The following is a 69,890-nucleotide window of genomic DNA, read 5'->3' on the forward strand; positions in this document are numbered from 1 at the left end:
GTTTTGTTCCCTACTTTCTGGTAGTTGCTGTCTTTAACCAGACAAGTTTTTAATAGCGTTTACTCTGAGACTCAAGATTGCTTCTTGTATTCAGAAATTTATATGCTATACTTTGCTAAAGGAGATTCAACAGTTACTCTTCTGTCAAATATTGTTGTCTTAAAAGTGCCTTATGAGCACTGACAGTTTCAAGACCGAGGAACTCCTACCTCTGTATTGACTCTTGTCATATCCGTATTCGCCATGCTGATATTCCGCTGGAGGACAAAAATGCCTTTATACTCTCTAAATGCCCTGTGAATAGAGAGTACTGTAGTGTTCATATTGTTCTTGCTGCCCTGCAACTCCCATAGGGTGATCCTGTTGTTTTCCTGAAGCTAAGCTCTAATGAAAACTCAATTGGGACAGTTCTGTAGGCATGTTGTGTGATGAAGAATAGCAACTTAATCTGTTTTTACCTGAAACACATCTGTGTTCAAATAAAATTTCTACAGATCCGAGCCCCTTCCAAAAAGGAAGTCTTTGACATGGAGTTAACAATGGGCATTAGATTTGTCTCCTTAGAAGGAACTTCATGTTTTCTGCCGTAAGAAAAGTTAATTCTCCCTCAATACTTCTAAAGCCATTTATAGTTGCGGAAGTAGAAATAAGTTTGGTTATAGGTTTATTTGTTTGGAAGGACTGTTCTGGATCAGAGTAGTATTCTTCATTCTTTCTGGGCTTAGCTCTTCCTGAGGTTGAAACCTACTATAGTATCTAATCTAATGGTTATTAAAGAGGAAATTTTTAGATAGGCATGGCTGTATTTTCTTAACTGATTAGGAAAACTGAGGCACATAGATCATACTGATTCTCTTTTGACTCTAGGGGCTTGGAAAGTTTAGATATTTTTCAGAAATATACTCTCTGACATTTTGATCATGGTCCTGCATGTGTAGCTTAAAAGCTAGTGAAGTTTTGTGGGTGGCTGCTTGTCCAAAATATGCAGCAGGAATCTCAATTTTTATTAGGAGACAAGATAAAAAAATAACAACTTCCTAAACTGATCACATTTCTTCTGTGCCAGGAGTGATGCTGGAGCTTCCCTTGTTGCATCTGTTAGTCTTTTCTACCCCACAATGTGTGTGGTATCTTGAATTGTTTGCCTTTCCAGGGATACCACATCCCGTTCCAATCTCCTCCATTCTGCTCATGGACAATACTGGAGCTATACTGCTACTTTTGCAGCCTTGTGCCAAGAGCCAGGGGAAATCATGCCTTATAATGTTCTAAGTTGATGCACTACATAGAAATTATTATTGCAGTGATTACTATTTTAACTGCATAGTGTGCTCTCCTGGAACTATGTGGGCTGCACTTGAACTCTCTTCAGGTAAGATGCAACAAAAAACTTTCCTTTGGATGAAATGAAATGAGAGAGAAATAGTGAGTGAATTTTTACTGTAGTATAATATTAACTGTTTCTCGTTTGTATCTGGTACTATTAGTAGAAACAATCTGAGATTAAAGGACTCCTCAAAATGGCTTGCATGGCTGTTCTGATGGCTGCAAAGGACAATGAAACTTGAGACTTGTTGCTTTGTTTAGTCCAAAAGGTCTCTTGAAACTTAACAAGGGAAGGAAAAAAAGCCTCTGTCTTACTTCAGAAAGATTTTTAAACAAGTCCAACTGCTATTCTAAGACATTTCAGAAAGGAGAGGTTTTAAAGTCATTTAACAAAATTAAGTTTATTCCTTTGAGTTGAGATTACACGTTACATTTCTTAAGTAAAAAAAGTAACTCTGACCAGTTCTTACTTTAAGGTTTTACTTTACACATGCACAAGGTATGTTGCTTGCAAGAAACCATAGTTAAAGGCATTTTTGATTCACTGTAGTTCTTGCGTAGGACAATACAACAGTCTTCATACATGGTCTTGTCCTGGAATTGTATAGCTGGTTCTGTAGTCTCCTTTGGGCCCAGTGTGCAACCACACAGCAATTATCTGTGTAAATGTAGTTGCTTTGCCCATTGTAGTGCTTTGTGGCATGTTTGACTTGAAGTTCAGAGCTTTCCAGGACCCAGTGGATTTCCAGCTCCTTGGCAGAAGAATAACTTCTGGCTCTGTTTTAGTGGCAGAAAACTAACCAAAAATGTGTAGTTGATTCTGTAAAAAAGTATCTCTAGCAAATATTGCAGACATGACAAAATGTTTGTTTCCACTGCATCTTTTTGACTAAGTACAGAGCTGCAGATTCCTATAATACAGGAAAAGACAGCAAAATACAGGCCTGTTTGAAACCAGATTTCTAGGTCTTGTTTTTGTATTTACAAAGTAAAAAAGTTGGAAGGAGGTCTAAAGTATTCTCTTCCATCGAATTGCTTTCAGGGTTGTTTCTTACACAAAAAACTGAAATACCTGAAGGTAAACTTCTGGCCAATCGTAAAAAAAAAGAAAAAAGATAATTTTTGTAAGCTCAGAGACAACATTTGGGGAGAAGAAAAGGGGAAAGGCAGTGTAAGTGGATCTGTAGCTCCGCTTCCAGGGCATGATTGCATGCAAGCATTAGTATTCTTGCACTCTTAATTATTCTACTGAAGATTTAAGCATTGAAGTGCAAGTGTGATTTATCAATCATACTTTCCATGTGTCTTATGGTCTGAATTCAGTCAATAAGCAAAAAGAAGGAGGGGAGGGACACCCCTCAAACCTTGCTGCTGCCTTAAATGTACAATCCTGTCTCCCTTTAGTAGTTCTCTCTCCTTTCACAGGAGTAGAAATGCATGTCCTCACTTCTACTCATTTCCTGCCTTGTGTCCTGTTGTGTCATACTGATGCCTTTATTTCCTCTTACTATTGTTGTGACCAAGCCACTTTTCCTACTTTCTCAAGAATTTTTTTCTCTCTGCAGTGCCAAAGTGTCTACAGGTCTTTTAGATCTCTCTTAGGTACTTAAGTTTTCCATAGTTAGTCTGTCTCAAAATGTAAGTATTGTTGGGTTCTAGCACTGTAATGATAAAAACTCAAAATGCTTCCCAAACTCTGCCTACTGGAATGTTGGCAGACGTTTAAAAAACTAATAATTTTTAACTGAAATTTTCTTTTGCATACCTTCCTGTAGAGCTTAAGCAGTACCTGAAATGCACATTTTATATCTATTTACAAAAAAAAAAAAAAAACCACACAACCTACAGATAAGGATACAAGGATTGAATCTTTTACAGTTTTTTTTGTTGTTCCTTTTTTTAACATTTATATGTCTTCCTAGAATAAGAGGTAGAAACCTGTATGCTTCTGCTTTAAAAGCAATTGCCCTGGGATTCATGCATCAATGCTTCTTCCTCATATCAATTATTAATTGTAAAATGTCTTGCAAAGAGGGATAAACATGTGATGATTACTCCTTGTCTATGATTTGCCAAAATTAATTATTCTAGGGAGCCTGCATTAAGGCTTGTTGTTATCATTCTACAACTACAGATGCTTTAATAGGTTATCATGCATTCATAGCTCCAAATTCATGATTTGGTCTTTTGGCAATTTGTTCATCTGCTTATTTGCTTCGTGTCTTGTGTCTTTCATACAGTGTCTTCTCAGCCACGCATTTGCTGTCTTTTTTTGTCAGTTTTACTGTGTTGTGGTTTCTTGGGTTTGTTTTTTTTTTTTTTTGGTGGGGTGGTGTTGTGTTGTATTTTTTGGGTTTTTTTTAAATTCATTACTACTACCAAGAAATAGCAGATAATGCTGACTTTTGTCTCCCTCTCCATTCCCTTAGTCTGAAAGAAATTAGGAAATATGCAACATAAACAAAATTTAGCTGGGAAAGACAGAAATTTAATATACATTTCAGATCACTATTCTGAAGATCATAATTGGGAATTTTAATTACAAAATTGAAGTCTAAAACTAGCAAAAGAAAATGTCTTATACTATAAGGGAAAGACAACAATCCAGGTACCTCTCTTGTTATATTTCTGTGAAGATTAATGGAAGTGTTTAATGTATCATTGGGGAACAGGTGTAAGAAGGAGATAATTAAACACCAAAGAGAAGATGGAGTTTCTAAGAAAATATTTTAATTTGAGGATTTTACTTACATGGCCATCTTTTTTATTTATTTCACTGTGCTGATGTAGTACACTGTTATCCTAATGCTGCACAGGTACTGTCCTTGAAAACAGGGCGGGCAGGTACTGACTGCCTTTGGAAGAATCCAGGTAAATACTAACCAAAGTTGTCTGTCACTCTGTAAATGGCACTATTGCAAAGTGTGATATTTGAAGTTCTTTGGAGTTTCTGCCTTTGTGTAAAAAATAATTAAATAGATACAGATTCTGGAAATAATAGTTGTGATGTACCTCAAAATAATGCAAAAATATTTGAGTAATCTCAAACCCAGAGGATAATGAGAAATTTTATGGTCGGAGATGGATGTTTGAGGTCATCGTCAGGAGGCGGTTTCATGGCCAGTCTATTCCATTTTTTTCTCTTTTTGGTAATGCCTGTGCAAGCCTTTGTGGTATCATCACTGAAGGAGCAGGCACAGCTGCGGTGGGTCAAGCACTGGGTTAGCAGCCTCATGCTGCCTTGCTAGCTGACAGCCATGCACTAAGTAAAACTCAGGGTAGCGTCATGCAGCTGTTCTGCCCTAGAGAAGCAGATCGTTGTCTCCAGAGCTGTGGGTCGCTTGCATTGCAGAATTCCGATACCCACAGCCTCATCAGTATATTCACAGCACACTCATATGTCCCCTCTCAGGCAAGCAGATGAAGAGGCAATGTGTCAGAGGGAGATGAGAGGAAAACTGAAGAAGTTTGGAGGCCACTGTCTTAAAGTCTGTGAACTTAATGTATCTGCTGTAAGAGGGTCTTAAGATTGATGATTCATCTTCTGAGTTCTTGTTAGACGTCCTGTTACTAGCAGTTATTGGCAGAGCAGGACCTAGTTGCAGTTTTTTTGGCTTCTCAGATTTGAACAGATGTTGTAACCTGTTTCCTGGTAGATAAGCTCTCATATTGCAGAGCTACCATCTGCCATTTGGTGTAAGTTGTCCTCAGGAGTGAGCCAGATACTGAGTATACCACAGATTGAATTTGTTCATCAGTTCTATGATAGCATATTGAAAGCAATTGCAAGGCATTTTAAAAAGAGGGGGAGGTGTATATACTGTTACTATCTGTGCTGTAACATTTCCTGAAGTCCAGAGGTGTGTTTTGGGGGGTCTGGGGGTGTTTTGTTATGTAGTTTGGGGGCAGGAGTGGGGGAGTTGGTGTTACTTACTAAAGCAATTGAATATAGTGCTGATAATAGCTGAGCATTTTTAATTAGCATTTACCTAACCTAGTATGTGTATAGTTCAGTTCTTGAGTAGTTTTAACAGGATAACTCTTGGTTTTTTCCATACCGCTTTTTGTTTTGTCCCAACACAAATGCATAGGCATACTCCTGCTCTTTGGCATGTTCCAGTCCTATCTTTGCCACTCACAAAGGCTAATAATCTATAGTGTTTGTTTTCACCACAAAACTGTCTCAGTGGTCTCTCAGCCTCTCTGTTTTCAGCTCAGGAGAACCTAACCTGTTGTGGTTTGTCTGGTAGCCTCCAATGGGTCTGGTTTTGCACTTTAAGTTTATTGCATCTGCACTATCCTGCCAATGAGGAGTTCCCAAAATCTGCTACCCTTTGCATGAAATCCCATCTCCTTTCCTCTTCAGAGGAGGAATCCTGTTGTATCAGTCGCTAAGGTTTTGCTTTCTTAGCTGTCACTTGAAAAGTTAGTTTGGAGATACTAGCTGCTTAAGAAGATAATAGCCATTACAGTTGATACATGCATTCACTTCATTGCTTGTTTGAAATAAAAGCAAGAGGGACATCTAGACTGGTCAGAAAAATAAATGTATGGCAGTCAAAGCAGAACTATTTGACATCAGGTTGGTATGTGGATAATACTGCAAATACAAGTCCTCCTTACTTCTTTTTGCTGTTACATTAAGGTCAAAGATGTTTCTAACAGAGCATTAGTTGATTGACTGTACTGTTTGTACTTCCAGCAAAATGATGGCTTAAAGTCACTGGCCTGTCTAAAGACGTGTTGTTCTAGACTACTTTGCTGGTGCCCTTTGAAGTGCCTTTGCACTAATGCATGCAGCATGGGGAACAAACAGGAGGAACTGGATGTCTGTGTGCAGTCTGTGCTCTAATCTAGAAGTATTTTGATTAATAGGAATAATTGATACGTACTACAGAGAGGTCAGTTGGATTTTTATTGGTCTGTTTTTAAAGGAAACAACGTGCAAGCCTTATACTGTCATTCATTCCTGAAAACTTTTGAATCCACTCTTCATGTTCAGCTAAATTTGTCAGAGCAGTAAATGTCTCAAGGCATTATGTTCCTAATCATTTAGCATTGAGGGGGAGGTCAAAACAGAACATTCAGCTCTTGCCCTTTGCCCGTTGGTGTGCAAGTAGCTCTGAACTAGTCTGGCAGGTAGCAGTCACTGAAGGATCCCGAGACTCATTGGATTTATTGTAAGGAGGTAAGATGCATCTGTAGGAACAGATTTTTTTTAGTTCTGCTTTTGGTATGTATTGGCATAATTGTGTTCAGGGTTAGTGTGTAGCAAACAGTATTCTCAGTTATGTCCCAGGAAAGCATCACTGCAGCCTGGTTTGCCTGTGTGATATCTGGAAATTGAGGAGCTGAGGGAAGTTGCTTGGATTTTTGCATCAGGTTAGTACAGAGCTGGGAACAGAGCCTTCTTTTCTGCCACAGTTTGCAATCCCTCTCTGAAACAGCATGTTCAAGCAATAGGTCTTTTCTGACCAGCTTAGTTCAGAACTGCTTCATACAACAAACTTACACAGGTATAGGACTTTATATATCATTTTGCCACCTCATAATTGTGATCTCAGTTGCCACAGAGAAGCAGTAACTTTTATGGGTTTAATCCAAACAATGTCTTCCACATCTATTTTCACATGAAGATTTTGCACTGGATATATTGATTTAGAAAGGTAAAAAGTTGTGACTAAGGAACTTCAGAACTACCACATTGGACACAGTCTAGTTTGTGGTTTCCTTCTGGTAATGCCTAGTACTATGTGCATTAGATAAATGAGTCTAAAATCTTAATAATTATTGATTAGTCTGTTTTTAAAGATGAGGTTAAGTAGTTGTTCCTTCCTAATGTTAGCTAGAAGATGGCAGTTCTCACGTGCAGTATTTTGATGCATATAGCCCATGGGTTATCTGTATAAAAAAAAAAAAAATAACAAACAGTTGGGATTTATATATATGTGCAGTAAATGGAGGAAGTGGAAAAATATGTCGCCGCAAGCATCCAGTTGTGCTCAAACGCTGTCAAGCTTTGACAGGATTACAAAAGTCACTGCCACTAAACATTTATTTTATCTGTGAATTTAGTAAGAAGTGTTCCCTCTTACCAGTTTCAAATTTGCCTTTGCCAGTCTCCTGCTTTACTCACATGAACACAGGAAACTACCACCGCTTTGTGAATTGTCTGGCAATAGATTCTGTTTCAAGTGAATGTTGCATAGCAGTAAGAAGGGGGGAAGAACAGAAGCAGAGTTTTCAAAAGAAGCATATATACTTGAGGAAGCCCATAGACAATTTAAAAGAAAATATACTTGTATGTGTTTCTTGTCTATCAGTTTATAAATTCCACTGTTTAGAATTCATTGGAATACCAAATTTGTTCACTTCTGTGCAAAGTTTTATCTGCTTTTCCAGAAAATTAACCCAATTGCCTCATTTTGGAAAATACATTTTGTGTAATTTATTTTGAATCATTTGTCTTTACTATCAAGTGAAAGGGTAAGTTTAGCTGCTGTTCTGTTTTTGCCTTTCTAAGAGTGCGTAGGCAGAGAAAACATCACCCTGTAAGCCAGAGGGTTAGGTGACTTGTTGCTTCATCTGCTGGCAGAGAGCTGGGAGTCCTGGGGATTCTTCAGTCAGACAAAAGTTCAGAATTCATTCCTTCTGAGCTTTCACAGAATTAATTGGAGTAGAAGCTACAGGTAAACAGGACTTCATTCACAAGCCAGAGAAGTAGGTCAAGAATATTTACTTCAAATATCTTTTTTCCCCCAGGAATATTTTGAGGAAGGGGAGGGGGAAAAAAAGCTTATTATAAGCTATTTTTAGAATAAAATTTACTTACCCAATTTGTGAAAATCCTTCTAGGTCTGGAGAGTGTGGAGGAATTAAATGCTCTCGGATAAATGCATGAGAGAGAGTACCATGAAACTTCCTGTTACTGAGATAAAAGCAGTTGTCATCCCCTCCTATCCTTTTTCTCCACCTGGGAACTTCTACAAAGATTTCATCTAAATAAAAATGTTTTTCAGTTAATTTAATCTGAATTGTAGGCAGCCCAAAACTTCATGTATTTTGATGGTAAATTCAATATTCTGAATGTGTCAGATTTGTGTACTCATGCTGCATAACTGTCACAGAGATTGGCAGAGGAAGAAACTGCAGTTTTGGCAACTAGGTTAAGGGGCTTTTCCTACCCAGCGAGGCATGGGGAGACAGTTTGGATTTCAACATAGTTAGAAAACATTCTGACCATATGCTTACATGATTAACAATGAAACAACAAAATATTGACAAGTAGTTACTGTATTTTGATGGGTGTAACGTAGGGGTTATCTGTTTAAAAACGAAACTGCAATTCAGCAGCACCGTAGGGATCTGGATATGCACAGATAACAGAAGGGGAAGTTATTCTAGGACCTGTCTCCTTCAAAGCTTCATAGCATCTGATTTCCCCATAGCCTGCATCCTTTCCCATAGTTCACTGTCACCATCCCAGTAGTAAATCAGCTTCAGATTTGTATATGTTGTCTGAGGTTCAGACTGTATAAAATGAAAGCTGGTATTATCCTTAGCTTTGAGAGTTAATTGCTCATTGAAATGAACAAGGTTTTCTTAGGAAAAAAAATATGACACAGGTTTTTTGTTTTGTGGGTTGGTTTTTGGGGTGATGGTTTTGGTTTTTTTAGGTTTTGTGCCCCAGGATGTAGTGTAATTCTGTAAACTTAAAAATAAAAGCAAAACTTCAAGCATTTATACTTTGCAATCTCTGATGAGCTTATATAGCAATATACTCTGCAGCATAATCTAGGGCTTCAGAAGTGTAAAAAAGTGAGATTTAATCTGTATTATGTAGAAGTTTTTAATGTTCGTATTGTCAGATTAGCACCACATTTAAATGTGTAGCTACAGCCCATAGGGCTTTGAATTTCAGACATTGTTTCTATTATCCTTTGAATACAGACAGTCAAAGCATGGATCTGGAAGCCAGCAGGAATTTGACATCTGAGCAAAAAATAAGTGTGTTTAGCTCTCTTATTTTTCTTTCTTTCTTTGTGAGCAATGGCTAGGATGACTTCTGGGGTTTTTATAATTCCAGAGAAACACTGCTTCCTCATTTAATGCTTCTTATTTCTGTGCAGTAGTGAAATACCATCTTTTTCCACTCTTTCTGATATTTTCACAAGTGAAGTCTGTAAGTCTTTTAATTTCACTAGCTTGATGCCTTCAACTAAATAACGTTAAAACAAACCTGTTTACGGTAGTGTTTTGTCACTGAAATTGCCATCATTACTGCAGGAGTATGGTACCCTGAGGCACTGAGTCTTGGGTAACATACCTTCAGATATTTACTCACCAATCTAGTATTGATTCTTCCTTTCCCCCAAATTGTACTTAAGAGCATGTGAAATATTTTTGGCACTGTTCATTAAATGAAGTGAGCACATCACAGGAGAAATCAGAGTAACTATAACAAGAATTAAAAATTAAAGTGTAGCAGGATAATTGCACAAAACTAATGTTTTAGTTATCAAAGCTAGTAGAGTGAATTTGACATGGAGTGTAACAGTGTGACAATGCCTGTAACTTGTTGCAGTTTTGGCTTAATGGAACAAGCAGATATGACTTCCATTTTGAGGAGCAGAGAGATGAGGGAAAGAACGCGCGTACGATCAAATCATAATGACTTAGTGATTTTCTTCAGTAAACTAATCGATCTAATCTACTAATCAATGTAACCTTTTTAAAACCCATTTTCTAGAGTATCTGTTGCCAGCATCATCTTTCATCGAACCTACAGTGAGCATGGTTGCTGGGCTATTTTACTGGGTGCTTAAAAAACCTAAAGATGACTGAAAGACCAGAAGGAAGGAATTCTGGTCTTCATAGGTAAGACCAGAATTTACAGTGTTGGTCTATTAATTTATGTGAACAGTGGCAAGAACACCACTGTGTCTTCTGCTGTTCTAATCGTATAAATCTGAAGTGTTTGTTTCTGTGGGCTCATTTTAGAGAAATCCATCAAGTGGCTCCAGGCTCAATTTAACTTTTGAATATGATGTGTTTTACACAACATGGCATTTTTCAAGTGGGAGGCCTGTAAGATGTGTCTGAAGGTAGATATGAACAATTTACTGAAAGCTAGTGAATTGACCTGTGTTCCCTAGTGCCTATTTGCATGCTCTTAACAGTGGTGCTTAGCAGGTAGCTTACACCTTTTTTCATTAAAGAATAAGCTTTCTTGTGTTTACCACATAGTAAGAGCATGCATAAAGTAGTTACTGTTGAATATCTGATGTATGCTAAATTCATGTTCTCTCCTGTTTTGCAGTAATATGCATATCTCTTTGTATTACGAGGCCTAACTCCTTTTAATAACCTTTTAATTAACCTCACTGTAGGCAGAAGATTGGAAATGTTATTTTTTTCAGAGGTTGGAAATGGTTATTTATGGAAAAAAAAATGGCATGCTGTAACTGTGCAAGCATAAAGCAAGCTGTATATACTGGCCAGTCTAAGTAACTGCAAGTACATGTTGCAGTCATTGACAGACAAGAAAGAAGTGGTCACAGCTGCCCCAGCATGCATTCCTCGATGCTCTAAGAGTTTATTTTGTGGTTATATCGACCTTATATGTAAGGCTTATCTGGATTCAGATTGGACTTGAATTCATCATCCCTCCTGGAGTCCTTGGACACACCCAGCTGCCTCTGCAACACTCACTCTCTGCAATCAAGTATTTCTGCATCTCCCAATGCACCCAGTATTATCCAGGTCATCTCCCCATTAGTTTGGGTATTGGAGATTTAACAAGAGGTCTGTATTGTGTGTATAAATACACCTCACAGTTCCTTGATCAACATATTATTCCTGTTCTAATGATGAAGCAGCTGAGGTGTTCTGATCAGTGTTTTCAAAGATTGTAAAACAGTTTTCAACAAATCACTGTGTGTTTCCCTTTCTTTATCATCTATAGGCTCTGTATATGTCTGGATTTATAGATGCGTGATGGGCAAAGTAGTGTTTCCAGATCAATGTATGTTTTGCTCCTTTAAAAGGAGTAGATTTTGATGTTCTGTGGTAGTTAAGGAATTTTTGAGTAATAAATCTTCTTAGCTTTGATTTTTTTGGCAGGTTCAGAAAAACATTTTAGTTGGCATTTTTCTCCCTAGAAATTAGGAGAGTGTCAAAAATAGTGCACAAGGTGAAAAGAGTGAGATCAGCCATTGAAAATATTTATGGTAAAGGAACGTCTTGACTGCACACCTTAGTATTGGTGATTTGGGAAGTATCTGTCTGAACCTCAAGGCCTTGGACAACCATTTTGGGAGACAAGGAGTTAGCTGGGGATGGAAAGACTGGAGTTTGTATTCTTTCTGCTCTGTTACCCATTGCTATCTTCATGGATCTGACACTCTGTTTATCTGACAGTGCACTCGGTACTGCTTCGCCAGGGAAAATTGCACAAAACAAGCCCAGTGCATCAGCATTTTCATTGTGTATTAAGCTGAGCCTCCCTTCACATGGTCACATCCCCTTTTTAATCTGGGATTCCATGTCCCTTTCCCAGTCCAGCCTGTTTCTGTGGTGTCTATTGCTGGTCTCCCTGAGCTTCTGTTTCTGTGGTTTGAGTGTTTTTTTGTGTGGCTGAGTGTTAAGACCTGCAGGACTTTTGGAAGTGGCGTTGTTTGGGGGTTAGGCAATACACTGATTTGGTGTTAGTAGTTTGTCACAGACTGAGGTGATGGCTGCGTTCAAGTTGGATTTCCTCCCAGAGATGATGGTGGACCATTGCTCCTTGAATGCTAGCCCTGTGTAAGTATTTTGTCTTCATGTCGTAAGTTTATAACTAAAGTGATAGTTGGAATTGCTGTCTCTGAAGCCTCTGCTGTCTGACAAACTCCCCTTGAGAGGGGTGGGAAGAGAGATAGGAGAGCCTGCAGTTCCTTTGCTTGAAGAAATCCTAGTAGGCATTGACAATTGATGTTGGATTCTGGATAGGGGGGAAAATGATCTGATAATTTTGGGGATGAGGGCTAAGGAGGAATAAAGCTATTTGGCAGTACTGTATACAGTACTATAGTATGCTACAGATGCTGATATTATAAAATCAGTTATTTAAATCAATTGTTGGGAGAACAGTTTCTGTTCTTCCCTATTAATGACTCCAGGCTAAACCTTTTAATTAGGAATGAAAGATTCCTTGAATACCGTTGAGGTCATGTTAAGAGTTGCCCAGTTAACAGGAGCCATGCTATGCTCTTGAAGCTACCCATGGCATAGAAGGCAGGGCTGAAAATTATTATTGGAAGAGGGTTAATGATTTCCAGTTGTTCTCAATTGGAATGAAAAGACATTGAATGAAAAGAGGTGGTTTACCTCTTTGTAAAAGGTATTGTTTGCCTTGGATATTTGGAGAGGTGCTGACCCTTTCTGAGTGGAAAGGTAGAGAGAAGTGAAAGGATTTACAATGATTCCCTTCCCTTCTAGTAAGAAGCTTTGTTTCTGAGGTCTGTTCATACAGTTATAAAATTATGAGCTTTCCCAGCATCAATTTTCCCTTAGGCTCTGAACAGCAGCATATTGAGGAGAAAAATTAGCTAAACATTGCCTGGATTGGAATGGTTTGGTGGTTTGGTTTTTTAAATTCTATTCCGGGGGGAATGTGATTGCAGATGGACAGTTAGAGGAACACTGTTTACTGTAATGTGCGGTTAATAAGCCATTCAAAAACTATCTTTAAAGGAAAAAAGCAGAGATGAAGAGAACTGACTACTCTGGAAGAAGGCCACCTGTATTCTTCAACAAAAAGTTTGGGGGTGGGGGAATCGTTGTATAGTTACTATTCCGCTCCCCATGTCCTTTCTAGATTATGCAGGGGCTGGTCAGCAGTTTTAGCCTAGTAATCGCTATAGCTACAATAGGATGTCATTACAGTCAGTCTTCAACAGAGATGGACCCTGTGGTATACCGAGCTGTGACTACGGATAACAAGACCTCACATTGCACTTGGCAAACAATGAGGAGTCAATACAGAAAGTGGTGTATGACTGTCAGCTAGCTGGGTGGAGTATAACAGAGTTTTATTAATAGGCTGTAAACTGTTCATATGGCTAGGTGTGATGCCTTGAAGCCTATTGAAGGTTCCCATATTCAAAACTTCTGTGTTGTTGTAATCTAAGAAGTGACTTTTTTTCTATGTTAACACCATACCATTACTCAACTTGATTCAGTCTGTGACGAACTAGATTACCCAATCCCAACCTGTTCATGTACAACCTAAGCCTGCTTTTGCCAAATATTGTTGAAAGCTCCCTAGTTTCATAAAGAGCTATTGCCTTGCAAACCTTTAACGAAACTTCTCATCTGTTGAGTTGTACCTGTTTCTCTGTCCCAAGATGGATCTTCACCCTGGGAAACAGTTCCAGATAGTCACATTTAAAAACAATGAAAAAAAGCATTATCCTCTCATTTTCACTGGTTACTGATAACTTCAGCAGTCTGAGTTTAGGTTCCTTCCTGTTCTGGTTTCTGTTTCTGTAAAATTTTACATGGTTGAACTAGTGATATTTTTCAGTTATCTCAACAGATTCATGTCCTGAATCCCAGATGTTGACTACATTATAGGAACAAACCTTAAGAGAAGTTTTAAACAACTGTGTAGACCGCATTTGGTTTCAAAGTGCGCAGCTTACCAATGAATGTGAATGATGTTTCTGAATATTCTCTGGTATGCAGGACTGGGAATGTGCAATAGTCTCTCTTTATGTGTATATTTTAATCATATACATTTTTATATGTGTAGAAATATATATTTTTATCTCACTGTAAGCATACTGCTTCTAGCTGCAATAGCATTTAGAATCTATGGAAGATATAAACCAGAAGTTCCTTCTTGTTTTTCATAGTTCAAAGAAAATGAATGGCACACTGGATCACCCAGACCAACCTGATCTAGATGCTATCAAGATGTTTGTGGGTCAGGTCCCACGGACCTGGTGTGAGAAGGATCTAAGAGAACTTTTTGAACAGTATGGTGCTGTCTATGAAATCAATGTCTTGAGGGACAGGAGCCAAAACCCTCCTCAAAGCAAAGGTGAGAACTTTTATACTTCTCATGTGAGACTTGGGGTCTCAGCTGCTTTCACAGAGTTACAATCTTAGCTGTTTGCTTATTCAGATACCCCCGTGTGTTGGAGCTCTCTGTGACCAGGTGTGCATGCAAGCCCAGGCTTTATAGTCTCTAAGTGTATGTGTCTAATTATACTTGGACTGTGATCCAGTCATTAGCTGAGCTGAGGAAAATGGTAAATTTTTTTAGAGCTCAGAAGTAATGGGGATGCTTGAAGAGTATGGATTATAATTGCAAAGCAGAACATCAAATTAATATTGTGTTGCTCCAGAGCATCATTGTGATGCTATGGTATGACAAAAATATTGCTGGAAGTGTCACGGTTTCAGGTAAAATATAAACTTAAGGTCTTAGTTGTTTGTGTACATCAAATACTTATGTAGATCAAATCCTAACTAAATGCTGTACCTGGATTTGCAGTTCAGTTATATGTGATATCTTACCACCTGTGAAACTGGATAAGTTTTTGGTACTAGCAAATAATTGTTGAGTTTGATAATGGAAGTAGCTAACAATTATTTGGCAGATGTATCTAAATGTTTGTTTTGATTGTGTATTGGTGATGTTGGGTCAGTTCTGAAGAGATCCTATTTTATTACACTGAGAAATTTTTTTTTAAACAGTCACGATCATTACTTACCTATTTTAGTGTCTAACCTCTTCTACTTGTCATACGTTTTGCGTTGGAAGGATAGAAGTGGGACTTGCAATTTCTGTACAGCACGTCAAGATTCATAGTGTTTTTTCTTGGCTAGCATTTTGTTTCAATTGCAGGGTGCTGTTTTGTTACATTTTATACCCGTAAAGCTGCACTAGAAGCACAGAATGCTCTTCACAACATGAAGATCCTCCCAGGGGTAAGAGAAGAGCCATGCTTTCTTCACCACTCTGTTGTGTTTTTCTGAGCTCTGGCACCACTGATGTACAAACATATGTTGTCTTGCCCTCAAACCATGTTTTAAAGGAACTATTCCAAAGCACAATGTCATGAGATTTGTATGATAACAGATCTTAAGGGAATTTTGGAGCATTTGGGAGAATACTATGGTAGTGAGAATAATATGGTAGTGAAGTGGGTGGGCATGTCTCCTATAATACTCTCTGAGGAGAAATAATGGCATATCATTAAGAAAGCTTTTCTTTCTTCTCAAAATGTATGTATTGTTACATATGCACTTCTGTAGAGGCAATTTAGGCTACCATTTCTTCCTTCCACAATTCATGGGATGTATTTCATACAGTATGAAGTGAATGCATCTAGGTTTAAATAATCTTTTTACATTTCAGATGCACCATCCTATCCAGATGAAACCAGCTGACAGTGAAAAGAGTAATGGTAAGCTGTACTAAAGTCTGAGTTTGGTGGCATCATTTGTACTAATAGGGAAGCTTGAGGATTTTCCTGTTGTTGAACAGCTTCTGATGAAGTCATCTTGAATTGGAGACCTGAATTTTTTAAGCGGGGCGGGGGGAGCATGTTTTCAGTATAGTGGGTAGTGTAAGTGATATGTCTAAAATTCTATGACTCGGTATCTCCTGCTGCTGCTACTTGTGGTAGAACCATGTTGTCAGTTAGGGAACCATCCAGTGAGGGGTTCTTCATACTAAGGTGCTTTAAATCTTTGTTGGGGACATGGACAGTGGGATTGAGTGCACCCTCAGCAAGTTTGCAGATGACACCAAGCTGAGTGGTGTGTTTGATACTCTAGAGGGAAGGGATGCCATTCAGAAGCACGTGTACAGGCTAGACAGGTGGGCCTGTGTGAACCTCATGAGGTGCAACAAGGCCAAGTGCAAGGTTCTGCACCTGGGTCAGGGCAGCCCCCAGTATCAATACAGGCTGTGGGATGAAGGGATTGAGAGCAGCCCTGCGGAGAAGGGGGTAGTGGTGGGTGAAAAACTGAATATAACCCAGCAATGTTCACTTGCAGCCCAGAAAGACAGTCGTATCCTGGGCTGCACCAAAAGAAGCATGGTCAGCAGGTCGGGGGAGGTGATTCTGCCCCTCTGCTCTGGTGAGACCCTACCTGGAGTACAGTTCAGCTCTGTGGTCTGTAGTGTAAGACAGACATGGACCGGCTCAAGCGGGTCCAGAGGAGGGCCATGAAGATGATCAGGGGGCTGGAGCACCTCCCCAGCAGTCTTCCAGTACTTAAAGGGGGCCTACAGGAAAGATGGGGAGGGATTCTTTATCAAGGAGTAGTGTAGTCATAGGAAGAGGGGTAACAGTTTTAAACTGAAAGAGGGTAGATTTAGATTAGGTATTAGGAAGAAATTCTTTACTGTGAGGGTGGTGAGACACTGGTTGCCTAGAGAGGTTGTGGATGCCCCCTCCCTGGAAGTGTTCAAGGCCAGACTGGATGGGGCTTTGAGCAACATGATGTAGTGGAAGGTGCCCCTGTCCATGGCAGGGGCTTGGAACTAGATGATCTTGAAGGTCCTTTCCAATGCAAACCATTCTATGATTCTATGAAATCTAGAGATGCTGTTTCAAGTCTTGCCCAATTTTGAAGCAAGGCCTGTTGCACCTAGGGTGGGAGTCAAAATTTCTTGTAGTGTACAGGGAGATTGAAAATTCACAACAGTTCAGTAGAGAAAAAACGGTGAGTATTTCTGGACACTGGCCATTTCAGATGGATTAAGACATTTAGCATCTACCATTGGGTAAATGATCATTTATCCATGTATTTCCATGATGAGTTTATATACATAGATACATAATATGTGCTCAAATATATGTCTGTATATATTGCTGCAAGATAAGCAAACAAAGTGTTTAGCATCTTGTAGTTTCAGCCTTTCTAGGCTTGGCTGAATTTTATTTTCTTCATTTGCCATAGTTACTATAAGATAGCGTTGCATCATGGGGAAGATAATCCTGGTTCCAGAAAGTTTACCTCTTAAGATAACTGCAAACAGAAGGCGGGATATATGGGTAACATAGTAGGAGTAATTCCACCTGCAGATTCCTCCATGTATATGTAGAATATGTTTCTGTTTAAATATATCTAGAAAGGAGTAATTCTTCTGAAGTATTGTTGGGAGGAGAACAGAATAGGTTCTCTAAAACTAAAATTGATCTTGTGTTATACACACACACAAATATCCTGGGAAAATAATGGAAAGAGGAAAAAAGTATTTAATGGAATTTTAGGGTGACAGTTCTGAGGCTATTATGTAATTATGTGAGTTTTAGTAAAAGTTGTAGGTGAAAATAGAAATAAGAAAGCATCAGTTAAAAAGGTATTTTAACTTGCCATTAGTAAAAGGGATTCTGGATCTCTTGAACTAAAATGGACTGCAAAAAGGATTTGAAAGCAGCTTTCTGCTCTAAGAGCTTGAAAGTGAACTGGGTACAACATTAAGATTTAATAGTCAGTTAAAGTCATGTCAGCTGGAATTGTTTGGAATTTTCCTCTTCAACACCACAGAAGACTCAGCAAATAAGTTGATTTCCCCTCACCATGGCACTGAATAGGAGAAGACTTTCTCTCTTGAAGCTGCAAATTGTGCTACAGGCTTCATCATATTATATTTTATATTGTCCTAAATGTTGTGTTTGCAAGCTGTTTTGTATTTCCAAATGGTATTCTGCATAATTTGCTTCATCCTTTAAAAGCAAGTATTTCAGAGGTGATTAGCATCTTTAAATAAGTAAAACAAGAGGTATAAAGTTCTGCTCTAGATTCAGATTCAACCCACTCCCCTTAAGTGACCTTAAAGTGACATTAGTAACCACTAACTGAAAAGTTGAGAGATGTCTTTCTGGACCATTTATTTTAAAATAGTCTGCACAATGAAAGGTATTCTTCAACTGTAATGTGTCTAGTAGCATCAGCATTTAGAGGCAAGATACAGTAGCACACAGTCCATCGTTCTGATTTGAGCTGTTATTTTCATGCTTTTGGTACAGATCAGAATGGATGAATCTGAAACAGAACTAAAACTGTTCTGTTTTAGCAACTGCTGTTGTATCCACTGTTGAGACAGGAGCATGAGGAAATAAGCAGATCTAAATTTAAGTGAATGGCATGATAAAGAGGCTAGAAAGCAGCTTTCTGCAGCTCACTTGCTTGTTTAGATACAGTTAGGTATGTTGGTAGTCTAAATATAACAGAGAGGAGAGAAGGTGAAAATAGTCCAATAAAATACATACAAGTCTTCTCTCCCTCACCAGGAACTGAATGGAGAAGATACAGGGAAGTGCTGAATGTGATATATTTTTTCCTTTTCTTACATTCTTGCAGTTCACAGGCTTGCAAGGGAGAAAAATGTAAACATAAAACATCACAAAACAAGCATTCTTCAGGTTCATTGAGGTATCTCATATGCATCCTCTTAAATTGAAGAGATTCCATTATTGGGAATCTGGTTTTGGCAAGCCCCTACCCTAAGTACAAGGGAAATAACTGCAGCTGATGGAGAAGACTTGACAAAATAAGATCTAGTAAGCATGTATTTGCTGGTAATACTCTTATCCTTTGATTTCTTAGCAGTAGAAGATAGGAAGTTGTTTATTGGAATGATATCCAAGAAGTGCAATGAAAATGATATCCGAGTGATGTTCTCCCCCTTTGGGCAGATTGAAGAATGCAGGATATTACGGGGCCCAGATGGCCTGAGCCGAGGTAAGCAGAAAGTTTTTCCAACAGTTAAGGTTCTCCACTGGATACTGCCTTTTGCAACTCAAGGTGGCATTTCAGCTCTGTGATTCCCCCTGCCCCTCCCGTAGGCATTTTCATTTCTTTATTCATCCCAGTAATTGTGGTTGTAGTGAATGACTTGGTTCCTTTTTGTTCTTTCCCCAGGTTGCGCATTTGTGACTTTTACAACAAGAGCCATGGCACAAACAGCAATCAAAGCAATGCACCAAGCACAAACCATGGAGGTAAAACAAGTTAGTGTGTGTCAGGAGATGTAATTTGTCAGGCAGTCACTGTGGAGTTTAGAGGACTAGAGAGCAGAGAGAAGGATAAGTGCAGTGTGTGTTTCTTAGCAAATACTACTCTTGGACCTTTGTGTTTGTTCTGCTCCTATTTTTAGAGCTCGAGATAGAAACTTCATTTGCAGAGAAAATGCCAAAATACAAAATAGAATTAAAAGCAAATGAGATTTTGAACCTTTAATGAAATGTGCTGTTTTAATATATATATATGTATGTGTGTATGTATGCATGCACGTGCAGGGAGGGGAATGCTTCCAGTGATTGGGTCTTAATGCAGTATTTTTGTGACTGCTGGGGATAGGAAGTATGTAATTGTTTGAATTTCTGTTTGCAGGGTTGCTCTTCTCCCATTGTGGTAAAATTTGCAGACACGCAGAAGGACAAAGAGCAGAAACGAATTGCTCAGCAACTCCAGCAACAAATGCAACAGATCAGTGCTGCCTCAGTATGGGGAAACCTGGCTGGTCTTAACACACTTGGGCCCCAGTACTTAGCAGTGAGTTTCTGATTTGGGTTCTTTTCATCTCTTCAGGGATTACAGTGTCTGACTGTCTTGTAGTGTTTAGCATACTCATTTTCAGAAGGCTCCTGATAGATAGGAGCAGGGTTCTTATTCCTAATTTTGTGGATGAGGAGGCTGAAATCAAGTTATGTGCTAACAGCTAGTCAGGGTACATTTAAGTGAGGATTTCAACCCCAGTCAGTGTAGCCCTAACTACTGAAACTTCCCCCCACCCCGCCCCATCTTCCGTAGAATGACTTTGTGCTGGGAAGATTTTCTTCATACATTATGGCCTCAATGTTTACCCATATAAATGCCCTTTTCATGTCTATCTGATGACATAGTTCTTGTATTCCTCTTCCAGTTTTCCTTTGTCAGCCTTCATTTCTCTCATCCCCTTCCAGTGAAACCTAGAACAGTACTTGGTGCTGTCCAAATAGAAAAGGTGGTCAGGTTGGAAGCGCTAACAGCTGACAGTGCACAGTAAAAAAACCAACCAAACAAACAAAAAAAAACCCCAAGCCCCACACAGAAAAAAGAGAGAAACTACTCTCTTTAGCAAAAATGACACAACAGAAGGTAGTCTGCTGTTTGTCACTGATTTTAGTTGATTTTGCTGGGTCCCTAAAGGGTGAACTTTTCATAAACTGATGTGCTCTGGCTCATGTGGGTTGCCAGAGTAGCTATGAGAACTGTATTCATGCAGTATAAGGTCTGGTGAACAGAAAAGGAAAATTTCATCTCATTGTTGGTATTGTGTACTGTTGAAGTGGGGGAATTCTCTTTTTATTACTGCTTTAGGTTTGGTAGATCAGAATTTTTTATAACACCTAGTTAATGGAGAAAGGAATAGGAAATCCCTTTAAAGAGCTTCTGAACTGAGGCTTGCAATTTCTCTCATGGCTGCTGGGCTTAAGGAAAGTGGAGGGGGTTCCCTCTCAGTGGCTCTGGTTTTGGTGTGGCGTTTGCCATTTGTCCTATGCTGGCAGCGTCAGCTGTAAAGTCTGGCTTGAGGTAGTGTATCCTTAGGGGTGGCAGTCCTGCCTGAGGTGCTTTGAATGGGAGTTCTCTCTCACTACTGATTCTGCTGGTTTTGTCTTGGTGTATTAACTATAAACTTGCCTCAACTGATTGTGTTGAGTGGGGAAAACATTGTGCTGTTGCTTTGGCTGTAATGTGATGCATGGGCAACATGGATTTTCACTATGGTGGTGCTCTGGCTGTATTGTGTAAGGGGAATTCTCTTTATGCTTTGCTACAATGTGGTGCATGGGCAGTGGGAGTTCCCTTTGTGACGGCGCTCTGGCTGTGGTGTGATGCAGTTTCTCCCAGAAGCGGAGCCAGCCCTCACTCTCACTCTTGTTTTGTTTTTTGGTGTAATGTCTAGCTTTATTTGCAGCTCCTTCAGCAGACAGCAGCTGCGTCATCTGGAAACCTGAACACATTGAGCAGCCTCCACCCAATGGGAGGTGAGTTTTTTCCACCAGAAGACAAAAGCTCAGTGCCAAAGAAAAGAGGAGGAGGGTAGAGAAAGTAGCCAAAAGGCTTACAGACACATTAACCTCATTTGAAATAAGTAGTCCTGAGTTTACCCACTCCTTTGGAATGACAGAAATCCTCTGCTACAAGTGTGGATGTTCCTTCTTAATCTTAGTTAACCTTTGTCCCCAAGGTAAGTTGTGTTATGCTGGTAATCTCCCCTACTTCTGGCATTTAAAATTAGTTTCCCTTATAGGTACATAAAAGATGGCTCTGTATATTTATTTTCATCCAAACAGGTGCATATTTGAAGCATTGTGTTTTGAAGTAAGCAAATGTATGTGTTAATGGCTTCCGAGGTTTCCTGTTTTAAATTCTTCGTTCTTAAGTACACCAAAGTTGAAAATGCAGGGTTGGTAGGAATGTGAACTAGTCCTTCATTCAGGTTCTTTAATTCCTTCATTTGAGTTACGATTGATTATGCCATTGCTGTTAGGGAAATATTAGCTTAATAGGTATGAGCCAATTCCTTGCTGTGGACTGCTAGTCAGAATATTCACTAAGTATAGCAGTATATACAGGGTGGGGAATGGTCAAACACATGTTAGTAACTACATACACCACATTCTCTGAATTCTTCTGCTGGCAGAAGAACTATAGTTTTGGTTTTAATACTGACCATTTTAAGCTTTTTAAATTGCCTCCTGGAGTTGTATGGTAGTTCAAAATATTACATGCCCTGTCTGTGCAGAGGTTGATCTAAAAGTGTTGAAGTGTCTTTGTACCTCTGACTTGTGTTGGTACACCCATCAGTAACAATTACAGGTTTTTGCCAAGTGTTATGTTTTCAGTTGTAAGAACTTTGATTTATACTTTAGGTTGATTCTAACCTTAGTTTCTTACATTTACTTTTTTCACGTTGGACCTCTTCAGAGCTCTTAGATCTAAAGACTCTTGCCAAAAGCAGTTTTCTTTAAAATCAGTTTCACTAATATCGTGTGTGGTGTGGTGATCTATAATAGATATTGCTATGTGCATGATACTGGTTTTCCCCCTCTTGTGTCTGTTTAAAAGCAAGTAGTAATAAAGGAGAAAAACAGTACAGCTGTTCATGTTAATTGTTACTACAGTAAGGATTGGGGCAGGGGGAAGGGACTGACCAGCTGAGGTTGCCTATGAAGTTTCCAGGGTAACTCTGTCTTCACTATTTAAAAACACACCTTAAAAATAGAGAACTCAAACATATAAGTAGCATGTTGCGTGGTGTTTTGAAATAATTATTCCAAGTCTGTGATTTGTCACAGAAAGAGTTTTAGTCTCAAAGTCCTCAATATCTCAGTTGATCTCCTTTCTTGAAATTCATAGAAAGAAAAGTGAAGTAGGTAATTAGATCCCAAACTATATCAGACTTTGTAGACAAAATTTAATCTTGACCTTATTTGAAAGCAGATGGGAAAACAATGTGATGACAGGAGGACAGGTGCAGTGCGCATATGCCAAACTGCTTCAGAAAGGAGGCAAGCTGCTCTGTTCTTTGCTAGCTCTAACACTTGCACTTTTAATGCTCTGTAGCACAAAAAAACCAAAAATTAAAACTTTTTGGTTTTAACTTCATGCTTTTATGTTACAATGGTACCTTGAGAATCTAAATAAAGGCAGAATCCTCTTGTTTCAGGCACTAAATGTGGTTAGGGAAACGGTCCCTGTCACAAAGAGAAAGCAATTGAAAATTGAAATTGGAAAAAAAACCCCAGACTAACTATGATAAAGATAGTAGAAGTTTTTTAGCAAATAAACAGTTTATACTGCATTGTCACTTAGTCTATTTACATACTTAAATTACAAAGCTGAGATTTGAATTATTTGAGATGTGTGCTTTGTCACCAAGTACTTACTAAGCATCCAAAAGATGAGGTGCCACATCAGCCTAGGACATTTTGATGTTGTTATATGAATGGTGATTAATTTTGGTTTTGATTTTGTAGGGAAGAATTACTAGGGATCGTCTGAATTCAGATGAAAAGAGGAGGAATTGTTAGAATAAGAAAGAGGTAGACACAAAGAGGGGAAATAAGGGAAAAGGGAAGAGAGGCAGAATTGGAAGAATGGAGCTAGCCTACCAAAGGGTGGCAAAAATACAGAATTCAGAAGAAGATCGGTATCAGTGATAATCCTGTGGCAGGAAAAGAGGACAAACTACAGTGTCAGTACTGACTGCATGGTTTCATTCAAAAATTATGACTCAAAATTAAGGTGAGTCAGATGAGTAAATTGATCTATAAAAGTTCATCAACACAGGGGTACCTTCCTCCTCCTGCGGTATTCCTGGTTGCTTACCTACAACATGCCTGATGTTTCCCATTTTCCTTACCACTTTTGTTTGACCAGCTGACCAGCCTACGCATACATTGGCTGATCTTGTGGTCAGGAGTTGCCACTTAATGTTGTCTCACAATTGACCGTTGCTTCTTGGCTCCCAAGGGGACCAAAGTAAACGTGCTGATAGTCAGCTGATGGTGGGTTGAAGGTATGACTTGGTGGCCACTGTGGTGTGTAGGTCTTCTTGAAAATTATTGCTGTTCCGATACAAAGAGAGTGGAGGGACATGAGACAAGAGGAGGTTATTGGTTGGTGCCTGGACAAGTTCTCTGGCTTGCACATGAGCTGTCAGACCCTAGCTTAACTTTCAGTTAAAGCTGCTATGCTTTTGTGGCTGGAGAGAACACTGCTTTAAAATTTCTGTACTCTGGAGTCTACATCTGGGATCATGACTACTTGGTCTTTTATGGAAACTCATCTATCTGGGCAAAGAAAAACTTCCTTTTTAGTTATAACAAGGAATTGCAGTGTAGAAAAGATCAGTAACTACTTAGTTCCTTCCCATTACTCCCTTGTGATGTGCTGAGGTTGGCTGGCTCTGTTAAGCTTGGATGACAGTGGCTGTTATAGGAGAAACTCTGCATTCTTCAATGTGTTGCAGGACTGAATGCGATGCAATTACAGAACCTGGCTGCATTAGCAGCTGCGGCCAGTGCAGCTCAGAATACACCGAGTGGTACCGCTGCACTCACTTCCTCCAGCAGCCCCCTGAGTGTGCTCACCAGCTCAGGTAAGAGACTGCCTATGCTGTAATGTGTTATGACATGGGTTGCTGTCCTGGTTTCGGCTGGGATAATTTTCTTCCTAGTAGCAGGCATAGTGCTGTGTTTTGGATTTAGTAGAAGAATGTTGATAACACACTGATGTTTTAGTTGTTGCTAAGTACTGCTTATGCTAGTCAAGGGCTTTTCAGCTTCCCATGCTCTGCCAGGTACACAAGAAACTGGGAGGGGGCACAGCCAGAATAGTTGATCCAAACTGACCAAAGGGCTATTCCATACCACATGACATCATGCTCAGTATATAAACTGGGGGGGGGGGGTTGGCCGGGGAGCAGCGATCGCTGCTCGGGAACTGTCTGGGTATCGGTCGGCGGGTGGTGAGCAATTGCATTGTGCATCACTTGTTTTGTATATTATTATTGTTGTTATCATTATTATATTGTTGTTATTATTATCATTACTATTTTACTTTATTTCAATTATTAAACTGTTCTTATCTCAACCCAGGAGTGTTTCTCACTCTTACTCCTCCGATTCTCTCCCCCATCCCATCGGGGTAGGGGGAGTGAGCGAGCGGCTGCGTGGTGCTTAGTTGCTGGCTGGGGCTAATCCACGACAGTTGCCTTAGGAGTCATTCCAGGATAGATGTCACCTGTTTTATCTTAACTCTTTTTGTCACTTCCATGTTGATTCTTTAATAGATAAGCAGTTTTGCTAGTAGATTCATTGGCCTTTGTTTAGGGCAGATATCTTTGCCACCAGCAAAGGCTTTTTTACCTGCTGTGTTCCTTCCTCCAAATGGTCAGATTGATTTAGAGTAAAAAGAATTTTTGAGGTCGTCATGAAGGAGAAAGGTAGGTGACCTCTTTCCAGTCACATTATTACAATCTCATCACAGACTCGGTTTATCTGTGATTTTAGCCAGGTACTGTGGCAGATGTACCCTGTTCCTCTGGACATGGAGATAGAAGATGTCTTAACCATGAAGTAATGCATTCTGTGCACTAGAACAGTACAGTTCATGTTCCTCTGGCACTAATAATTGTTTAGTCTAGAGAAGAGGAGGCTGAGGGGAGACCTTATCGCTCTCTACAACTACCTGAAAGGAAGTTGTAGCGAGCTGGGTGTTGGTCTCTTCTCCCAAGTAGCTAGTGATAGGGCAAGAGGAAATGGCCTCAAGCTGTGTCAGGGCAGGTTTAGATTGGATATTAGGAAGAATTTCTTCACAGAAAGGATAGTCAAGCATTGGAACAGGCTGCCCAGAGAGATGGTGGAGTCCCCGTCCCTGGAAGTGTTCAAAAAATGGGTAGACGTGGCACTCTGGGACATGGTTTAGTGGGCATGGTGGTGTTGGGTTGATGATTGGAATGATGATCTTAGAGGTCCTTTCCAATCTTAATGATTCGTAGTTTTTACTTTTATTATAAATAATCCAACCACCAAGCCAGGAAACATGAAATTGCTACTCTACCCTTAATTGGTTTAGTGGTGGACTTGGTAATGTTAGGTTAATGGTTGGACTGGATGATCTTAAAGGTCTTTTCCAACCTAAACAATTCTATGATTCTGTGATTCTATAATGAAGACAAGTATTCTGTAACTACCTCATAGAAGTAGAATTAACAGACACCTAGCACATTTATTGGAAAGCATTGTCTAGAACTGAGTATATAAATTGCACATAAAAATCAGTATCTTGCTGTTCTGCGGGTTTTTTTTGTGGGTTTTTTTGTTTTCTTTTTTTTTTACTTTAGGTTATGTACAGTATCCAGAGAGGCTAGAACATCCAAGTAGTGTTCTTTTGCTGCCTTACTGTTAAATGTGATCATTTAATGCAACAAACAAGAAAACAAAAAAATAAATTGCTGTGCTTACATCACACATGCTCAGTTTTTACAACAAATGAGGATTAGTATCCTACTCAGTTATTTCTATCCTATTTTCAGTTATTTCTAAATCCTGACATGGGAAGGGGGACCCTGTATTTTCAGGGTGTCAGTTTCCGAGCATCTGCGGCATGGTACGTGCGTTTGGTTTTGGTTTTTTGGTTTTTCATAAAAAGCCAAATTGCTTATCCAGTTTTGAACTCCAGCCTACAGAGTTGGCATCCTCACCTGTGATTGTGAGAGACCAAAGGGGGTTGGTGGGTGTTTTAAATTTCCACAGGCAGCTTTCCACATAGGAGGACAAGGAGCTGGACTAAGTATAAAGAGATTACAAGGAAAAGCTGTTTAGAAAACCGTATGTCACATGATCAGGAGTTAAACCGTGGGTGCTTTGCACAGCTTTCTACTTAGAGAAATCCCCAAGAAACAATTCAGTTCAAAGAGTGTTCTGTTGCTGGACAGGGGTTTTTTTTACATAAAAGCTTCGTGGTCTGCAATCCTTAAACATTAAAATTTCAAAATTTATCTTGACTCCTAGCTATGGTATCCTATTCTATAATTAAAAAAAAAAAAAACCAAACAGCGAAGAGTTGAGGCTATAGAAGAGCTGCATTTATAACCCACTAATGCTTGCTTCTTCATCGTAGAGAAAGCGTGAAGGTGAATGTGTCTGAGAATTTCTCCCATATTTCCTTATGCAGTAGCAGAGCTGGAGTTGTCAGGTTACAATTTGCTGTGACTGGAGTTTAGAACTAAGATTTCCTTGTTGGATCTCCCATCTACTGACTGGAGCAAGTTTGTTCTCTGATTTGTTGAGGTGGGGAAAGGGACTGGCAGGCTGTGAAGTTCAAATGCCAGACATGCTAGAAACGGCAGAGATAGCCTCTTCTCAGAAGTGTACAGTGAAAGGACAAGGGCAATAGACACAAGTTGCAACAGAGAAAACTCTGACTGGATATAAAAGAAAAATAAAATTAATGGTGAGAATGATTAAGCTCAGGAACCAAGTGCCAGAAGGGCTGTGGAATCTCCCATTCAGAGATTCTGAATGCAATTGGAAAGGACCCTGAACAGGCTGACCTAACTCAGCAGCTCTGAGCAGGCCATTAGATGAGATGATCCACAAAGGTCCCTTTCAACTGAAGTTATGCTACTATTTTGTGATTCTTGGGGATTGGTTTCCCCTCTGTGAATTTTGGCTGTTCCACAGCACTCTGCAGGTTCCTTTTCCATTGATGAGAGACATATCTCAGGACTCTGTTCCACCTTTGATCATGCTGGTGGAGGGCCTAGGAGGTTGGGGAGCAGTCCATTTTTAAGTGCCTTCTGTGCTGAATCCAAAGAACTTTGTGATCGCCAGTCATATCAATAAATGATTGTGTGTCAACAATCGAGTAATCATGATGGGTCATTTGAATTGATATCCTATACAGATGTATCTGTCCACTCTTCACAGGCTTGTAACATGAAGCAGTTACTATTGTATTGCTCTTTAAACTTAATTTCAAGTATAATTTTAGAGATGAGCTTTGTTCAAAAGAAATAAAAGGTTCTGGAGGATATGTGGCCTGTATGGAGTCACTGACATCGAACTCTGAAATGGTTTCAGTGCTTTTCATTAGAGGTATGAATATGCTTCATGTTTTAAAACTGTACTTGAGGGGAGGGGAAGCTTCAATGCGTGCAGACAGCATTTGGTCTCATGATACTTCCTGTAATTATACAGCTTTTTAACTCTTTACTCTGAACTAGCTATTGTCTCTTATAAAAGCAAACTTGAAATTCTCTTTTGATTAATATTTGTATGTGCATTCACACTGTATGTATTCACATAGACAGCTGTTGTACTCCACACATTCAGACCATCCCTCCTGAACCATACCTAGACCTTGAAAAACCTCAGTTCAGTACTGTGTGTCAATAAATGCCTTACTTGTCTGTGGGACATACAGCAACATCTACTGTGATAACCTCTTAAACCTAACTGCAGATGAGATGACTACCAGCTTGACATCTATCCATCTGTCATCCAAATGTTCACCTGATGCTTATTTGGACATCTCTCCCAGATTGTCCTCAAATTGCATAATTGGTGGAAAAATCCAGACAATCATTATATGTAGTTACCTTTTTGATTTTCTTCCATCTGTACTGATTATCTTTTGGGTGGGGAACTTGGGAGTCCACACAGTGCAGGGTCTGTGGACTATGCATAGCTTACATGTCAGAATGGTTGAACTCGGAGATGTTAAGTATTGTTGTTGTGTTGGTTGTGCTGTCTTCCTACTCATTTCAGGTGATTTTGTTTAGATATTTCCAAGCACTATTATGTATTTTGATGTAGAATAGGATGGAGCAAAACCTTCAACCTTGCAATAAAGCAGCTACTCTTTGGAACTGAACAGACTGCTGCTGCATCCACCTATAGGTAATCCATGTTACAGAGACTTTGGCCTTAGATAAACTCATTTAAACTGCTAGCTTGTGAAAGGGACATTCAAGAAAATATTATAAAGTATTTCAGGATCAGGGAGTCTTGTCTGCCATCTTTTCAACTTGGACATCAATAACAATTGTCTGCTCCAGAGCAAAATAGAATGGTTGCAAAAGTTGACGTATGTTTCCATTTCTCCTCCTTTAAAAGGCAACCATCAGAGGTCCAGCAAAGACTAGATGACTTTGCTGACCTTAGTGTGTCTCCACCAAAATTGTTTTCAGAGACCTCATAGTCTTTCTGCTTTTACTGGAACTAATTCTGGTACAATTCAGTCAGATTCATTGCCTGAATTTTAGTGCTCTTTAGCTCATTGCGTGGATGCTAGATGACTGAATTAGAACAGACTTACTGTTCCCTCAGTTTCCCTACATCCACAAGTTGGTAGTTGATATCCTTGTCCAAGTTTTGTTACCTTTCCTAGCTATTCTTTGCTACATATTCAAATTTTCTGAAAACCTTTTCAAGTATTTTCAGCTAGTTTTGTTAGATTTAGCCTTTTTGACTAGATATAATTCAGTACATAGATCTAAGAAAACATAACCTCAGTAGCAAGCAAAAAAACCCAACAACCCACCAAAAACTGCACAGAAACAATGTTAAGAATTAAGGATGGAGTAAAGAACACATATAAAGCTATATTGGTTTTCCATGTCCATTACTGTGTGCTGTTTTCTAATCTAAAATAATACACAAAAACCAGAAGAACAGAAAGGATGACTAGAACTGTGGAACTCCTTCCCTATTAGGAGCAACGAGGGAGCCTGAAAAATAGAAGACTGTCATGAGAGGAGGATGTGATTGAAGCCTACAGATATATTAGTAGTGTGATGAAGACGAATAGGGAAAGACCTAGTCATTAGATATTTCAAGACAAGAATTACAGGATATCAGGTGAAGTTGCCAGCTGATAGTTCAAAAATAAAAAGAGCTATTTCTTTGCGTAGTGCATGATTAAATTGCAGAACTCGTGCCTTAGAACATAGTAGAGTCAGACAATGCGGTGTTCAAAATGCACTGACATTAATGAATGAAAATCCTAACTTTAATACGAAGACATTGCTCTTGGCTGAAACTAGATTCGCAAATTGCTGTGTTGGTATATAGATTATACCTAGGAAGTATTCCTTTGTAATTGCCCTGTATTTCTGCTCTACTGCTACTTATTTGCATCTGGTCATCATCAGAAATGGGGTGCTGACTCAGTACAGCAATTCCTATATACATATGATAAAGAAAATAAACCAGTGTTAAATTTTCTTGGTGTTTTCAGTGCTAAAGCATTTCTTGTTTTGCTTAAAGAGATTTCTGATAAAGTCAGCTAAACTAAAATAACTGTGTATTCAGCTTTTTAGAGTGGTTTAAATTAATTTATTTAAAATCACAACCTTTTTAGAGTAGGGAAGGTATCCATTCTCTCTTACTTTGCTCTCTAGCCTTGGCTTCGTTCTTTTTTTCCTATACCACTACTATTTTGTTGGGGGTGGGAGGGGTTAAATGGTTTTCTCATCTGTCAAATGTAGTGTTTTTTTGAATTATGCAGATTAGCAATGAAGTGTTGCAGAAACAAGTGATATTCTAAAATTGAGGCAGCTGTATTGTTTCTGAACACTGGCTTTTATTCAGCCAGCTCTGCTATTTTTTTTTTTTCTACCAAACCGAGGGTTGTACTGGAATTTGTTCTCTGTATTTTTCCAACATTTAATATGCTACTGATGGTAAGATGGGAGTTGTCTCCTTTTCTTCAGAGTAAGCATCTTAAAATACAGTTTGGTACATGGTCTTTCAATTTCTGACTTAAGAGAGTTAGTCTAGAACTAGTGGAGGTTTGTCATTTCCTCCATCAGTACAAAAACTAAACAGTGATATGAAGTGCAGCTCCCTGGGTTCTCATGCAGCTTTTGTTAGGTACAACTGCCTTTTATTAGGTACAGCTTTTGCTGGGGCTTGTTAGGCAAATTTGCTATATTCCATTTAAACAGTTACCATATTTCACTCCAGCAGAGACTTTGTGCCACATATATGAAGTGGTGAATATGTGGCGTGTGTGAATCTGCTTGAAAGATGCTAACAATTCTTTTCAAAGTTTTAATGGACATACACAGCATAACTGAGAATCACGAAAATACGAAGGAAACTGAAAATGCCTGAATTTCAGTTCTTCTGTTACCCACTTGGTCAGACAGATAAATTCCTCTTGAAAGCAGACCACAAGATGCCTCTACAGCACCAGTTTTCAGTATCTTTTAATTTGTAGAAGCCATAAATATTTTCCAGTGCATCTTGTGCAGTAAATTTAAACTTCTGGGTTAATAGCAATATGCATAGCTTTTCTTATTTACCTTCTTCAGATTTCTAAGTAGTTCACAAACCTGTTAGGAAAACCACTGCTATATAATCGTAAAAATACTGTTCTCTTCTTATTTTATCATGTCCATAATCTTTGTAGATTACCTAAATTTGAACTTCTGTTTCTTTTGATATACCAGGTTGGCCAACTTTTTGTCTCGTTGCTTTGATGTCTATTTCTGTAGAATTAACTCTACCTGTTGTAGAGTTCGGCAGACCATGTAAGCTTTTAGTCTGCTAGATACTGTATCTGTAGACTTCTCTTACTGAGTAAACATGGTTGAAGATGTTAGTGGCACAGTCAACAGAGGATAGACTATGTATTTTGGATGTACATTCTAAGACTTTTCTTGGCCCTAGCGCCAGCTGCTGCAGTGGGATTTTTAATGGAAAATGACTTCATGTGTCAGAATAATCTGAGCATCTGCTGCTCCTGTTCTGGCAGTATGGGAAAACCATATGTTCAGTTTGACTGGAGCTTTCTTTAATGTCCCTAGTATCTGTGTTTCAGGTCTTTTTCACCTTGTGTGATGTTTCAAGGATAGGTATTAATATGTAGCAATTCTTAACTCATTTTAGTCAGCAGGAAACAGGCATTGCTGCTGGACACCTTATGTTGAGGTACAAAGTTTAGTTAACATTCGTATATTGTCCAAGTCTTAGGTGTCTTACACTTAATGAAATTATTATAGCTACAAAGAGTAGACGTTATGATGAAGTAGAAATTATTCAAAAACGTAGGAAGGGATTAGAAGATAGAAGCAGTATGATCAATCAAGTTGTGTGGGTTTGGGGATTTTTTTTTTTTTTTTTTTTTCTGACATAAAGTATATTGTGTTGCCTTGATCTGGTCCTTACTAGCCTTTTCTACAGAAATAACTTAATGAAGAATTTGAATTATCAGGACCAAAAAATATTGCTTGAATTTTAATTATCTTATTTTAATAGCAGGTTCCTCACCTAGCTCCAGTAGCAGCTCCTCTGTTAATCCAATGGCTTCTCTTGGAGCATTGCAGACACTGGCAGGGGCTACAGCAGGCCTCAACGTTAGCTCTTTAGCAGGTAAGCTATGTGTTGTGGTGGGCTGGGGGAATAGCTGATTATCATTCCTCAGGCTGTGCTAATTCTGTGGAGGTGTTTTTCTGCTCCCTGCCTTTTTGTAGTAGTGCAGAGTATTTGAAAGGTAATTGATCTGGCTCAGTGGAAGTACTCAGTCACCTTTATTTCCTCTTTCTTATACAGGAATGGCAGCCTTAAATGGAGGACTTGGCAGTGGTGGTCTCTCAAATGGGACAGGTAGCACAATGGAAGCCCTCACACAGGCTTATTCTGGAATCCAGCAATATGCTGCTGCTGCATTGCCCACACTCTATAACCAGAGTCTCTTAACACAGCAGAGTATTGGTGCAGCAGGAAGTCAAAAAGAAGGTAGGCAGAAAGTTGTAGAAATTACTTGAGAGGGGTTTTCAAAAGGGCAAGCTCAGCCCTTGCAGCTGCCTTATCTGCAGAGCTTTTATTTGATGGAATTTTTTTGAATCCTAAAGTTACTGAAGAGAAAGAAGGAAAACTTCTGAGGTCTCTCTGTTAAGGGCTGTCCAAAGTAGTTTTTATACAGGAGGTTTCTCCCAGGATTTGTCTAGTCTTAAATGCTTAGTAATTGTACTCCTCCATTTTCTCGGAGGACAGGAGAGTATGAGTCTGCAGCCTGATACATCCCACTGTCAGAGAATCAATTATGGTTTTGTTAATTTTGTTTTCTTGGTCCTTCACCTCTTCCCACAGATACTTAAGATACTTAATGCCGATCTCGCTCTTCAGATTCAGAGTCAATTTAACATGCAGTGTAAATTAATGAAGAATGTAGGAGTAAGTTTTCAGCAGAGTGTATGATGATGCTTAGAAAAGAATCTGTCAGATTAAGAGTAATGTGATTGCTTGTATTTTTGTGTTGAGATTTTCTTAATTTCTTTGGGCCACAAGCCTTGCATAGTCATTTTTGCTTTAGTCAGCATCTGAGGCTCAAACTTACTGTTCAGCTTTCATTACAGCAAAGATCTGTGAACCAGTTTTGGCACAATGTTGAAATTACAAGCAAAACTGTTGAGAAAGAGCTAGCATTATTTGAATGATCAATCCCAGCAAAGGGTCATGCTGATTTGTTCTGGAATCAAGTACTCTGCAGAAGGGCAAACAGCAGTTTCATTGTTTTATCTAGAAAATTTGGCTTGAATGGCTTTTTCACTGTTTTTTGTGAAGTTGGCCTATGTTATCCGTGCTCTTTCTGAATTTATATTCCTACTTGTTTGAAGGTCCAGAGGGAGCCAATCTGTTTATCTACCATCTCCCCCAGGAGTTTGGGGATCAGGATCTGCTGCAGATGTTCATGCCATTTGGAAATGTCGTCTCTGCCAAGGTTTTCATTGACAAGCAGACCAATCTAAGCAAGTGTTTTGGTATGTTGGGTCTAATCATTACCTGTAGAAAGGTGGCTTCTTTCTAGTAATCTCTTTTCCAGTATATTGTCTAGTCTAGCTTTTAAGTCAAGTAGTGACTCGTTCTCTATATCCCTAAAAATAAATAAATAAATACGAACTCTTCCAGCAATGAACTGGATTCCTGATTTTCATTGTGACTTTTTGCTTTTCCTGATTTCATACTATTATGCCTCATTATACTGTTATGACCCTAGATAAATCACTTTGATTTGTGTTTGCAGACTGTGATCATGGTATAGTTCCTTCTCTTCCCCCTTTCTGTCTTTTCACTAATTTTTTACGTTGCTGTATACACTGCTTACAACATTATCATTATGAATGATTTCTATGAATATTTTTATATATAATTATTATGGCTACCATATAGTACAGGAGCATTTGACTCTGATGTTCTGTAAATGCTCTGAATGCAATTTTTAAAGCTTCCTCCTAATTCTTGAAAACTTTGTAATAGAAAAAAAACATTTCAGCTGTTATTTACCACCTAACTTTGGTTGCATCTCTTATTCTAATTTTGCTCTGCTTATTGTGTATTTAGATGAGAGGCACATCAGGGTGGGAAGTGTATCCTAAAACTGTAAATCAACCTGTTGTGCTACTGTTACTATCCAAACAGATTATTTTCAGTTAACTGCTAAAGTCTGTGATGCCGAAAGAACAAAGACCATATTCTTCCTTAGCTTGTGTAGTAGGAGGCTACATGTGGACTGAAAGACTCATGGTTTTATTTTCCTCACTTTGAAACCACAGTGCAAGCAGTTGCAGCATTTTTGTAGTGCTGTTGACTATTTTGATAGCTAGAGATTTCTTGTGGAGTAGGAAAGGGTGAGCCTTTATCTAAGGTTTTGATAGTTTTGTGCCTACATAATATCCTGTATTTTTTAGTATTTGAGCCAAAAGGTGTGGACAACCTGGGGCTTTGTGAGAACACAAAAATATGCTGAGCATCAGGCTGTAACACCTGCACATGGAACGATCTCCCCAGGTAGTGATACCAGCCATTGACTGGAGTTATTTAAAATGGGTTCCTTCAAAACCCTGGAGAAGTTTATTTTGAGGATGCTCTTTCCCCAGAATGATACACAACTTTTCATCCAAGAGAGACCTAAACGTAATAGTGGTACAAGTGCCACACTGCCTTGACAGCTACTTCACTCCAAACAAATCTACTCCCATAATGCCAAGAGGGTCATTTCAGTCTTGTATCTTTAATGAGCTTTCATATATAGATTAACATTTTCCAGGTTTGGTTTTCTTCCAGGTATGAGTTCTTATAAAACAAACAGCAGTACTCCTTTTTGTTGGAAGTCTAGAAAGTGTTATTTTAATTTCCTGAGCTTTGTATATCTTTTGGCCAAAGTTCCATACATCAGAAAGCAATGCTTTGTCTAAGAACTCTTAGTAAGAAGTTTTTATGAAGAGTCTAAAACAGTTGTGAGCTTCTGAAAGTGGCATTTCATGCAAGCCTCTCTCACCTTGTGAGTACCTGCATTTCCAATCGTGAGTAGCTATTCTGGACAGCTTTGGCATGGTATAATTATGTATTTTCCTTTCTTCAGGTTTTGTAAGTTACGACAATCCTGTCTCTGCGCAGGCTGCCATTCAGTCAATGAACGGCTTTCAGATTGGCATGAAGCGTCTGAAAGTACAGCTCAAGCGCTCTAAGAATGACAGCAAGCCATACTGAGCACCCCTCCCCTCCGGGACTGGAGTGAGAAGGATCTTCTGGTAAGTTGGAGAGGAGCGCACTTAGTGATTCGAAGCCCTAAGGCTGTGTTTTTACAGTCCTGGAAGCTGATCCATGCCTTCTGTCTGGCACATCTTCCCCTGAAGATTCAGCTGCAGCCTCTGCTGAGAATCCCGCTTCGGATGGAGGACAAGTTTGTGCTTTTGTTTCCAGTGTTTTACTTTGGAGTTTAGGTGCCATATCGCTGAGGGGTTTTGTGGGTTTGTTTTTTTTTTTTTTCCTTTATTTGAAGTTTGCTGTGTTTGTAACCAGTGTGTGTTGAGAAGGACCAATGCCAGCTCCTTGGGGGTGGGGAGGGAAGGTTAAAGGGAGCAGCAGAAACTGACACCACACTGCCTTAGGGTAGGGAGGAGAAGGGGAAGCAGAACTGTCACCACACGCCATGGGGGAGAGGAGGAGAAGGGAAAGCAGAAATAACACAGAACAGTTGATGAAAACAAAGAATGGGGAAGGAGAACTGAGTCCATCCAAGTTTGGGTGAGCCAAGAACTGACTCCATGTAGCCTTTGTCATGCCCCATCCACTCTTTGAAATTTCCTTAACTGTATGCTGTGGTGGGGATTTAGTAAATCATCTCTAAAGCAGGAGACAGGCTAGAAGGGTGAACACATTAACAAGCCAAAGGAAAACTGCAGTGATTTTTTTCTCTATATAAAGTAGTGTTTATATAGCACTGTGAATGTACACAGCACTTTATAAAATTATTAGATAATGTCCCTGCCCAGAAAATTTCGGTGTCCATTTACAGCTGAATATTAATGAGATGCAGTGGGTTTCTCCATATTTAAGAAAACTTATCCTATGTACTTTATCTAGGTTTTGTAGAAAGGTATAGAGAGAGACAGCATAGTCTGGATGAATGCACCTGGGACTGGAAACAAGGAACTTGATCCCTGGTAACTTGCAGAGGTTTTTTGACAATTTTTCTTCTTAACAGTTCATCACATTCCCCATTTCTGTGGAATAATGTCCTTTTTGCAGAGTATTAGTTTAAATTCATTCTGATAAGCATAATGTAAGTGCTGTTTGTTTCTCTACTAAAATGACTGTTAAATTGAGATACGAAGCCCAGAGTTACCCTAACACAACTCTTGAGGCTCCTGTTTTTATACATGTTCTCATAGGATTTGATTTCTCAGGTTCAGCTCTGTTGCAAAGATAACTTCCTGTTTTGTGGTTGTTTTTTTTTTTTTTTTTAAAAAAAAAACAGTTTGTGCAGTGATTTGGTCTAATAATTAGGTATTTCTTTATACTGCAGTTTTCCTTTTAAGGTGGTGTGTACCAGTGCAGGAACAGGCTAACACAGGAGCTGTGTGACACCAGAGCAGAGCATTGAGCCATTCAGTCTTACTCTGCCTTTTGGTACTAGCTGTTACCTTCTATACTGAAGGAAAACTGAACACACCCCTTCAATGAACACACACTTTTTCTGCACACTTGTGAAACTGCTAATGCATTGTTAAGGGCCTTTGTTATACACTGGTTTTAGGGGGCTCAAAGGACTTTTGACACTCTGGCCTGAGTTGTTTTAAGAAATCAGAGTAGAGTCCCATTTTATAACTACCAAAATCCACTTCTGTCACAAGAGGAAGTTTACAATTTCTGTGTGTCTTTAACAGAAGTTCCATTTACCTCATATTTTCCCCTTTTCCTTGTTTTGTTTTTATTCCTGGTTCATGATGCTGTTTCACAGGGCACCAGCTAACACTGCAATCTGGGAGCCGCCTGCTAAATGATGAGTGTGTGGGTCAGACATAGGGTTGGGACTTCCCTGTTCTGCTCCAGCAGGAGGAGCACTAAATCCATCAAACCCGAGATCACGTTCCAAATCGGCACCCATGTGCGGTGGTCTGTTGGGAATGTCGGGCATCCCCAGGGACTGGGTCCCCTGGGATCTCAGACCCCAGAAGTACAAAGCCAGACCCATAGCATCCAAGAAAAGCCCCTTTCCATTCTTAAGTTGAAAATCAAACAGTTAGTTGATGCCGGTCTGTCTATATTGATGGCAGACAGGTAAATGTATCAGTGTTACTCAAATAATTTTGTGGTGGCAAAGGTTCAAAGGCCAGATTGCCAAATTTCCCAGTTATGCTGGCATGTGGTACCCTTCTATGTTAATTATTTGAATCTCTCTAGAACCGTGAACATACACTTACGTGAACCATGTATGCTTGAATTCTGCACGATGGGAAAGATGTGTCCTGGTTTTCTGAGAAAAAGAGTGTTGGAGTGTGAAGGCCTCCAGGGTGATAATGGGATTTTTTTTTTATAAATAATATACTTTTCAAAAAAAAAGAAAAAAAAAGAAAAAAAAAAACCATACATAATTGGGAGCAACTCTGCTCCAAGTGCAACCTGCTGTAATCAAGAATGTTGTTTCTATTTTTATAGAAGTTTTATACCGCTCCAGGGTGGAGAATATTTATTACCTAAATTATTTCACTGGAAAAAAAGGCCAGGGTTTTGTAGAATCCTGAATGTGATTGTTTTACACACATAGTGATGTGCATGATTGAAACTACTGATTTTCAGTGGCCTGTTCGCAGCCCAACAACTGCTAAATGAGGAAGACGAATGCTGTGAACCAGTGGAGGAGAGCACTGTGCTCTGGGGTCTCTACAGTCACTCTTACCTTCTTTGCACCCTGCCCCACTGTACTATCTGAGACTTTTGTCCTGTTTTTCTTTTAACCTGATGCTCTGGCCTCTTTACTAGTCATTTCAGTTGCCCAAAATTAGGTATTTTAGCTTCTGCATCCTATAGTCTGTCCTCAGTACTGTAACTTATGGATCAAGCTTGCCATTGTTGCAAATAGGTGCAACTCCTATTGACTTTAGGAGATTCACGAGTTTACACTGTGGCTTAGTTTGATCAGTGACTCCTCCCAGGCATAATCACTTTAAGACACCTAACTTGGGCTCACTCTTGTGCCTTACTGGCATAACTAGAAGTATTGCCAAAAGAAAAAAAAAAAAAAACAAAAAAGAAAAAAAAAATCTATGCAGGTTAAATTTTAAAATACGTGATCCTCAGATGGTTTGGATCAATGCAGTTCTGTTCTCTTCAGTAGAGCTGCATCAATTTTCACCAGCTGAAGATGTTGCCCTTTTTGTGTATTTGTCTCAGATTTCCCTTTCTTGGTGTATCAATGTATATGTTGCCAAAGTTAATAAATGTATCAAGTTTGTGACTTGGGCAGATTTTTTTCTGATAACAGAACTGATCAGATAAAGTCAACATTTCTGTGTCTGTTTGGTGGCTGCCGCTGACTCTGGAGATTTAGGCTCTTGCCTTCCAATCTTAAGCCAGTTTTCTTCCTCACTCATTGGCAGGAAAGTCTGGGATTTTGGGGACTTGGAGCTTTTAAATTTGATTTTATTTTTAATTCCTATCATGCTCTTATTCAAGTGCAAATCAAATAGGTGTCAAATGCTTTATTTCCTGGATAGTAGGATAAGAGTTGGGTGAGTTCCAATAAACTGCAGAAGGATTGGCTTAAGTAGCCACATGGACAAAGGATTCTGTATGCTTATAAACCAAAGAATCTGAATTTTCTACAACAAAAGCTAGTAGGACTTCCTATGGAATGGAAATCCATATCAGAATGGACTTCAATATTATATGTGCCACCAGAAAGTACTTACATATTTTTAGAAACAAGATGAAAATGGTCTACTTCATAGATTTTTTTTCTCAGAAGACATTTGATTTTACTAGATACACTGTAATAAGATGAAAGTGTTATGAACAATTGAAGTCTGAGTCTGATGCCACTTAGTATCAAGTACTATAGTAAACAAAATCATAGATTCTTCAGTCCCCTAGATAATCAGTGGTCCAAAATAGGATATCTCTTTGTAGTTTAGTTTTTTCTTCCAGTAATACAAAGCTTGCATTATTAGAAAATGCCTTTGATATACAGTGACTAAATTTTAATCCTAAGCAGAATGAGGACTGGAATTTTTCAAAAGTATCTGAGACAATGATGGTGACTATATCTATATTTTAAATGTGAGGTAGTTTACTAGCTGTGGGTACTACTCTCTGGAAAATAAGCGCCTCAGAAAATTTCTCACTGGCACACAGATCTGTAAGGAAAAAGCTTTTCATGTGAATACTGAAGGTCACATAGCATGATAATTCTATCATGCAAGCAGAATCTAACTGAAGTGTTTCTTCTTGTTAATGGTTGTGAGTTAGAGAAGAGCAGCCAAGCAGAATGAAATGGTTCCTATTTCATTTGGAAGTATCTAAAAGCAACTTGGATAAAGCAAATTGCAAATGAAGAGTGCAACTATGAACACGTAAAATGCTTTGAGAGCTTCTTGTTGCAGATGTTTAAACATAGGGATTTTATACATCCCTGAGCATACCTACCACAAAATATAAAACACAGAAGGCAGAATTATCACAGTTGTGAGAATAAAACAAGGACAAACTGGAATAAGTTTCCCCAAGTCATTAAGTTCTTATCCAGCATCTCATGGCTCTGCTCTTATAGGTCAGTCCTTCCTCAGGGCTTTAATGAAACTTAGTCTTTCCCCTCAAAATTGCTGAGTGAAATATTCAAAAAATCTCTATCAAAAGAACCCTGAACAAATCACACAAAGAATTTCTGTGGTGCATGCTTAGATATCACTTGATTTCTTGCCTCTTGTTTTTCATGCCTCAGTTCATTATGAATTTGCCTTTCTGGTTTAGGACGGAAACCTTACAGCTATCTGCAAACAACCTAAGAGTATTTCTAGAACTATAGAAATAACTGCAAGAGTTGCATTGTACTCATGTTTGCTGGAGTTTGTTTAAACTCTATACTAAGTCCTTTCCCTGAACTGGAAAGTATGAAGAGCAGAATAATCTCAGCAGTTCTAGTAAGTGGAGTGTTGCAGGTTTAGTGGACATCATGCTTCTCATCGCTTGGGAACTAGAATGCAACACTTGCTATTCTCAAACATGCTATAAATGCTGTAAGATAATATGTAGGTCTCACCTTGCTCTAGTTTCTAAGCAGCAGCTTTGAGGTGTGCTGAAGAATAAGACCACAAACAAGAGATAAAGGGGAGTCGGGGGCAGAGGGGGGGGAATTAAAAACTTACTTCCTCTCTTGCCTACCTCATACATTCTTCCCAAAATGTTCCTTGTCTTTTGCAGCTCACAAGCTGAGGGGAAGAAACAAAGGAATTTATGTCACTTAATATAAGAATTATTTTATTTATAAACTCTTCAAGAAAGCTTTAGGAAACACATTTTTTCTACTCATCAAACTGGCAACAGTGACTGTAGAGCTTCTCAGAGCCCAGAATCCCCTCCTCATGAAGTCAGGGAGCTGGGGGCTGTTTATATAAAAGATTGGGAAAGGAAAATCCCTGTGCAGGTTTCATAGTATGAAAAGTGCTCAGCTAGGACAAGTCTTAACTTGCAGTGAAGTCTTAAGGAATTCTCCTCTAATGTGTGGAGTTTTTGGTTCCATTTATTTGTCTTGTAATCTCCCCGCCTCCCCCTTCCCCCTGGTTCCAAACCACCCACCCCCAGTTTCATGGGCTTCTAGGGAATGAGAAGGGACTGTAGCTGAAGGAAAGAACATGGATTTCCTGGGCTACCACTGCCTAAGAACTTCCCGTGTTAGGATGGAACAAAAGTCTCAGCCGTCAAACCACCTGTGAATCCCTTGTGTCCTCTGTCTTGTCTCTCATGGTCTTAGTCTCTGTGGGCAAATGATAGCCCTGGAGCTGTATTTTTTTGACTCAGTCTCCTGGGGAGGGAGCTTGCTCTGTTCTTCTCCTAAACAGAGCTAGTGGAGACACTGGGCACAGGGCAAGGTGAATGCATGCTAATTAGTGTGTCACAAGGCTGCGGAGTGCTCCACAGACTGGGTGTTGAGAGGGAAATCCAGGCCTCTGCTTCCATTTGGTTTCTGGCAGTTTGATGTTTACTTGGTGTCCTTCATGTACTTTGACTTTTACTTGTCCATTGTTGGCATGTGCTGCCCTTCCCTGTCAACTCCCTTCCCCAGGAGATCTCATTGTACAGTGCCCATTCTTGTTCTCTCTCTCTGTGTTTGGATGTACTGCTCTGTGTAACTCAGTGGGTCTCCCTCTTTCTGGTTTGTTTTTTTTCTAGATTCCTGCCGTTTGTTCATCGTTGTGCCTAAAGCATGTCGATGTGGCGTTCAAGTACATCGTCCAAATCCTTGTCTCTTCAGCTTCTCTGATGCTTGAACTCTCACCTTTGACCTTGTGTTGACCTTTGATGCTGATGTGTATTTTTATTATGTTTGTTTCTTTCTTTTTTTTTTTTTTTTTTTTTTTTGTGCTGCCAAATTGGTTTTGCTAGAAAGACTGCTGAAGGGGAATATTTAAACTTGCATTTGAATATAAAAGAATTTCTATTTTTCTAGACCTTCGTAAGATAACCACTTGATTTTGTGAATCTGATTCTTTGTAATTGTCTTCAGAGCAGCCTTGCTAGCATACCTTGTGGAGTATTTGTATTTCTGTGAACATACAGCCAATCACTTTTTAGGCTTAGTTTTTTCTGTGTGCTTAGTTTTAAAAACACAGTTTCGAAGAAAAAGTCAATTATATGGTGTGACTCAATCTTTCAGGAGACTTCCTAGTCACATTTTGCTGATCTGGTTTCTGTGCTCGAGGAGACAGTATGTGTTTTTGAGTTCAAACTTGTGACTTGAGTGGCATCAGCAGAAAACACTTGAACTACATTTTCTTCTGATTGTAGCTACATTTTTGCCCTGGCATTTATTGATTTCTCCCTTCTCTCCCTTCCCTGCTCCCCCCCCCCCCCCCCCCCCCCGCTTCCCTGTGTGATTATCAGTCTGCAGTGAAAATTTGATCAAAGTTGATGTATTTTGTTAAGCCCCAGCATGCTTGGTTTTTTTTGTAACTACAATCTCCTCAGCAAAATGTGATGTTTTTTTTTTTAATCTTTCAGACTAAGATAGTGCCCAGAAATGTTTTGCATGTTTCCTGCTGTTTTCTTCACACCCTCGTATATATCACCTTCACCTCTCTGTTTTCTATAGTTTGTGCAAAAACTGAGCAATTTAATGGGTTTCAAAGGTATCCTTTAAATTGGTGTTTTTGGTATAACAAATATTGGATCAGAAGCCACCTGAGGGCATCTACCTGTGCACTTAGACTGTCTGCCTGACAGAGCACCTGGACCTTGTTCCATCTCCAGTGCTGTCTGAGGCTCCCGGGGGCTTGGTTACACTTCCAGTAGTGGAAATGTTGGTGGAAGGGGATAGCTGGGGAGCAGGAAGGTGGGGGAACTTCACGGTATTTCTGTTTCCAAAGTTATCTGAAGCTAGGGCTCATTTGAAACACTCTTTATGAGCATTTTGTATAATTCAGGGCATGTTTTTGTGAAGTCCAGCCCCAGTTTAATACCATCATTCAGACCTCGGTGGCAGGATCCTGGAAGGATCTAGGTTAGCTCTTGAAAGAAAGTGTTTGAAATATCCTAGAGAAAGCGTTTGTAAACCTGGTCCTACAACTGCTGGCTCTTTTCCCACATGACAAGCACAATACAACAGCCTCTGAAGCTGTTACCTGAACAGGGTACCATCCCCAGCTCTCTTCTCAAGGGCCTTAGCTGGGGAATCTCTACGGAGATTTTTTAGTTTTTGTTTCATTTTTAATTGGGTAATGAGCCGAGCAGTTTTTCTGGCTTGCAGGATGAACTAGAACAGTTTACTGCTTTCTGGGTAGCAGGCTTCCCCCTACCCTCCATACCATCTGCACAGGTAGAAACTGGGATGTGGCTTCTAGATGAAGGCACCTGAAGAGTGTGTGCTGTGATGAAGTTTCAGTCAGAAGGAGAAGCAAGCTAGTGTAGGTATCTTAACCAGTAGAAAATAATGTGAAATTAAATCCCAGGAGAAGGGCTTTTGCTGAGAAAACAAATTGTGTTTGATTGGGATAATGCAAAGATGCAAAAGGATTTTTTCCTATCCTACTCCTGAGTTGGCTGAGGATACTGTATTCTCAGTAGATATTGGCTAGACTTACGTAGACAGTCCTTAATCTGCTTGTAAGACAGAACATGTTTCGATATGGTACATACACCTGGGAGTGAAGCATGAGGCTGGATGAAAAAAAGATAGAGACTTGTTTATTTGGGAGGTAGGGTTGTGGGCTGGCTGCTTGCTGTTAGTCCCACAGTCTGAATGCACAGGGCTGTGTGTCAGTGGGGGGCACTGATACCCTGCAGTGTATTGAGTAACTGCCAATACGTTTCTGTACATGTGCATTTGGTTCCATAAGGAACTTTGGGGAAACCTGTGGAAAAATATCTGAAGAAAACCAAAATGCCAAACATTGGATGTTTCTTTCCTTTCTTCTTTCCTTTTCTTTCTTTGGTTGTTTTAATTGTTCTGTGGTGGTTTTAATGGATTTGAGACAGTGGAGCAGCAGCTGCCTTTCTGATTTTTGGCTGCTTTTTGTGAATAATTTAAAAAGAAAATTTACATTTTGGAGACAAACCTGTGGGCTTTTTTATTGGTACAAACATTGTATTTAACACTAGGGGTTTTGTACAGTTTTTTGCCTTTTCTACTAGAAAACAATGTAAAGTGATTCACAATGTGATGAGAAAACAAATTGCCACTATGACCAAATGTAGAGTCTGTTCTGCAGTAACGGGATTTAATCAACTCGAAGTCGTGGTTCAGTCGTAGAAATGCTTTTCTTTACCTTATTTGAGCTGTTCCTTTTTTTCTTGTTTTGATTTGCAAAACAATATGTCTTTTTGTGTGAAATTGTGTTGTACTCTGTAGAGAATTACGGATTTTACTTTAATGGTTTAAAAAGCAGAGGAGCACGTGTTGCTTATCTGATCGCAGAGTTTGTGTAGTGGATTTAAAACTGAAAAGATTTGTTACAAGTTTGGAACGAGCGAGTATGTGTTAAAGGAATTTTCTTCCTTTTGTGTGTGTGGTTTTTTTCCTTTTTGTCCCAAAGGGCAACTTAAAGCTGTTTTAATTGCACAGACACACCGACAACAAGTCATTTTGTATATGCCAAGTGTGGTACCTTCCTTTGTTTATTTGCTATTAAACTGTTTGAGAAGAGTCCTTGTGTGTTGTATTTGTGTCTTAAACTTGAGGTTCTTTTTGGGTCCAAGTGTGGGAAGATGAGGAGAGAGATGAGAGAACTATCCTCCAGTTTCTTAGCCGTGAGCCACAAAAATTTTCATGGCCCAATACCACTTATTCTGGATGTACAGTGTAGCCCTGGATTTTTACCTCTATGTAGATGAGCTACTTTGAGCAGAAATGGAAAAGGGGTTTTGGTTGTTTAGCCTCCATTTTGTATCATTTGGCAGTCAACTCCCCTTGGATAATGCAAATACATGATATGCTAGGGAGTGAGATGTAGGCATATCCAGCCTCACAGAATTGGTGCTGCATAGCCACTTGCCTCTCTGTGCGCTGTGCTTCATGGTGTTTCAAGGGCTAAATAACTTCAGCATAACACCAGACTTCAGCTGTGTAGGAAGAGCACATGTGTGTGGTGGTGTGTGGGATTCAATAGGCACCAGCTCATGCTGCTCCTACGAGCCCATACCCACCGCTGCCTCCTTATCACTTCCAGGAGCATGGCCAAGCTTGCTGAACCTATCCTGGTTCTGCAACATGAAGGTATCTGCAGTCCCCAGTGCTCCTGGTCCTGGAGATACTATACAGGGAAACCCCAAATGGGTTGGGATTACTTCCTAGCTCAGGGTTTGTGATAAGCAAAAGTTACCTGCTTTGCTTTTAGAACTAAGATATGCTAATAATTTGAAATAAAATGAGCTGTAAAAAAGTAAATATTTGGTGTAGGCAAAGTAGAATTCATTTAGAAACTTGCCACGAGTTTGACATTAATATTGCCTCTCTCAGAAGGAAAGTACCACAATGGCCATGACTTTGCCACATTCCTGAAAGCTCCTAAAATCCAGTAATGTTATTCCTTCCTTCTGCTGTCTTGCATCTCAGAGACTGCAAGCATTTTCAGGGTAGCTGTGTTTCTCCTCTGTGTCCTTTTCCTCTGTTATCTGGCATACTCTGTTTCACCCCATTACTTCCTACATGACTGTAAATCTGAGAGCACTTGCAAGCATCAGGATTCAGTGCAGCATTCCTTTCCCTGCAGTGCACCAATTGCGAAGTGAGGCGCTGAGCCACCTGTTGCAGAGTATGCTGGGATCCCTGCAGTTAATTTGCAGCTGTTGAGAACGGAGGCTGGAGAGATTTCAGTTTAGATATGTCTGAGGTGAAAGATGGAGAGAAACAATTGAATCAGAAAAAGGGGTTGTTGAGGCAAGATGGAAGATTTCTGCTTGTGCAAAAAAGTTGGCTAGCTTCATCTTACCCAATCAAAGCTCTGTCGGTTGCATGCTACAGAACTGATACTAGATCCCTCTGGGTAGGTGGCTTTTTTATTTTTTGAAGGTTTTTTTACTTTTAATTTAAAAGGCCACCACCGATCAGTCGACAATTAAACAACAAGTAAGAGCCAGTGTATTAATACCTGAAAATAATCAGCATTTCACACGAGTTGTTGTATTTATCAACATCAGTAGGAAATACACAAACATGTAGATTAAGTCCTGATGTTGAATGTTTTAGGAGAAATTTTTTTCCTCTCACATCCACCTCCACCTTTCACTACTTGTTTTGACTCCAGTCTCCAGTCTTCCTGACTTTACCAGCCATGTTCTGCTGTCTTCATATGGCCAGGAGTCACCAGGGATACACTATGAAGAGCAATGGGGAGGAGGACAAGCAGCTCAGTGTGGTCACTCTGAAGAAGTGACTACGTGATTAGCTACACTGCGCGTATAGCTCCACTGCATGACAGGTGAGCTTCCCCGATTTGGTGTTTCCATGCACCTTGCAGGCTTACTTATTTGCAGTTCCCGAGAAGAAACTGTGGATCATTTACTGTAAGAGCCATACCTGAATCTTGTATGAACTAGAGCTATCTTGAGCCACAGACTGATGGTCACTCTGCCATTACTTTCTCAAAGCAGCACAGGTAGTCAGTGTCCTGGTGATTCTACCCATTTACCCCTCCTTATTTAGGCAGCTGCATTGGGCTCAGAGTGGTATGTTCCATATCAGAGTATGTTTCTGGTTTTTGAAAATGACCAATTTGAGCTTGATGATTCTAGCCCTTATTTTACTAGGATAAGTTTTTATCTCAGTAGGTGAGTTGTGAGTTGATGCTTAAGAGACTTAAGCACTGTTTCATAGCAGAACTCAAAAGCAAGGAAATACAGTGTGATCAACAAAATGCAGGACAGATCATTTCTTCCTGTTGGGTGGGTTTTGTCAGACTGCAAGGCATCCTCTTCTCACTTTGCCTGTTCTTTGTGCGATATGAGACTGAATATTGAGGGGAGCAGTGCTTTGGTGAAGTGGTCCAAAAGCATCAGGATGAGTCTGAGTTACAGGCAGGTTGCTTGTGGAAAGTTCATTTTGCGAAGTAGTCTGCTCCAGCAAAGAATGATGTGATTTTTGTTCTCCCCCTTCTTGAGTCCTGGCTTGATTCCTTTATGTAGCAGACTCTAATGGTTGCTGTCCTTGGCCTCTTAACTTCCCAAGTCCAGAAATCTGATGGCCTCACCATTACTATTGCTTTCCATGGGGATTGGTCTTTTGCATCTTGTGTCCATTCCACAACTCACCTCCAGAGAGACGTAAGAATTACTGCAGGGAGGAGAGACTTTTTTTAATTCTGAATCAGACTTTTATGGAAGCCCTAAAATCTATAAAGTATCTAGATAATACTTTTAACAGTGCTGCTGACGTGATTTTTGCACATTAACCAGCTGTGCCTCAGCATTACTTTTCTTCAGCCTTCTGTAGATTTTTCCACAGTTTCTCCTTCTAAAGTTTGAGAGTACACAGAGTCTATGCTGCAACATCATCTAGCACATTACCACTTTGAAAAACAATGCTAAATTAAATAATGCAAATATTATAGAGTATATAAGCTCTCAAAAGAGAATCAGTCTGATTGTAGCAAGACTTTTCTACCACTTAAAATGCTTTTCTTTTCAAAATACTTTTCTGAGGAAATTTTGGATAAAAGATGGAATCTCTTAAGATCATGACTGCTATGATGTAAAGCCTCTGGGTAGACTGTGGTTCCTTATTTTTTTGTGTGGTGTTTTCCTTAAGGATTTTACTTCAGGAAGGTTCCCTTGGGTTTGTGTTTCCTTAGGCAGCCGTGACACAGGCCAGGATGGGCCAACTGGTGACCTGTGAGATGATTTTGTTGGTATTTACCTTTGCCTGGGGAAGAGCTGACACCAAATTCACACAGAAGCAGGGAGGCAGCTGGAGACATGCCCGCTTCTGCATGTGGGTCTGTTGTTAAAACTGAATTGCCATTTCTTTTCTTTGGCCTGTAAAAGGATCCCAAAACAGGTGTCTGGGACTTCTGTATCTGAAAAACGTTAGACTTCCCTGAGGCATTCTGCCTGCCCCAAGTTTGGTATCTCTTCTTATGAAGGACAGAGTAAATCTATAGATAACCAAGGCTGGGGCCATTAAAAATGCAGCACACCAATGGGGGTGTGCAACTTGACACCTAGAGGAACCAGTCTTTTACTCTTTCAAAGGTGTGTAGGAGAGTTAAAACTGTCTTCTAATTGAGCTAACAATCCTCTTATGCAATCAGAATGTGCAGAAATCTGTTGCTTTGGGTCATTATTGTCATTTGTCACAAAAGATCAAGTTCTGGATGCAGAACTTCAGCAGTGCCTTTGACAACTTCTGTGGAAAACTCTTGGAGGACTGTCACAGGTATCTGATGGCAGTGAGCAGCAATCAGTCATGAGCAAAGTTTTCCAGGATGGTTAGCTTCTTGTTGTCCCTGAAATTAAGAAGTCAGTGCCATATTTGCAGCAATTCTGTGACAGAGGTGACCTTTGTCCACAGAAACGGGCCATGTTGCCAGCTGAGGTCTTCAAAAGGGAGGCTGAATTTTGTGGCTGGCAAAGTATCAGGCACATTGTTGCAAGTATAATACTGCACATGTATACATGCTGCAGCCTTCTAGTTCATACCTCACTTTTTAAGGCATGTATTGTTCCTAAAGCTACTGTCCTAGCTGAGGCTGCTACCTCCCAGGCTAGCCCACCACCACCAGCACTTGTAAAAAAAGCGGATGGCCAGAGAGAGAGGAAAGAGAGACATCCCTGTGAGTGCAGCCGATTGTCTCTCCCTGGGGGTATTTATAAGCTGCATACTGGTGGGCAGGGGTGGGCAGTTGGCTCGCCGTGACCTTGGGAGCTGGGGAGCCTGACTAGCATTCCTGGGAGCCACGTGAGCCGGACTGGCAGGCACAGCTGTAGCCAATGGGGAGGAGACCAGCACTGGCTGCTCAGATTGAGTTTCACTCCTGTCGCTTGAGTTTTTTTCTCTTTCTCTCCCTGTTGTGCTTTTCCTCTTTGTTTATGGGATTGGACAGGCGAATGCACTGATGGAGTCCTAGCGAGCAAGACGTTTGCCTGGTGGATTTGGGATTCTACCTTCAGTGCTGAGCAACCACTTCTTGCCATTGCCTACCACAACACCAGCCTTCTGACATGGCTAGGCTTTTATGGCTCCAAGGCTTCTGAGCACACAACCCGCCCTCGTCTATTAGGGCATTTTATGTTGTGTTCTCTTCTATGCACTTCCTTTTTGCTGTCCTTAGAGGTTAGTGTATGAGGCTTTTTAATGCATGGGAGATGGGTCAGGACCAGACAAAGCAACAGATAGAGAAAGGACTCCATCTTTACCAGTCTAATCAGACCGAAAAGGCCCTGCGAGTCTGGATGAGGGTTTTGGAGAAGTCTGCGGATCCTGCTGGCAGGTTTCGGGTTTTGGGTTGCCTCATCACTGCTCATGCAGAGATGGGCAGATACAAAGATATGCTGAAGGTAAGGTGAACTGGAGATGAATGCATGCCATTGTGTCGCACCCACTATGGAGAGTGGCTGGAAATTAGAATGTGAAATTGGGGGGTTTATTTTGTATATAGTAAAACATAACCAGCTATTGAGTGCATATTATGGGCTGTCATAATGACTGTGTTGACCAATAGCTCCAGCCCACAAGATACACAGAATACTACTTTTCATTAAGTCGGGTCCCTCAGGATTCCCAGGTTATTGAGGTTCTCCAGTTAACCATGGGGACCTCTCTTGATTTATTCCCCACATACAGGCACACCACGTTATCAGTCTTCAGAAAAAGGTATGAAAACAGGGCCTTTTTTCCACTTAAAGCTGTTTACAGTGTGTACATCGGTGTAAAAAGAGACCTCCAAGTGGATTCTGTACAATAAGCAGCAGTCTTGTGGAGGTGTGTCTGTTATTTTGTTGTTCAACTGCTGTTTGATATCTAATATAGATCTTACGGTTTTTTTTACTGCAATTATTTGTTTGCAAGGGGGTTGATTAAGAGGGGAAAGAGGATGCTTTTCTGGCGGGGGGGCTGAGAAACGTTCCAGGAGGGGTCTGACAATTGAGGTCAGAGAGGGGCTCCCAGCTGTCAGGACAGCATAGAAGAAAGCAGCATATGGGGCTTGATGGAAGAGTGGTAAAAGGAAGCTGAAGTTACATTTCAAGAGCATGAAGATAAATGTGTTTAATCAAACAAAAAGAAGCTGATACATGGGTCTGAGAAGTAACGGGATGCATATAGAAGCAGCAGGCAGTTTGGGAGGGTGACTCAGGAATCGGGAAGACAAGGCAAGAGGATGTTGTAATAGTCTTAAGAAACTATCCCAGCCTGAAATAGGGTCTTGCTGAAGGGCCTTGATATTCTTGTCCTGATGTTTTTGGTTGCCTCTTACTAGACCGGTAATCATTCAGCATTTAGCACAAAACACGAAGGGGGTGCCCACATCTCATTGAAAAGTTTTTGGTAGCTCTGTTTAGAATGGGCGGGGCATATCTTACTAGTAAACCCATGCACATGTCAAAGCCCTATCTTAAAACCAAATACTTAGGATGAAGAAGAAAAGAAGGGTATTAATACACTTGGAAAACATTTGAAGAAAACCAGTTCTGATAAGTGATGTGGAATTAGGTGGTGGCAGAAACAACAGACTGATTAGGGAAGAGAGAAGCAAAAAAGGTAAGATGTAGCTACCTGAAGGAAATACTGAAGGCTTCATGGAAAACAAGAAACAGGCAAAGGAGTGGGCTCAGTATACCTGAACCTTAATTTGTTACCTGAGAAGAGAACAGAAAGTGGGATCAGGGTAGGTGAATTTTAGTTCTTCCCAGTATTAGGAAGGAAAAATTGCTTCAGTCAAACTGAAGATTTTACACCATGAGTGATCAAAGATAGAGGAAGGAGAACTTTAGCAATAAACCATTGAGAGAGGAAATAACAGGAGAAAAGGGGCCAGAATTAAAGGCATGAAATTAACTGTGATTATGATGCTCAACCTCTTTTGGAGAGAAAAATTACTTCACACCAAGGAAAGAGGCTGTGGCAATCAGGAAATAATGAAGAACTTGTACAAAGGTAAGGGAATGTGGGGAAGCATGAGCTAATGCACATTACTGAGTCCACATAGCAGCTTTCCTAAAGTGCTAAGGAAACTGAGAACATACATACTCAAACATACGCAGTTTATGGTTGGGGGGTTTTTTATTATTATTTTGTGAAGAATGTAAAATGTTCTAGTACCTTAAATTATTATGTTGCCACTATACAAAAAGGAAGTAATTGGTGCCCTTGGGAATTGTTATTCATAAACCTAACTGATAATCTCTAAGGAAAACACATACTGAGAAAATTGCTACTGGTATTAATTCAAGCCAGCAGTGTGCTTGGTTCATCGCAAAACACAAAAGAGTCATTGCTCAGAAGAGTTTGCGGTCTAAAAGAAAGAGACTTCAAATCATTTCAGAGAACTGTATGCAGTGAATCCTGAAGGTTATAGAACAAAAACTGTCAAGACTGCAATTTGTTAGTAAAAAAATGATGAAAGAAGTAGCTTGCTTACCTTCTTTTATTGAGTACTTTTAATATCTTAAGAATTCCAGAGAAAGTGGCATAAATTACACTGGGTGAAAGAAAACTGAGCTGCATTGTGTCAGATGTTTCCTGCTTCACCTGCTTCTCTTTAGAGCTGTTTAACAGCTTTTTTCCACTAACCACCAGCCTAGTTCATCTTCCTTGCCCCAGACTGTGTGGAGAGAGGGAGAGGTTTCTTCAGACTGCTTGTGGGCCTTTTAAACCACCAGATAACTGCTCAACGTATACAATGCTTCTGAGTCTGTGCTGCTGGACTTCTCTGCCCTGCTCAGAGATGAGCCACTTCTCCAGCACAGGGTGCTACTCTGTGGGTGTTTGAGCTGTTATTTAAATAAACTACACACTTTTATAAACACTCTCTTTTCTACTTAAAGTTTGCAGTGGTACAGATTGACACAGCACGGGAGCTGGAAGACCCGGATTACCTTACAGAGAGCTACCTAAACCTGGCTCGCAGCAATGAGAAACTTTGTGAATTCCAGAAAACAATCTCTTACTGTAAAACGTGCCTGAACATGCAGGGTACCACTGTGAGCCTGCAGCTGAATGGCCAAGTGAGCCTCAGCATGGGCAATGCCTTCTTGGGCCTCAGCATTTTCCAGAAGGCTTTGGAGTGCTTTGAGAAAGCTTTGCGCTACGCACACAACAATGATGACAAGATGCTGGAGTGTCGAGTCTGCTGCAGCCTCGGGAACTTCTATGCCCAGATAAAGGTGCGGTAACCTAAGGGATGGAAGTGTGATTGTCTCATGGATTCAGGAAAGAATTGGAAATGGTGTGAATTTCAGCTTATTTCTTTACTATAGGAAGTGAAGAGAGTGTTGTAAGCTAAAATCTCTTCTTTGTAAAATCATCGAGTACTCTCCTTCACAGTAAGGATGGGAGGATTAGTGCAATGTTTATGTAGCACAGCAGAAGCAGCTGTGATTATTCCTGTGTGGAAAAGATCAAACTTAGATTCAAAGAAGATCGCGTCAGAGGAGGTACTGTCTGCACACAGGGCTGGCAGCCAGAACTCATGGATTCTCTATTTCTACCGCTATCGCAGGCAAATAGCTATTTATATGAGCAAAACCAGGCAGGAACTGAGGATGGAGGTGATTTGCCAGTTCTAACTTCTATTACAAACAGCAGCAAATAGGTTTTCCTCACAAAGTCTTGATTTTTGTCACTAATGGAAGACTCACCAACTTAAGTGTTGAAAACACTCAGTAAACTTCCCTCGTAATACCAAAAATAAAGAACATTATGCTGGATGCTTTTAAGGTATGAAATAAGGGAGAAAGGAAATTTTAAAAGTTGTGGTTTCTTTTGTGTGTCTTGGAAAATTAAAACATATGAGGACTTTTTCATTTCTGCAGTCTCACGTAACTTACTTGAGAATGGTTTTAGATATTTAGGTAATAGTTTTACGCACTTATTGTAAAATAAGATTTCTTTCTAAAATGCTTTTAATGCAGAAAGATGCTTAAAAATGAAAATGTTATATTATTACTTATTGTGGATTTGGTGAGGCCATGATTCTTTGTTCCTGTTTCCTGCAATAATGGATAACCCGCCTCTTAGAGATCCCGACTCACCATATGGAGAACATGAGGGCTCCACATAGATGCTGAAAGCAGAGATGATGTAAGAGCAGAGAAAGTTTTCAGCCTTTGGTTATAGAGGAGGGTAAATGGTTCCTGCAGAGTAAAGCTGATGGCATACTATATAAAAATCATTTGCTGTGTCGTTGCCCCAGTGCCCTGAACCCAGAGAGTAATATGAATTCAGTATATGGCAATTCCACCTTCTACAGTTTGATATCCAGTGAAAACATCTAGTGAAATATGGTATGTGGAAGAGGAGCAGCAGTAGTTGAAAGGCGTACAGAAATCTGCTAGCTGTTGCAGTGTCAGTAAAAAAATGGTTGCTTTTTTATTTTCTTTTTTTTTTTATTTTTTGCTTTATTTTTGCTGTAACTGCTGTCTGTTTGCTTGCCTGCCTTACAGGACTACGAGAAGGCCTTGTTCTTCCCATGTAAAGCAGCTGAGCTGGTGAATGATTATGGAAAGGGCTGGAGCTTGAAGTACCGTGCAATGAGCCAATATCACATGGCAGTGGCCTACCGGAAGCTGGGGCGCTTGGCAGATGCTATGGACTGCTGTGAGGTATAGGGTGCAGGCAGATGCAGAGCTGTCAGAGGTCTCTGCAAGGGGATCTTGCCTACAGGACTGGGAGGAAGAGAGATACCATGGCATTCACAATTGACTGTGTTCCTGCTGCCTCCCAGTCTTGGAGCTGTGGTTTCAGTAGCCCAAGGGACCTCAAAAGTTTGGGTCTATGAATGGCCCTTGGTTGGGAACATGTGAACAAGACTTTACTTGCCTTAAAAAGATCGTGCCATTTCTTTGGAGCTGACCTTTCAGTGGCTGGAGTGCAGAGTCCCAGCCCTGCTGTTTTGAACCAGGAAGAAGCTCTTTTACTGACCAAAGACAATTTCTTTCAGGAGTCCATGAAGATTGCCCTACAGCATGGGGACCGGCCTCTGCAAGCGCTGTGTCTGCTGTGCTTTGCAGATATCCATCGCAATCGCAAAGACGTGCAGGTACAGCTCTTTCCTGCCAGGAAGGACAGAGGGGAAAGCAAGTGGGTGTGAAAAGCAGGCCATAGCAAAACATGTGTTTTTCCTTCCTGCTTCTGCAGACAGCTTTTCCTCGGTATGATTCCTCTATGAGCATCATGACAGAGATTGGAAACCGCCTGGGCCTGATCCAGGTGCTGCTAGGAGTGACTAAGTGCTGGATGATCCAGAAGGAGCTGGACAAGGTCAGTTACAAACTTGTTTCTACAGAAGTTTCTTAGAGAAGATTAGAGCATACAGTCTTTTTCTGAACCGTACACCCATCAAAGTGCAGTCGAGACCTGTACCCCTTGGTTCTACCAACAGGGTCTGTTGCTTGGACAGTTACATTTCTCCGAATGGTCCCTCTCAGCCAGGAATTCGTTACTAACAGCATGAACATCCATTCCAAGTCACACTGCTAACTTACAGAATTGTCTCATTAGTCAATCCTGATGACTTTAAGCACTACACTGAGAAACCTGCACTGAGGGAAGGAAGCCTACTCCTGCCATTGTAGGCAATCAACTTATGTTTATGCTCCAAAATAGATTCCACTGCCTACTTTTTAGCTATATGACTAAGCTCATTGTTGTGATAGTGATGATGTTTAGACAGCTCTACAGCTCCACCATGTGCTTTGCAGACAAACGTGGCATCAAATTCCTAGAGAAACTTTGAAGGTATATAAACGATGATGTGAAACAGAGAAATGAGAGCAGAAAATCATTTGGGAATAGACAACCAGTCAATGTTGTACAAAGGGGTGACATTACTTATTTTGAAAATGCCTAGGCAGTGTATGTGTGTTAAAATCCGGATTGCACTGCAGGAACTTCACTGGGCTGCAGAATGAGATGCTCAAAGGTTAGCCTTGAACTAGTGCTGAACAACCTGGAATGCCTGCACAGTGCCACATCAGGATGCTGGTTTGGGTGTAGATATGATGAATAGAATAGAATAGAATCGTTTAGGTTGGAAAAGACCTTTAAGATCATCCAGTCCAACCATTAACCTACACTACCAAGTCTACTCTAAGCCAATCAAGGGTAGACTAGACTAAACCATGTCCTGACGTGCCACATCTACCTGTTTTTTGAACATTCACTCATATCACTCATATGAGACACAAAAAATTTTAGCTCAAACGAAGCATCCCAGATAATAGCAAATCAAGTATGTGTCTGTCAGAAAAGACAAGTTCAAGGTGCTGTCAGCATCTGAGTTGCCTACAGCAGGGAATCAGTTGGGTGAGACACACCTTGCACTCTCAGTAAGTAAACACTATGATTGCAATAGAAGAAGAAACTGGACTTACAAACTTTGCTCAGTGTAATCCCTTCCCAGCCTCATATCCCGTATTCAACAGAATGGGACAGGACACCGCAGGTAGGCCTCTACATAAGAGAATATCAAACCCCTACCTCCACTGATCCCATCTCCAGCCATTGCCACCCTCTGATATCACAAGCAGTTCTCACCTGTGAGAGCTTGGTGAGGGCTTTGCGCAGTCCTAATCTTGCCAAAATCCACAAAAGAAGAGAATGAATAGATGAATCTTGTATTCTGTTCCAGGCATTAGAGGGAAGTCTGCCCCGGTGGGTCATGGACCTTATGCCCATTGCCACAAATGTGACCTCCTCAAATGTCACAGCCCTGAATAGTCACCCAAGCCTCTTCTTCAACTTGCCAGTCCCAGTTTCCACTTCTCATGCTAGTCATCCCAATATCAGTTACCTAATAAAGCAGTTTGCTAACTTTCCACTTGCAGATTCCCTGTTCTTGTCCTAGCTTCCTCCATCTTCCCGGTCTTCTTGGCCAGTTAGTCCATTTACTTTCATTTGCATGTAGTCAATACTATTGCAGATCCCCCCAGGCTGCTGTCGCAGCCTGCTCGCCCAAACTCTTGTGCAGTCTCATGTTCCTGTCCAAGTCAAACTGTCCCCTGGACTTCTCAGCATCTCTTCCCCCACCCCACATGCTTCACTTTGATTCTTAGTCCCGGTCATTAATTTGAGGGTTTTCCAGTACACAGTCACTCTTTCTAGGCACAGCTCTCAGTTATGTTCTACCTGCAAGCCTTCAGTTCCCTCTTCTACAAGTTCCTTATCCTAGGGTGTTGCTGCCACCACAGATCTAATGGCATCTCCTCTACATTCAAAGTGCATTCTTTCATCTCATCTGGTCCTCTTCTAGAATAGCAGTAACGCCAAATTATAGGGTAGAAATTTTATAATGTTCCTCCTGAAAACTACTGCATCACAAGGGAGACCTCTTCTTCCCCTTGGACAAATCTGAAGCAGATCTCAATAGTTCTGGAAAACAGATACGATCAGAACAGTGAGGAACACTGTGGCATGTAGGGGAACGTAGGGACTCATTTGGTGTAACAGCTGCTATGCTAAATACTTTCCTGCAGATTGAAAAAGATTGATAGCAGTATACTCCTACATCACACCATGTGTAAGTAGGACAAAGTGGATATATGAGCAGCAGGGAAAAAAATGGAAGAGCGTGGTGTGTTGGTGGTGCCGATCTCTTTCCTTCCCTCTTATACAAGTGAAATCGGAGTTGCCCAAGGATTATTGAGCCTGTAGGGTAGGATGGGGAAAAGGCTTGCTTTGCTTGTGCTTCATCCCAACCCCAATGAGCACGTGTGACTGAGTTTAAGTCAGTCTGTATTCTCTCTGCTTGGAAACACCAGCTTCTGCCAACATCATACCCCTACTGTTCACCGTGTGGCTGGAACAGAAATGTGAGCTTTGTGGTCTTTCAGAAACCAAGCTTTTCTTATGGATGAACTTTTGAGAGGGGAGGGAAAACTGCCAGACAGCTATCTTGCATCTCCAGAGTTGCAGTGGTGCTTGTTTATCCAAATTCTACTCTGTACCTCTTTACCTCTTTCTTCTAATAATTCCCATAGGGCATTTATACAAGTCTGGTTTTGATACATCAGACTGAGAACTGATGATGCATGCTCTCCATTCACAGGCTCTGGAAAGCATTGAAAAGGCACAGGAGCTGGCAGAGGGACTAGGGAACAAGGTAGGATCCTACAGCTTCTCTTCAGCACTGTCCGTAGTGTTCTGTCAGGCAACTTCAGAAGCCACGCGTTGAAGTATCCAACTTCTTGTTGCTTATTAACGTGTCCGTATTAACCAGTTGATGCTTGGGACTCGCTTTGTTGTGAAGTGTTTAGTTATGGCCAGTTGCACACTTGATCATCAGTGTGCAAGGCTGCAAAGTGAGGGAGGATTCACAGCAGAATAAACAACAGGGAATGGGAAGCAGTAAAAATGGGGTATGAAACAAGCAGAGAGCTAGAGGATTAGGGGTCTCTTTTTGAAAAGTATTACTGCCCTGAGCAGCAGCTGAACTGTGTGCTGGCTGGAGGCAAAGGGAAGTGAAATAGTGTATGTCATGGATAGCTCAGCAAAACCATCTTGATGAAAGAGCTGCAGAGTGCCTCAAACCTGGCGTCCCCTTTCTGATACAGAAGTAGGGCTAATGGCAGGAAGTGCTGAGAGACCAAATGTCCTTATGACTGATCCTGTCCCTTGGGCAGCTTTCCGTGCTGATGTTTCTCTAGCTGGCTGATGGGGCTGTAGTAGTTTCCACTCTTCCCGTTACTGGTCTGTCTTCACCTTGTTGTTCACTTTTCTTATGTTTCTGCCCTTCACGTGCAGCTTGGCCTGCTGAAGCTCCACTGCCTGTGTGAAAGGATCTATCGCACAAAGGGGCAGCAGCGAGAATTGCGTGACCATGTTGTGAAGTTCCATGAATGCGTGGAGGAGATGGAGCTGTACTGTGGCATGTGTGGAGAGTCCATTGGGGAGAAGAACAACCAGCTCCAGGCGCTGCCTTGCTCCCACTTCTTCCACTTAAAGTAATGAACTGGAAGTACTAAAGATCTTTGCCATGACAGTCATAGGAAAGATCTGTTCATGCCCAGGGTAGGACAGTCCTATGCATGCTGTTCCCCAGGTCTGTGTCCCGCTTACCTGTGCCCTGCAGGATCCCCTTGCAGTGTTGTGAATCTCATGGCCTCGAAGGGAGAGATTTAGCCATAATATCCATCCCACTTCCACTTCTGTCCTTTAAATGATTGTTCACCAAGTCCTCACCTTGTAGGTGCTTAGCCCAGTTCACAGATTCTTACTTAATTCCTCTTGGGGAGTCAGTTCTCCACTCCCAGGGGCAGTTTGGATTTTTTCCCTGAATCCCCACACTTTCTCTCTTGTCTAGAGGTGCAGAGGTGAAGGTGTTCAGTCTGTTATTGTGCTACTGCCATGAAAGAAGTTAGCTGTACCATCATTTTATTTTTAGAAGAAACGCGAGTGTAACAAAACACTCAGTTCTGAAAATGAAGACTTGAAAAACACAGCCTCACAACGACACCAGAATTAGGATCAAACTCCCGGGCAGCGAGAGGCGCCCGATGTGCTCTTGTGGCTTTGTCTCCAGCAGTGCAGGACCTTAGGTTTGTAGAGGACCGTGCTGAAGTGCCTCCACGGAATGGGTGGAAAAGAGATAAAATCTTTGCCCGTGACGGGAGGGCGCCTTTCCCTGCGTTAGGTGGTTAATCATAGTATACAACATGGCCGTGGCAGCGGCCCTGGGGGAGCCTCCGGCGGCAGGACGCAGACCCCCCCGAACCCACCTCCTCCCTTTGCAGGTGCCTCCAGGCCAACGGGACGCGGGGCTGCCCCAACTGCCGCCGCTTGTCGGTGAAGCCCGGCTACGTCTGAGCGCCCCTGGGGCCGGGCCTGCGCCGCCGGGACTGCTGGGGCCGCGGGGCCCCCCGCCCCTCCCGGGGCCCTTCGGGCTGTGCCTGGCGGCCCCCGGCGGCCGCGGGACTGGGGTGGGCGGCGGGGGCCTCCTCCGTCTCCCCTCCCCGTGGCCAGTTCGGCTTGGCCGGGGCCCGCTTCCCCCCCCCCCCCCCCCACCTCGCTCCTCTGTACGGGGACTGACTGTAATAAACGGTGTCGCTGCGAGAGCGCCCGCCTGCCTCCGCGACCGGGCGCCGGGCGGCGGCCCCTCACGGGTGGGGCCGGGGGGGGGGGGCGGGGAGGGCAGCAGCGCCCGGTCCCGCCTCCGCCGCGCTCCGCCCCTGCCCCGCACCAAGATGGCGGCGGGGCCATCACTCAGCAGATTTGGCCGGCGGCACGTGACCTGCGCGGCGGCTTCCCCCTCGCTACCCCCGCCGGCAGATTCGGCAGAGCCGGCGGGCCGCTGTCCGGGCGCCGGGGGCGGAGGGGCCGCGTCCGCGGCGGGGCGCCGAGGAAGAAGAAGAAGAAGGGGCGCGGGGCCCCCGAACCGCCTGTCCCGCCGCCTGCCGCCCTGCTCCCGCGGCGAGGAGCGCGGAATCTGCCGCCCGGAATCCGCCGCGCTGTGCGCTCGCTCGCTCGCTGGCTGGGGGAAAGATGGCGTCGGTGTGGGACGAGTCCGAGGTGAGGGGCCGGGGCCGCGGGCCGGGGGCCGCCGCCGGGCGCGGGGCTGCGGTGGCGGGGCGGGGGGCAGCGGGGTCGGGCCGCGGGTGACGCTGCCGTTGTGCCCCCGCAGGATGGCGTCGGCGAGGAGGTGCTGAAGATGTCTACGGAGGAGATCGTGCAGCGCACGCGCCTCCTCGACAGCGAGATCAAGGTAGCGGCCCAGGGCCGGCAGCCGCCGACGGGCCGGGGAGCGGGGCCGGGCCGGGCCGGGGAGCCGAGCCGAGCGGGGCCGGGCCGGGCCGGGGAGCCGAGCAGGGCCGGGGAGCCGGGCTGGGCCGGGCCGGGCCGGGGAGCCGAGCGGGGCCGGGCCGGGCCGTCTGCCGGCGGCGCGGCCGCCCGCGGGAGCCCCGCGCTGCTGGTGCTCGGCGGGGGCGGGCTTAGCACAGTCATGGGTGCAGAGTCGAGGGCGATGCAAAATAATAAAATGCAGTTAACTAGTTCGAGATTTAGTAGGCCGAGGAACAGTAAGCCGCGAACGTAGGGCAGGAATAGTAAGTAAAAGAGCTAGGACCCCGCGGCAGCTGAGGGGACGGTTGTTCTACAGAGCCCGAGAAGCTTGGATGCTTTAGCTAAAGCTACACAAGTCCTCTCAGGTCTCGTAGGCACAGGGGAGGCGGGGGAGCCTGTTCCATGCCCTGGCTGAGGTGGGATCATCGGGTAATTCAGGTTGGAAGGGACTTCAGAAGATCTCTAGTCCAATCTCCTGCTCAAAGCAGGGTCAGCCATAACCCAGGCTGCTCAGGGCTTTATCTGGTTAGACCTTGAAAAACTTTAAGGACAGAGATTGCAGCACTTCTCTGAGTGTTCTGTGTGACTGCTTAACTGTCCTTGTAAGGATGAAGATTTGCTTTACGTACAGCCTGAACCTCTTGTTTTGCTCTTTGTCTGTTGTCTCATCCGCCCACCGTGCACTGCTGTGAAGTGTCTGGTTCTGTCTTCTTGATGCCTTCCGCAGTAGTTCTCTTCTCCAGCTGAACAAGCCCACTTCCTTCAGCTACTTCTCACAGGGCCTGTCCTCCAGCCCCCTGGCTATCTTGGTGGCCCTATACTGAACTTAGTCCAGTTTACCAATGTCTTTGCTGTACGGGGAGGCCCAAAACTGGACAGAGTGCTCTAGATAGGATCTAAGAAGTGTTGAGTGAAGGGGGCTGATCATTTTTCTCTAGCTGTTAGCTACAGTCCTGTTAGTACAGCTCAGGATGCTGTTTGCCACCCTTGCTGTCAGGGCACGTTGCTGGTTTGCGTTCAGTTTGTTGTCCATGAAGACCCCCAGCTTGCTTTCCGCAGAGCTGCTCCTGAGCCTGTGTCATTGCAAGGTGCTGTTCCTTCCCAGGTGCGGATCTTTGCATTTGTCCTTGAATTTTGTACGGTTTCTGTATGCCTATTCCTCCAGTCTCCCAAGGTCCCTCAGAGTGGCAGCCCTGCCCTTGAGCACAGAGACTGTGCCCCCCAATTTGGTGTCATCTGCAAACATGACAAGAGTGCACTCCGTCTCCTTGTCCAAGTTGTTCATGAAGATGTTAAATAGGACAGGCCTGGGTAGACCTGTCTCAAGACAGACCCATTTCACATAAAAGAGCACCTACAACTTCAGTATAAGTTTGCCTCTACTGTCTGATGTTAGCAATATTGAGATAAATTATTACAGAGCAACTTTATCCTACTGCTTTAGGCTCCAGAAGTAATTCTGACTTGTTAACATACTTTCTTATTCTTTATAGACAGCAAAGATAAATGGGTGTCTTATTTTTAAATTGTAGAATACCGTAAGGAGCAAAAGCAGCCTTCTCTATTCTATGGTAAGAGCATCGTAACTGAGGTGGCAGAAATGTTTTTTCGCACCCTGCCTTCATGTAGTTTTCCTTGAACATTTCCCAGACTGTGTTTATCAAATCAAATTTCTAAATTTTTTGCATTTTTATGTAACAGATTCTGTATGGGCTCCTGTAATAGTTCTGTCCTGTGGATAAGTACATGTTACAGCACAGTATTATGCTTAGGCATCAAGAGTTTTAAAAAGATAGTTTTTTAGAGAAGGGTGAATTTCTCCATTAAACAGAATCACGTAAGCCAATTCAGGTGTAACCAGTTCTCCTGAGACCGTTTGGTGCTACACTCGCTTCAGTGGGGATCACAGACTGTGTTTTCAAACTGCGTGGGAGGGAGGAAAACATATGTGGGCGTCAGCCAGACAGCACTGAGAAATACCTGTACTCGGTGCCTTAGTCTTGGGTATAAATGTACTTACTGTTGGATGGTGAGTACAGAACTTCTTCTCTTATAGGTGCTTTCCCTTACAGTTAATTGAATCATAGAATGGTTTGGGTTGGAAGCAACCTTTAAAGATCATCTAGTCCAACCCCCCCTGCAGGGAGCAGGGACAGCTTTAACTAGATCAGGTTGCTCAGAGCCCCGTCCAACCTGACCTTGAATGTTTTCAGGAATAGGGCATCTACCACCTCTCTGGGCAACCTGTTCCAGTGTTTCACCACCCTCATTGTAAAAAATTTCTTCCTTATATCTAGTCTACTAAATCTGCCCTCTTTTAGTATAAAATCATTACCCCGTGTCCTATCACAACAGGCCCTACTAAAAAGCCTGCTCCCGTCTTTATTATAAGCCCCCTGAAAGGCCGCAATAAGGTCTGCCTGGAGCCTTCTCTTCTCCAGGCTGAACAACCCCAGTTCTCTCAGCTTGTCTCATAGGAGAGGTGTTCCATCCCTCACATCGTTTTTGTAGCCCTCCCCTGTTGGAGCAGTTCCATGTCTTTCCTGTGCTGAGGGCTCCAGAGCTGGACGCAGTACTCCAGGTGCGGTCTCACCAGAGCAGAGCAGAGGGGCAGAATCACCTCCCTCGACCTGTTGGCCATGCTTCTTTTGATGCAGCCCAGGACACGGTTGGCTTTCTGGGCTGCAAGCGCACATTGCCGGCTCATGCCCAGCTTTTCATCCACCAGTACCCCCAAGTCCTTCTCTGCAGGGCTGCTCTCAATCCGTCCATCCCCCAGCCTGCATTGATGTCGGGGTTGCCCCGTCCCAGGTGCAGGACTTTGTGCTTGGCCTTGTTGAACCTTACGAGGTTCACACAGGCCCACCTCTCCAGCTTGTCCAGGTCCCTTTGGATGACATCTCATCCTTCTGGCGTGTCAACTGCACCACTCAGCTTGGTGTCATCTGCAAACTTGCTGAGGGTGCACTTGATCCTATCGTCTGTGTCGCTGATGAAGATATTAAACAGCACTGGTCCCAGTACGGACCCCCGAGGGACACCACTTGTCACCGATCTCCATCTGGACATTGAGCTGTTGACCACAGTAGCAGCAAAAGCCTCAGAAAAGTTAAAATTATATAAATTTGATCTTCTGTCATGCTACTAATACATGTTCGGTTTGTTTCTTTTTTTCCTTATAGAAGGGTTTTATATCTTATCAAAGCCTAGGCCAAGGTTAATTCAAACCAGAAATTACTGGTCCTAAATTGAAAAAATGAGAGATTCCACAGGGGTATGAAGATGACCTTGTCACTGTGAGGGCAGTCAGACAGTGCAACAGGTTGTTCCAGAGAAATTGAATAGTCTCTGTCCTTGGAAGTTTTGAAGATTCAGTTCAGCAAAGTGCCGAGCAACCTAGTAAGAGCCCACGGCTGACCCTGCTTTGAGCAGGACGTTGAACTAGAGACCCCCTAAGGTGTGTGCCAACCTGAGTTGTCCTGTGAGCCCAGGTTCCATTGTTTTCCAAAGGACCTGGCTATCTTTGTGGGGAACAAGTACTGGATATTACTCCAGTGTTGAAGGTTTTACTATTAAGGAGAACAAAAAGTGGTTTTCCCCTACAGAGGCAGCTGATGTGATGTTTCTCACATGTAGGTCTCGATATGTGTGGTCTCGTTGAACACAACAGCTTTATAAAAATGGCGCCTCTGTTTCTCTTTGTTCCACTGGAAGCAGTGGTGGTGCATCTCTTTGCAAAGGTGCTGCTAGTCCCACTGCTCTCAGTAGACGCAAGCCTCAATTCTGCCATTCCCTGTTCGCACTTTCAGTTTACTTTGATTCTCTATGGTGATACTTTCATTTTAGAGTTTTTCTGGCTATTTGTTCTATGCTATTGCATGTCATCACTTCAGCGTTCCAGCACACAATTCTTTAAATCCAGCAAAACATAACTTTAAAATGGGTGTGTGTACATGGATGCCTATAGATTTACATGTATGTGTATATCTAGTTACCTGTGTATCTGTATATATTAAAAAGGAAAACCATACAGTTGCCTTATCTGGGTCATAGCCTTCTCTAGGCTGTATTGCAGCCCTGTAAGCTGATATGTTGATCAGGCTAAGGTTATCCAGTGACACTGTGAAGAAATTAGTTAGGGACATTGATTAGTTGGAGATCAGAATGGACTGTGTAGTCTTGATTCCTAACCAATTTTGGCTCATATGCTGGCTTTTCCTCTTTCAATAGTACGTTTCCTTTTATACCCACTGTTTCCTCACATTTTTATAACTATTTTACTTTTAGAGTAATGTATGAATTTTATCTTGCCTTCGTCTTCTGCATCCTGATTCCAGATCATGAAGAGTGAAGTACTGAGAGTGACCCATGAGCTTCAGGCCATGAAAGACAAGATCAAAGAGAACAGTGAGAAGATCAAAGTGAACAAAACCCTGCCGTACCTTGTGTCTAACGTTATTGAGGTGAGAGCAGTGCGCTCCTCTGCAGCAATGTGAGAAGTGTGCGCAACATATATCAGGAGGGAGAAGGGCAGGGGAGGTCATCGATAATTTGAGACATGGTGTATTCTCAAACTACTGATGCTCCTGGAGCCAGGACTTTCAGGTTTTTCTGTTGGTTTTGGTTGTGACCTGGAAGTGTGCATCACTTGTCCGCTTCTTGTCTGTGTTGTTCCGTAGGTGTTGGCTGCTGTTCATCTGCATGTAACATAGCTATCAGAGGGTGACACAGCCTCACTAGGGTAGACTTGGGCATGTGAAATTTGATACGTGCTTTCTGAAACTTGTGAGACAGTGAATGAAAAGTGGTGGCTGTTATTACATCACATTCTTTTTGTAATTCAGTAATTTTGCTGATCTGCTAAAAAACGCTGACAGTTTTCTATTTTTAAAAAAGGCGGTTGGTTTGTACTAGTGTTTTAGAACTTAACGAACTTAAGGTTTAATGTGAGCTGCTGTAATGGGAGGAGAAATCGGTGCCATTAGCTACGAACTACATTTGTTCTGGACTTTATAGCATCTTTCTATGCGCTGAAGTGTGCTGCTTCATGAGGAAAGGAAGAAATTAATTTTTATAGGAGAGTTTTAATGGTTTCAGGATTCTACTGCTGATGGATGATGGGAAGTTTTATTTCTCCTACTGCATGTAATTTAGAAGCATTAATCCTGCGGTCATCCTGCTAGCCTGGCTATCATGAAATCTCTCACTGTGGTTTTCAGCTGCTGGATGTTGACCCCAACGACCAGGAGGAGGATGGAGCAAACATTGACCTGGATTCCCAGAGAAAGGGCAAGTGTGCTGTGATCAAGACCTCTACGCGCCAGGTAAGACCCATGTGCCCAGCTAGGTGTGAGGAGTGCTGAAAAGGACCTTATCCTAGTACATCTGGCTTTGCTTACTTTGATTCCTTTCCTACAGACGTATTTCCTGCCTGTTATTGGGTTGGTTGATGCTGAGAAGTTGAAGCCTGGAGACCTAGTGGTGAGTGATGCTGTTGTGACTCTTAGATACAACGTTGGCCAGAAAATTGCCTATGTCTGGCTCTTTAGAAAGGAGACACATCTGTCCAGATTTCTCCAAGACCATTTCTGTACTAAAATTTTAATAAAAAGATATGGGTTCAGTCATATCTGTAGTATAGAAAAGTAGGTGGGGCGGGGGGTGTCTTTGTACATACAATTAGGTGCTGAAAATTTAGATACCGCCTAGTAAGTTTTCTAAACCCCATCTTTTGTACCGTAAGTAAATTGGGTCCCTTCTTTTTAAAATGTGCTAGGTTAGCTGTGGCATTGTCCACTGGTGATAGGATTAGTGCCAGTGTCAAAGCTGGTCCTGTGTCCTTGAGGTCTAGTGAATCATCTTTGATTGCGTGTTTACTAACTGCTATCTGAAGGGCCTGTTAAAAGCAAAGGACTTGTGTTTACAGGGAGTGAACAAAGACTCTTACTTGATCCTGGAGACTCTACCTACTGAATATGATTCACGTGTGAAAGCCATGGAGGTGGATGAGAGACCCACGGAGCAGTACAGTGACATCGGGGGGCTGGATAAACAAATCCAAGAGGTGATACTTTTATGTTTAGTTTCTGATCTGACTGAGGACAACAGTCTTTGAACTTCAGCTCAAAGCAGGCAGCCTGGATATGTGGAGTAGAATGGGTTTAGGTATTAATCTTTTCCTTTTGCTGTAGCTCGTGGAGGCCATTGTCCTGCCAATGAATCATAAGGAGAAATTTGAAAACTTGGGTATACAGCCACCTAAAGGAGTCCTTATGTACGGGCCTCCAGGAACAGGGAAGACGCTTTTAGCTCGAGCATGCGCTGCCCAGACCAAGGTAAAAGCAACCTTTGAAAGCATGTGCTGCTGTAGAAAAGTACCTGAAAAATAATAACACCTCCAAGGGGAGAGGGGTCATACATAAAAACTGGTGTTACAAAGGCTGGGATTTTCTTGTCTGTTTGCTTGCTTGCTTGTTTTAATTAAGGGCTTCTTGTAGTACTCAGAACTGACCCTGTTGAGAAACGAGGCATAGGATTCTCTTTCACTTCCCAGGCTACGTTCCTGAAGCTTGCGGGTCCACAACTTGTGCAGATGTTCATTGGTGATGGAGCTAAGCTGGTACGCGATGCTTTCGCTCTAGCCAAGGAAAAAGCTCCTTCCATCATCTTTATTGACGAACTGGATGCCATTGGCACTAAAAGGTGAGGTGTAGGTCATGTTGGAGAGCTCTTGGGGGCTGCCTAGCAGCCCCCTTTGTCTGTGTATGTGAGGGAAACCTAACTTAAAGCATGGCCTATTCAGAAACAGAGTGTAAAGCCAATCACAGATAGCAGTTGCCACAATCCTTGGGCTCATGAGCAAAGTTCATGAGACTCGGGATCTATCTGATGGTCTCCTGCTGTATAAAACTGTTTTCTGATAACTGCATCAGGCACATGGAGATGTTTACCCTCATTTACTATTTGGGCCTGGACAACATTAGCTCCATTCAGCTCTAAGGACATAGTAAGACTTAGCTGCTGCTGACAGTTACTCTGTCACAGTCCTCATCGAGGTAGGACTTCCTGTAGTTTCAAGGAGGAATTTGGAAGACTGGCCAAGGAGTGTGAACTGCAATCGTTCTGTCTTTTTATGTGATTGAAAACACAGGGGCAGGGCGGTCAGGTTCACACTTGTAGTTTTACCCTTGTTTCCTCCTCAGGTTTGATAGTGAGAAGGCTGGTGATCGGGAGGTGCAGAGGACCATGCTGGAGCTGCTTAATCAACTTGATGGTTTCCAGCCCAACACACAAGTCAAGGTTGGGATCTAGCAGAGAGTGCTACTGAGGTCCAGGGCGCTCTAGCAGGGGATGGAAAGCAGTGCCCAGGGAAGAAGCTTGATGGATCCTTGGGGAGGAGAGGCCTGACTTCCAGGTGCCTCAGACTGATGACCCTACTTCTACTTAGGTGATTGCTGCAACCAATCGGGTTGATATCTTGGACCCCGCTTTGCTCCGCTCTGGACGATTGGATCGCAAGATTGAGTTCCCGATGCCTAATGAGGAGGCCAGAGCCAGAATTATGCAGATCCATTCACGCAAAATGAATGTCAGGTATGGAAGAGGCGTGGCCTTCTGGGGCTATGTTTGATACTCATGATGGTACCTCAGGGCTGTGGAGTGGTAGGTGCTCTCTTTTGTTGAGAGCTCACTGTTGGGTTTTAAGGAAGCTCCGTACCTTGGTTTTTCTATTTGGTACATGTTCTCAGAGTGTCTTTTTTTTTCCCCCCTTCTGCTCATATCAGCCCTGATGTGAACTATGAGGAACTGGCTCGCTGCACAGATGATTTCAATGGAGCCCAGTGCAAGGCTGTGTGCGTTGAAGCGGTAAGTATTGCTCTACAGCAGCCAGCACTGACAGGAGGAAGATGTGAAAGCTAGGATGCAGTAATTACTTTGAACTGATGTGGTGCTCACATGCTCTCTTTAAATACTGTCTCGTTGGGCAGGGGATGATTGCCCTCCGCCGTGGAGCTACAGAGCTCACCCACGAGGACTACATGGAAGGAATCCTGGAGGTTCAAGCAAAGAAAAAAGCCAATCTGCAGTACTATGCCTGATCTCTGCCCAGTCATGGTTGTGGCCTTGGCAGAGGACAGGACTAGACTGGACTGTACTACTTACTTTCTGTCTGGAAAAAATAAAGCATTTTTTCCCTCTAAAAACAAATCCGTGATGTGTTGGGGCTGTTGCCCTTGCTCGGTGGTTCTGCATCTGCAAAAGGGAAGGTGAGAACCTCCTGGCCACGGTGCCCATCATGCTGCCTTTGGAGCCTCCCCCTGCTAGAACTGGATTAAGTCCTGCTCTGCTACTTCTGGATGAGGACCAACGGGTTATACTGCAGTAAGTGTACTTCGATGATGTGCAGCTCACACAGCATCCTGTTTTTACCTGTGCAGCCAGTGAACAGACTGTACAGCTTTGTTAAGAGTCTTTGAAACTTTTGAACTAACACTCATTTTGCAAGGGAGAAGTGAACACAATTCACACATGAATGATGTTTTACCTTTGTTATTTAAACTTAACTCTGGAAGCTTTAACACCATTGCTGATATGTATGTGAGCTCTCTGGTGAATCAGTCTGGTCATTAGTCAGAAAGAATTCAAGGTTTCATCCACTGAGCAAGTCTTTCAGTACTTTTAATGCCAGTTGAGAATTACAACTTCCATTTAAAAATTACACTTTTCATAAATACACTGACTTTAGCATTAAGTATCTTACATGCCACTGTATTGTATTTTAAATACAATGTAAACATCTCCAAATGCTGGCCATCTCATCTTTACCTGTGCAGTTTTTGGACACTTGGGAGAGGGGCAGGGATGTGGGGGAAGAAAGAATAGATAAATGAAAGAAAAATGCACCCCAAAGTACTTTGGCTGATGTTCCTGAGTTAGCCCTAGTACTTGCACTGGTTCCAAGGTCCTTGCTGCTTGTTTTGGAGAGGGAGCTTTTTCCAGCGGAGCATGCATGTTCTTGACATGCTGTGCTCAGGGGACATTTGACATTAGAAAGGGTTGAGTGGTGAAGTGAGCAGAAGCCACGCGTTCCTGAGGAAAATACATTGCAGTTCCTTTGGACGTTAATATTAGAGGGGGGCTGTACATCTTCTGCTATTTTAGCAGTACTACTATTTGAGCTCAGGGAGAATTACTCATCTCCTTTCATGGAACAGGAGTTGCACCTGCAAGATAGTTGGGGGTGAAAGTTGATCCCGGCAGCTCAAACTGTGACATACTTTCAGAAATACACCTTGGCCTCTAGTGGAATAGTTATAAGCTGCATGTTGCATACATCCCCCCATTAAAAGAAGGGTATGTTAGTTAGCCAAATGAGTAACCTTACCTGTGTAAGCAGCTGAGGACAACTTTCCCCTCCTTTCCTAAAGCCAGTAAGAGATTTTTTTTAGAGTCTTGCTGCTCAGTTACAGCCGGCTCCTTTTGGAAACAGCTTTAGTAGTGAGTAAATAGCTGATACTACAGCATGGAATAGCACAGATTTCTGATTTAAATGAATTAATACTAAGAATGGGCTAATTCTTTGGCCTAAACCTCGGCTTAGATCAAGGTTCTTCTGGGAAATGATGGCCTGAGCCAACACTAGACACACCTGTTGCAAAAGTGTTCAAGCCAACTTCATGTAGCTCCTTGCCCTAATTTGGGTCTGAATTACACAGACCTGCAGCAATAGAGTTGGTGCGTAAACATCCCTTACAACTGGACAATAACAGGACCATGGAGGTACAGTTCAAAAAACAGCACAAAAAAAGACACAGCCTTGGACTTAATCCCTTGTAAACAGAAGAAAAACAAATCAAAAGAACTGTTCCCCTTAAACCATCAATGAGCAAATCGGCAATAATTCAAACCTGGAGTTACTTGCAATGTCCATGTCCACGACTGGAGGCTGTAGCAGCATCCCATGGGCTGGTATTTCCACAGCTATGGCACCGCTCGCCACACGCTGACATGCCACCTCTTCCTGGTGTTAACCCACAGCTCTGCCCAGGCTGCGCTTTCCAGAGTCTCTCCTCGCT

General features: G+C 41.8%; 3 protein-coding genes across 22 annotated transcripts; all 3 read left to right on the forward strand.

Moving 5' to 3' along the window:
• The first annotated feature begins 12,052 nt into the window (after positions 1 to 12,052).
• Positions 12,053 to 36,636, forward strand: CELF1 (CUGBP Elav-like family member 1). 11 transcript variants are annotated; one of them, XM_075713268.1, is made up of 14 exons: positions 12,059 to 12,129; positions 14,223 to 14,410; positions 15,221 to 15,303; positions 15,734 to 15,782; positions 18,940 to 19,074; positions 19,255 to 19,334; positions 19,726 to 19,887; positions 21,281 to 21,362; positions 24,353 to 24,481; positions 25,619 to 25,624; positions 32,154 to 32,264; positions 32,445 to 32,630; positions 33,512 to 33,655; positions 35,257 to 36,636. In XM_075713268.1, the coding sequence occupies exons 1-14, from the start codon at positions 12,059 to 12,061 to the stop codon at positions 35,382 to 35,384; spliced, it is 1,554 nt and encodes a 517-aa protein (XP_075569383.1). In that variant the 3' UTR covers positions 35,385 to 36,636. The 11 variants fall into 11 exon arrangements, with proteins under 11 accessions (XP_009484918.1, XP_075569383.1, XP_075569377.1 ...); XM_009486643.2 differs by lacking the exon at positions 25,619 to 25,624 and having other exon boundaries at positions 12,053 to 12,129; positions 18,943 to 19,074; XM_075713262.1 differs by lacking the exon at positions 25,619 to 25,624 and having other exon boundaries at positions 32,151 to 32,264.
• A 12,527-nt stretch (positions 36,637 to 49,163) lies between these two features.
• Positions 49,164 to 58,842, forward strand: RAPSN (receptor associated protein of the synapse). 10 transcript variants are annotated; one of them, XM_075713273.1, is made up of 8 exons: positions 49,164 to 49,379; positions 51,867 to 52,205; positions 53,484 to 53,642; positions 53,981 to 54,079; positions 54,178 to 54,300; positions 57,086 to 57,139; positions 57,781 to 57,980; positions 58,770 to 58,842. In XM_075713273.1, exons 1-8 carry the CDS (start codon positions 49,164 to 49,166, stop codon positions 58,840 to 58,842), a joined length of 1,263 nt encoding a protein of 420 aa, XP_075569388.1. The 10 variants fall into 10 exon arrangements, with proteins under 10 accessions (XP_075569388.1, XP_075569395.1, XP_075569392.1 ...); XM_075713280.1 differs by having other exon boundaries at positions 49,188 to 49,379; positions 51,867 to 52,046; XM_075713277.1 differs by having other exon boundaries at positions 49,188 to 49,379; positions 52,014 to 52,205.
• Positions 58,843 to 59,460: 618 nt separating this feature from the next.
• PSMC3 (proteasome 26S subunit, ATPase 3) lies at positions 59,461 to 68,273 on the forward strand. The gene is made up of 12 exons (XM_075713272.1): positions 59,461 to 59,544; positions 59,657 to 59,737; positions 64,152 to 64,277; positions 65,034 to 65,138; positions 65,233 to 65,295; positions 65,741 to 65,878; positions 66,006 to 66,149; positions 66,368 to 66,516; positions 67,017 to 67,113; positions 67,262 to 67,407; positions 67,599 to 67,680; positions 67,803 to 68,273. The coding sequence occupies exons 1-12, from the start codon at positions 59,518 to 59,520 to the stop codon at positions 67,911 to 67,913; spliced, it is 1,269 nt and encodes a 422-aa protein (XP_075569387.1). The 5' UTR covers positions 59,461 to 59,517; the 3' UTR covers positions 67,914 to 68,273.
• Positions 68,274 to 69,890: the final 1,617 nt, after the last annotated feature.

The sequence above is a fragment of the Pelecanus crispus genome, chromosome 6 (assembly GCF_030463565.1).
Source record: "Pelecanus crispus isolate bPelCri1 chromosome 6, bPelCri1.pri, whole genome shotgun sequence".
In the NCBI taxonomy this organism is placed as follows: Eukaryota; Metazoa; Chordata; class Aves; order Pelecaniformes; family Pelecanidae; genus Pelecanus; species Pelecanus crispus.

Bases quoted from the DNA above. Each gene is read 5' to 3' on its own strand.
- CELF1 (XM_075713268.1), top strand. From the start codon at position 12,059: ATGGCTGCGTTCAAGTTGGATTTCCTCCCAGAGATGATGGTGGACCAT. The intron at 12,130-14,222 runs GTAAGTATTTTG...TGTTTTTCATAG, and splicing joins TCCTTGAATGCTAGCCCTGT to TTCAAAGAAAATGAATGGCA. The intron at 15,304-15,733 runs GTAAGAGAAGAG...TTTACATTTCAG, and splicing joins ACATGAAGATCCTCCCAGGG to ATGCACCATCCTATCCAGAT.
- RAPSN (XM_075713273.1), top strand. From the start codon at position 49,164: ATGAGGCTTTTTAATGCATGGGAGATGGGTCAGGACCAGACAAAGCAA. The intron at 54,301-57,085 runs GTCAGTTACAAA...CTCCATTCACAG, and splicing joins TCCAGAAGGAGCTGGACAAG to GCTCTGGAAAGCATTGAAAA. The intron at 57,140-57,780 runs GTAGGATCCTAC...CTTCACGTGCAG, and splicing joins CAGAGGGACTAGGGAACAAG to CTTGGCCTGCTGAAGCTCCA.
- PSMC3 (XM_075713272.1), top strand. From the start codon at position 59,518: ATGGCGTCGGTGTGGGACGAGTCCGAG. The intron at 59,738-64,151 runs GTAGCGGCCCAG...TCCTGATTCCAG, and splicing joins TCCTCGACAGCGAGATCAAG to ATCATGAAGAGTGAAGTACT. The intron at 66,150-66,367 runs GTAAAAGCAACC...TTCACTTCCCAG, and splicing joins CATGCGCTGCCCAGACCAAG to GCTACGTTCCTGAAGCTTGC.